Here is a 72,089-nt window from a genome sequence, read left to right on the forward strand (position 1 = left end):
ATAAGGGCACAGTTACCTACAAAGGAGTTCCCATCAGACTGTCAGCAGATTTCTCAAGAGACCTTATATGCAAGAAGGGGCTGGAAAGAAGTATTCCAAGTCATGAAATCCAAAGACCTACAACCAAGATTGCTCTATCCAGCAAAACTTTCATTTAGAATGGAAGGGCAGATAAAGTGCTTCTCAGATAAGATCAAATTCAAGGAGTTCATCATCACCAAGCCCTTATTATATGAAATATTAAAGGTACTTATTTAAGAAAAAGAAGTTAAAAAAACATGAATAGTGAAAGGACAACAATCTCACAGTTATTAACAACCACACCTAAAACAAAAGCAAACTAAAAGGACAGCTAGATCAGGAGTGGAAACATAGAAATGAAGATCTCAAGGAGGGTTAGCAACAGGGGAGTGGGAGGAGGAGAAGGGGGGAGAAGGTACAGAAAATAAGTAGCATAGACAGCAGATAGAAAATAGTGGGGAGGGTAAGAATATATGGGAAATATAGAATCTAAAGAACTTGAGACATATGGTCATAAACTAAAGGGGGGTAATGGTGGGGACGGGGGTAGGGTGGAGGGGAATGAAGGGGGGAATAGAACAATTGTAACAGCATAATCAATAAAAAAATAAATTAAAAAAAGATCATTGTCACTAATTCAATACCAATAGGCATCCCCAATTTTGGACACAGTTGAAGACGTCTGGTAAACAAATGACATTTATATCAGAAAAATAATTCAAGGAGGGTAAGATGAAGAGAATGGAAAATAATAATGAGCAATGGATCTTATAAAACATCTAATAATGATGAGAAATAAGTACTGTTAATCAGAAGTGACATACTCTAAGCAAGAAAATGAAAATTATAAATTATATGGATTTGAAGAGAATGTGATTAGGGAGGAGAAAGCATTTTTAGTTCTTGTTTTGATGGAGGAAGGAAGGAAAGTTGCAAGAAAAAGGGCAGTGACGGGTCTTTGGGGCAGGAGAGGAAAAAGGAAGGTGATACTTGAAAATTGCCAGGAGAAAAAAAAAGAAAATGTCTGAGAGCACACTGTGTATTTGGATGTAGGGCTCTGTGTGGACCCTGACTCGACCACAGACATCTCTTCCCGTTCCTGTTCCACCTTCCAAGAGGAAGCACATGTTCTCTCTCACTTTTTTTCTTCTTTGTCCTTTCTTTTATCAATAAGAGGATGAATGGTGGGGACACTTGGGGCTTAAGGCAAAGTCACGCGCTTCCTTGAAACTGAACATCTCATTTGATTAAGAGCTTGGGAGTGGAACAGCTGAGCTTCAAATCCCAATTCTGCCACTTTCTAGTCATATGACCTAGTCTCTGTGCCCCTGTTCTCCCAGTCAGGTTAAATATAAAAGTAATCAAAATTAAACATCCAAATACTTATAGATTAAAACTTCAGTTGAATTAAATTCACCTGCATTAGGATTTGCTACACTTTAGCAAATTATTAATTGTGCAAAATTCCATGTTAGCAGATTAGGTATTTATAGATTTGCTAAAGTAGAGTAACACCACATAAAAAGTATTTTGATAACCTTTCTATTATAATCTTGCTAATGGTTTAAACAAAGACTGAGGAATCTCATGTAATCAAAATAACCTTCATGGCTCTTGGAATATCAGCGATAAATGGGAAGGAAAAGGAAAGAGAGAAGAGAAGGAGAGGGAGCTACAGGGAGATGCACAGAGAGGGGAAAGGAGAGAGGGGGGAAAAGAGAGGCTGGAAGGAAAGGAAAAAAGGAAAGGAGAAGGGAGAGAAATAGAGGGGAAGAAAAACTATCATCTAGTGATCTTTCATCTTCCAGCTATGGTTTTACTGCACTTTCTTAAGCAGAATATATACACTGTATATGAAACTTCACTTCTGTGATTTCAAGGTACTCCTTGGAAACATTTTTTAATTGTGTTTTCTCTCTAAATTGTTGCTTTTGTTATGAGATGTACTCTGCACAATGGTTTCAGAATTAACTCCTTTCTCTTTTTAAAAAATACAAATTTCATGTGTAAAATTTGGTTTCACTATTGAAGCAGGAATACAGTTTAAAGTAAACAAGCTTATTAAATTACCTTTATAGATTCCACATTAAATATTAACATGTCAGTAGATAAAACATGAAAATCGATATTAGATGAGTTGTCATGTGTAATCAAAGTTATAAATTAATAACCCAGTAAACCAAGTAATGGATATGCATTTAGTAGCATGGTGGAAGGATTTGATGAAAACCAGAGCTATTTTTGTTATCAGAGGAGTGAGCATTCTAAATATTTTTCCAAACAACAAAATGTTCTCCTTGGTAATAGGATAAGAGCCACTCCAAAGCAAGAAGTTGATCTCATTTGGATGCATTTTATTGGAAACCACTCGTCAGAGGTCAATTCCTGCTCCAACTGGGAGAGAACTAAGCAGACTATGCATGTCATCACCAGATTTGTTCAAGGATTAATAGTTCCAAAGAACAAGATGCCTTTAAAAATCTTCCTGTAATATTACACCCAAGAGGGACTTGTCCCACCATTCCAGTCCCCTTTGCACATTGAAGGGAAGATAGTGGCTTTTCACAAGTATCAGACAAATAGGGCACATGTATAATCCAGTGCATGTTCTAAATCATCTCTCTTGTTTCAGGCCAAGTCACAGCATTCATGGGACCTGCCAAAAAAAAAGGTCGCCTATCCTGAGGTGGGTGGCGTAGCAAGAGATGTTTAGAGCATCTCTCACCACGAGGGAAGGCTGCAATGTCCCTGGAAAGATATTGTCTGATTCTGCTCCTAATTTGGTTCAAATGACCTTGAAAGGCCAAGGGATTTCTCTAAGTCCTCCACTCCAAATATAAAGGGCTACAAAAATGAGACTGCAGGACAGTGCCTGTGGCCTTCACAAGTAAGAGCTGAGGAGTCAGGAGTGGGGCTGTGAGACTTGCCCTTCTTTGCACCCCAGCAAGATAATAGTTCACCTGCAAATTCATCTTTAAGGTATAGTCTGCTGAGTTTGTGTTGTCACGAGTGGGAACAGCCCACATCTGGGGCTAGAAACTAAGATAAACTCCTTATTTCTGTGCCTTTGTTGTCCACTTAGACTCATTTCTCCTCATTTTGAACAGCCTACCTTGCATTGGTTTGGGAATAGATTTAGACAGGCCAGGAGTTTTTTTCCTCTCCAATTTCTTTGTCAATAATGCATGAATTTCAAGTTAAAGGTGTGGGGAAAAAAACAGAAATTAGTAAGGGGTAGGGAGAAAAAACAGAAATAAAAATGTTAAAAAAAAGAAAGAAATTAGTGTTGATTTCACTTAATAAGACTCTCTTAAGATTAAATAAAACACAGAATATACCTTATGTTGATTGATGAATAACTTAGTCCCAAGAAAACATTCAGTACAGATGCCAGAATTATGAAGGCTCCTTTGAAAGCTGATGCAAGAAGGTTAAACTTTAATTTGGGTTTTTTACTTGACTGAATAACCTGGAACTTGAGAAATTAAACTTTGGAATTTAATTTTGTTTTAGTTTACAAAAATGACCATTATCTAACCCCATATTAAATGACATAAGTACATGAGCCTTGCACAAAGTTAAGCTTCAATAAATGTTCTTTGATAAAATCAATATTTACTAAAAGGAACTTCTAGTACTCTTTAAATGTAAGTTTAGTAAGGTAGATTTAAGAATTGCCATTGGAATTATGACTTTTCCAACTTAGTGATGTTACTGCAAATAAAACTAATTATCTTAATAGATATAAACTCTATTAAAAATGCCTTTGCTGTGGGGAATGCAGATAAATATAACTGTTTATTTGTCAAAAAACAGCCCCCTTTTGATAAAAGCCTGTCTAATTACTAATATTTGCTCTTCACATATGGGAAAGGCAACCAGATATCCTCATGTGGAGGTGAAAAAACTAAAATACAAAGCCCCTCTGATGTTGAAGGCAGACTCTTTTCTTGAATTTGATGATGTTTTCCCTATTAGAGCAAGGGAGAACTTTGATGAGCCTCTACTAAACCAGACATGTCAACTCATAGATGAGGAAAGTGAAATGAAGAATCTTTGCCAAATTCTAAAAAACAAACTTTCTGAAAAAGTGAATGAAATTCATAAAAGACCTTTAAACACATATTTAAGATTAATGATATTATGGTTGAAATAACTATATGCCAAATATTATTCAAAGAAAGTAGGAGAAACAAATTATAATTGGTCATTTAGAATATCTATTGATTGTTAGAACTTGAGCATTTCTTTTTACCTACCTCAAACTATGTGCTTTTTTCATTAGCACAAGAATGCAATAAAATTGAGGTTAATGTTTATTTGTTTAAATAATGCATTTATGTTTGAAGCATAACTGGATTAAAATATATACTGTCTGCACATTGCCACTGCCATGATTTGTTTATTCACTAATTCGACAAATATTTTTGAGTGCCAACTATTTTCAGGGTCTGTCTTGGGGTAGCATGTTTGGTTGCTTTCTCCTGAGTACAAGACCAGAAGCTGTGCTTGTGCCTTTTCACTAAGAGCCAAATACATTGATAGTCTGGACTTTCTGCCCAATTGAAGACTAGAAATACGATTATAGTAGAGGATGTTCTGAGTCAGTAAACATTCCAACATTGACATAATTGCAAAGGGTGATATGGAATTATACATTCAATATTTAACAGCACATGGCCTTTGACTTGCGATTATGCTTCTAGGGGTTTGTGCTGCACATATACTTGTATATATGAACAAAATGAATGGTTCACTCTGTTTTTTTGGTAATAGACCCAAACAGGAATTAATTTAAATGTCTATCAGTGTAAGAATGGGTAAGTGTATTATGGTATATCCATAAAAAATGGCAGCTAATGAAAAACCATGTGGACTGGTAAGGAGATATTTTCTTAAGTGAAAAAACCAGAATGTAGAACAGTACATATATCATGGTACTACTTGCAAAGAAATGTTACATATACATAGGGTGGGGCAAAAGTAGGTTTACAATTGTGACTATGCAAAACTCTGTTATGCTTGTATTAATTAATTATTGTATCATTTTTGTACAGACAACTATAAACCAGCTTTTCCCCCATCCTGTATATATACACACACACATGCTTTCATTAAAAGGGAAAGATAAATAAAACAGCATTAACAATGGACATTTTTTGGAAGTGTAGCTTGCTGCAACAAGAGAGGAGGAAGAAGACTTTTACTATTTTTTTATATCCTTCAGTACTTTCTGAGATATTTTGCTGTGTACATGTACTACATTTACATTTTTTTCAAACACAGGTTTTAAAAAATATATTTTATTTATTTATTTTTAGAGAGAGGGGAAGGGAAGGAGAAAGAGTGGGAGAGAAATGTCAATGTGCTGTTGCCTCTCATGTGTCCCCTACTGGGGACCTGGCCTGCAACCCAGGCATGTGCCCTGACAGGGAATCAAACCAGCGACCCTTTGCTTCACAGGCCCGTGCTCAATCCACTGAGCTACACCAGCCAGGGTCAAACACAGTTTTAAAGGGGTATCTTTGCTAATAGTGTAAAAGTTTGAAACCCATTGGCCAAATTATTTGGGGAATTTTCTAAAGAGAACAATTGAATAAATTATGGCATGCAATAATTTTCATATATATCTCCAAATATATGAACCATCCCAACCATAAGAAAACAGTACTCAGGGAGGAAAAGAAAAGTGAATGCTCTTCTGTCCCATTACTTTTGCTTGCAAGTGTCTTATTTCCCTCAACACCACTGCCAAGTGTGCCAACTGTGTTTACTCTCTTTGACAGCCATGCTCACTCCTCCCCCATCCCACTACAACAGTCCTCCTGAACTTGTGCTTAGACTCAGCTGCCCTCACACATCTTGAGTCTCTAAGGAATTACTCTTTATTAATTGGAATAATTTGGCTTGTTATTGTAATCAAAATAGCCTTCAAATAAAGAGTGGAGTAGAAATGTGGGACAACCACTACCTGATTTTATTCTTACTCAACAAAGAAATAGAGATGATTAAGGACCCTTCTTTCCAGATATTTAATTAGCTAAAAAGAAAAAAAGGTTTCTGGAAACAATTATTTTGGAACAATCAGACTGTGGCTAGTGCCAATTGTTTTAAAAGGAATATACAACCCGTTTCTGTTTAGAAAAAAATAACATTATGATTAGTGAATGTCAAACAGCCAGTGGGCTAGAAGTTTGGGGTGCCAGGGGTAGGGGCAAAACAATATTTTAGACAAATTTTTTATTTTAACCAGCCAACTTACCTTTCACACATTTTAATTTTTTCCTTTTGATTGAAGTTATTCAGGTGAGACTGGTTAACAAAATTATGCAGGTTTTAGGTGCACAATTCTACAAAAAAAACATCTGTACACTGTATAGTGTGTTCACCAACCCAAGGCAAGTCTCTGTTCATCACCATTTATACACCCTATACACTGCTCCACTTCCTTCTTCCCCACCTCCCCCTAGCATTCACCACATTGTCTTTCATGTCTGTGAGGTTTTTTCTTTTTATTTTTTCAATCCTTTCACCCCTAGCCCCACCATGACAGCTATCAGTCTGCTCTCTGAGTCTATCCCTATTGCTTGTTAGTTCAGTTTGTTCATTAGATTCCATATATGAGTTAAATCATATGGTGTTTGTCTTTCTCTGACTGGCTTACTCCACTTAGCATAATACTCTACAGGTCCATTCATGCTTTTCCAAAGGATAAGATGTTTTTTTATGGCTGAGTAGTATTCCATTTGTGTAAATGTACCACCACTTTTTTATTCACTCATCTACTGATGGACACTTGGGCTGCTTCCAAATCTTGGCTATTATATAAACATTGCAATAAACATAGGTGTGCATATATTCTTTTGAATTAGTGTTTCAGGTTTCTTCAGATAAATTCCCAGAAGTGGAATCACTGGGTCATAAGGCAGTTCCAATTTTAATTTTTTGAGATAACTCCATACTGCTTTCCACAGTTGCTACACCAGCCTGCATTCCCACAAACAGTGCACTAGGATTCCCTTCTCTGCACATCCTTACCAGCACTTGTTATTTGTTGATTTATTAATGGTGGCCATTCTGATGACTGTGAGGTGATATCTTATTGTGGCTTTAATTTGCATCTCTCTGATGGCTAGTACTGTTGAGAATTTTTTTGTATGCTTATGGGCCAACCATATATCTTCTTTGGAGATTTGTCTCTTCAGGTACTTTGCTCATTTTCTAAATGGATTGTTTGTTTTTTTTTGGTGTTGAGTTTTTTAAGTTCTTTATAAATTACTGATATTAATTCCTTATATGTTTTTAATAGAAATAGAATATAAAATTTGCTAGAGAAGTTACCACTTTTAATTCAAAATTTATTGCACCACTTTGACTGACTAGATGAATGGTATCAGCATGAAAGAATCATAGGTGTTTTGTTCACTAGACAGGCAATGTCTTTCCTTGTGTGAAGGACATCAGATGAAGTAAGGTCCTTGCCCCATTGTAGTTTAGACTCTATCTGAAGGAAAAATAGTATGTGGTCAAAATCAAGGAAAATGGAGACCTGGCTCCTGGTTCCAACCTAGCCAGGCATGGAGGCTCTGTGTTTCAATGGATGTGGGAGACACAGACCCAGGTGTTCCTCTGTGTGTGGCAGGATGGTCTCTCAGCCCACTTCCAACTCCAACTAGGTAACTAGACATCAAATGAAACAGCCTGGGCATTAATAATATAAACCTACAGTGCTTAGCAGTGACCTAGGAGAGTGAAGCTAAACTGTGATTGCTTTTGCTTTGCTGTGTTTTATTTAACACTATATGTCCTAGTGTGTTTCTCCTGGAATCTAAGGCAGAGCTACCTGATCCATGGGGAACTCAGGGGTTTTTCCTATTAGTCCATGTAGAAATAAAAAACTGCTGACTAAAAAGGACAAGTCTGGCCAACATGTATGTTTTTATGGTCCATACAGTGCTTTAAAATGTCTTAAATTTATTATCAACAATTGAAAAATAAGATGAACATTTTTAAAAATTAAAAATGTCAGCTTCTCTTGGAAAACTTGAATATCTGCTCCACTGGCAACAATCAGTGAGAGTTGAGTGACAGTGCTTCCTTACAGTGGGACATGTGTTCCAGAACTTGCCACAGAGCTTTCTGAATACATCTGGACCCCCACAGGCTTCTGAGTCTGTGGCCCTCGATTGGTAGGTAATCAATATTTTGGCTGTAAATTAGACAGCCCATAATTTTATTAAACACAGTGTGTCAGGTGATAAACTTTTTCTATAGCAGCTTTTTTAAATGAAAAACTTATTAATTGTGTGGAAGAATATATTGTTTCATTTTACAGATGAGAAAACAGAGACTTAGTTCAAGTACTTGCTCATATGGAAAGTAGAGATTTCCTAACTCCTAGTCCAGGGCTCTTTCCATGACACAGGCTGAGCTCCATAATGCTGCTGGCTTCAGGACAGGATATCTCTGTGTTTACTGAAAATATTCTTCAGTGAAAGACTGAGCCATAATTCATAACTGTCAATAGTGTCAGAAAGATGTATATGTTCTTGTATACAGGCTTGTTTTACTTTTTATTTTGAGATTATTTTAGTTGTAGACAAACTTGTAAATCTGTCACTCAATTTTCTCTAATGTTAGTATCTTACATAACCAAGGACATTGATCAAAAATATGAAATTAACATTGCCACAATAAAATTAATTGCAGAGTTTATTAATATTCTTTCAATTTTTCCACTCATGTCCTTTTCTGTTCTAGGATTTAATCCAGGATACACACACACACACACACACACACACACACACACATATCTGATGTATTTGATCAGTACTAATCAGGTATTTTGTAGTATGTCCTTGAATTTAAATTTTTTGGCAGTTTTCTAGTGAACAGACTGAAGTTTGTGGAGTTAGGGGAAGTACACCACAGAGGCAATGTGCCCATCTGTCACATCATATCAAGGGACATGTGATACCAACATTGCTTATTACCAGTGATGTGAACCTAGAGTACATGGTTGAGGTGGTGTCTGTTTCTCCTCTGTAAAGTTATTATTTTCCCATCAGTAGCCAGGTCATCCCAGATGCAAAGAGAGGGGAATTCAGGCCCACCTGCAAGGGGGGCAGGGAGAGCAATCAAGTATTTTGTGGTCATATTTATAACTACAACAGTAATTAGTAATTTTTAGAGGGATATTTTTGAAGCTGAGCAAATATTCTGTTTCTCCTTAAAATTTCATCCACTAACTTTATTATGGATCAATGGATCTTGCCTACAGCAATTATGACTATGATGTTCTCATGGTGATTTTCTATTCTCTTCATTTCTTTGACATTTCTTCATCAGAATAGCTCTGAAAAGAATAGTTGCTCCTCTCCTTCATGAATTCGTTTAATTAATTTATATTAGTTTGGATTCATTCTTTGGGTTGTAACTAATATAATGTTATTTATTTTGCTGCTCAAATTTTGCCCAGTTTTGGCTATCAAGAATTCTTTCAAGGTTGTTCCTTTGTCTTTTTGCAATGCCCCCCCCCACATCTTAAGTTTTTCTTACTGTCAGCATTACAAAATGCTCACTACAAAGAATTTTAAAACATAAAGAGTATCCAAGGTTTATTTACAGAGGTTTGTAGACTGCATAAGAGGATGGGGGTGTGTGCAATAACTGTAAAAAAAAGGTAAATAGCAATTTTTCTCTTGAAAAGAGAGAAAAGTAATTTTTATTTTTTATGTTAAAAATTTCAAGATTATGAAACATTACAAGAATAAAAATTTCTCATATACTGTTCACCCAAATATACATATCACCTTCATATTCTTTATGAACCATTTGAAAATAAGCTGATTCATCATGAACCTTCACCTTAACATACTTCATTGTGAATGTCTTAATAACACAGTCATTCTCTTCTATTATCACAGCATAGTCATCAACTTCAGGAAGTTTAATGTAGATAAAATCCTGCTATTGTTCATATTCCAGTTTTGTACACTGATTCAATATTGACTTACAAAGCATTTTTAAATTTAATTTTTGAGCCATTCAAGTAACTAGATTGAAATTTATAGTCTTATTGATCCTCATCACAAGCTTGGTGCCCAGAGCTCCTGTCCTCTACAAGGGTGCTGACTGATCTAGTGAGCAAGTCCCCTAGACCAAGCTCATAGGACTGAAAGTGTCAGTTGGATGTGGGTTGGTCCAAGCAATGACCTGGCAGAGCTTTTGGGGTAATTATGTTTTTTGATGACAGATACTAATTAGTTACTTTTTTCTAGGGTAGGTAAACTTTCCCCTGAATGAGTGAGGAAAGTGGTTCAAACTGTAGGAGGTGATGACAGGACCTCTGGAATCAGACACCATAGGTTCAGAGCTCAGCACCAGCGTTTACTGGTTCTGTGATTTTGACAAGAATTTAAATTTTCTAAGCCTGGCTTCTTATCTGGTAACTGAGGAAATAATATGCCTTACTTCCCAGATGTATTGATATCACTAACTGAGGTAATTCTCAAGATCTCATTGACAACTGCAAAAAAAGATTCATTGTTCACTGTTACTTAGGTGTCTTGTCAGTACCAGATGAGTGAACAGACCAGGGCCTGTGAAGTCAGGAGATCTGGACTAGATTACCAGTGTTACCTCGGAAATTGAGGGACACTCACTTAAGTTCACAGATTCACTCCTTCATCCACAAATACAGGAATAATAAAAACTAACACAATATGCTGAGAATTAAATGAGATAACATTTAAGACTATACTCAATGCAGTTTGCTATGAATATAGATGATGATGGTGATGATGATGATGATGATAATGATGATAATAATGAGCCAGAGATTATGTTAAACACTTCATACACTAATCTTATTTAATTCACAGAAAAATCCATTTTTAATATGATAAATGTAAGCTTTAGAAATGATATAGAAGTTTTCCAAGGTCACCTTACTGCCCTGAATGCTGTTTTATTGTCCCTGTGCCTTTTCTTAACACTGAAATATCAAATTGCACCAAAATCTGAGATAGCTTTGAAGCATCTTAGTTGGAAGTAACACTGTGGACAGGGACTCAAGACTTAAATTGAAATAGCCTGACTGAATTTTGGAGGAGAGGTTAAAAAGAAAATGTCTTTTAAAAAAGTGCTGAGAAGCACTTTCACATAATGCTCCTATTTCCATCTGTGAAGGAGATATATGATCTGACCTATAAGTGGAAACTAATCAATAAAACAAACAAGTGAACAAAATAGAACCAGAGACATGGAAATAAAGAGCTAACTGACAGTAACCAGAGATGGGGAGGGGGATAACAGGAGAAAGAAGAGGGAGGGAAGGGTCAAGGAACATGTATAAAGAACCCAGGGACAAACACAACAGTGGAGGGTGGGGAGGACTCTATGTGGGAGGTAGGGGGTGGGTAGGGCAGAAGAGAGTAGTGAGGGGGAAATGGGGACAACTGTAATTGAACAACAATAAATTTTTTTAATGCAAATGCTTAAAGAAACTCCATTTTAATTTCTTTCCAGTGGGGCCCAAAGGTGGGATGAGGGGAGAAATCTATCAAAACCCATCAAAAGTTGTAGTCATATTAGCAACTGGACCTAAAACCATTATTCCTTAAGGTATTTTTATTGCAGGTGACAAAGACCATCTGAGAAAAAAAAATGAAGAGATAGCTATGTCCCCAGGCACATGCAGAGGCAGAATTGCCAGTGATGAAATGGGCATTTGTATAGGATGGTGAAGAGGGTACAATTTACAAAGTGCTGGTGTAGGAGGAGTCAGCGCCTTATGTGCAATATGTTTGTGTGTGTCTTTATCATGACATGCATAAAACTGATCATAGTGTGCACCTCTGACAAAAGGTATTAGAGAGGGGAAAAGGAATTTTGTCTTAATGTAATAAGCACAGAATAATCTTGAAAAAAAAGTTAATTAGTTCAGCCTTAATAAAGAAGTAATGATTTTCACATTGCTCAGAACAAATTTAACCAGGAGATATGCTTCTTGAGTTACCCTTCTCTTTCCATGAGGGACATCTTTTCTGCTGGTTGGCCATTGTGTGACACTAATAAGCACAGGTTTTGCTGTTGGGCAGGGTTTGAATACTTAACTCCATCACTTTCAATGGCTTGCCTTTTGTACTTCCTTTGCCAACTGTGGAGAAGAGTAGGGTTGTGAGAAATGAATGTGAGTTCTGAAGCACTTTGAAGAATGCAGACATTCAGTATGTACTCAATAAAGAGCATAAAAATAAAGCAGATACCACAGACCAGCAGCCCACCAGGTGAAGGCATGCCAGAAGGTTTTATCTGTCTCCTAGTTACAGAAAACAACTCAGCTGCTTTCAGGTGTACGGAGTGGAAGTTTATTTTACGCACAGGAGTCAGTTTCCAAATTCTGGGCCTTGAACTGATATGGGAAGCTTTGAAGAACCTTTGTTTAACCTTTATTTGCCCAGGCCCCAGGCGCCCTGGGGAGAATGATGGGGTTGTCTGGGATAAGTAAACAGCGGTGCATTAGCTAGGACTGAGATTAACACCCCTGCTGTTAAAAACTGACCTTTGAATTTAGCCTTTGTACTTTACTTTGGCCTCGTAGCTAGGACTAACTTCCGCATTCCTGCTTCTGTTTCTTGCCTTACTACTCTGAAGGCTAGCTATATAAACCCCAAGAATCTTTTGTTCGGGGCTCAGAATTTGGAGACTAACTCCTCTGAGCCCATGCACATTAATAAACCTTGTACTCCAGAAACCCTGGGTGTCTGGTTGCTTCACTTTCCTGCAACAGAACAAAGGGAAAGCAGTTATTTTATAGAGCAGGGGCGAGATAGAGCAGGGGGGAGGCCTGTCCTTCAGACCTTTACTTCTGACACAAAAGCAGGAGGCAGCTTACAGAAGCAGAAGGAGCAGAGCATTTCATTATCTCTGGTATGTAGCCGATAAACTAGAAGGAACAAGGCGAATCACTGTGCTGTATTTCTAAAACGGTGAGTCACTCCCTAGGCACAGAGCTATCAATTTCCCCCAACACCCTTAGTGAAATCAGTACTGCTTCATATCTGAACACACTTTTACCCCTTGGTGTCACCCCAGGACAAGGAATCAGTTGCTAATATCAATGCATTTTACCCTATTATCTATCTCAAAGAAGAGAAACATTTCTCTGTACCCATGTTTTTATTAAAATTTGAGAAACAAAAAATAAGTATAGTGAACCTGATAAATATTTTTTTTACATTCAGCTTTTAAATTTTTTTTATTTATTTACTTTTAGAGAGAGACAGGAAGGGAGGGAGAAAGGGAGAGAAACATCAATGTGTGGCTGCCTCTTATGTGGCCCCCACTGGGGGACTTGGCCTGCAACCCAGGCATGTGCCCTGACTGTGAATTGAACTGGTGACCCTTTGGTTAGCAGCCTGTGCTCAATCCACTGAGCTACACCAGCCAGGGCCTGATAAATATTTTAAAGGGTGGGGGGAGCAGATACTATTCCTAAGTGTTATGAAAATATCCAGAAAAACTCACTCGTGAACTTCTACCCACTACAGTTATTTAAACTTGCTGCTTATGAGTTTTGAGCCATTGAGGATGAAGGAAAATGAAACTACCTGAGTATCAATAAAAATGAATTATTCTATATTCTTAGAGAATCTCAGGATTAGAAGAAGATAAAATGGCAACAAAAGCACACAAGATCACCTGAGAAGTCTGTTTCCCTCCAATATGCATACACCATGGGATGAAATTAGCAAATTGAACCATGGCTGGTGTGGCTCAGTGGATTGAGCATGGGCCTGCGAAGCAAAGGGTCACCAGTTAGATTCCCAGTAGGGCACATGCCTGGGTTGCAGACCAGTCCCCAGTAGGGGACACATGAGAGTCAATCAAATATTGATGTTTCTCTTCCATTCTTTCTCCTTTCCTTCCCCCTCTCTAAAAATAAATAAATAAAATATTTTTTAAAAATGGTTCCTTTAGAAATTAGCAAATTGAAATTGAGAAGAAATGAATGTAAAAATCTAAACTTGGGTTTATTTTTAAAAAGTTGCATAAGAATAGAATGAAAAGACCTAATTTTGAAAATTTCCTCAGTAAAAAATAATATTTGATCTCAAAGATCTTTAAGTGATTCTGGAGGTTTCGGGTACCTGATTGGTTCACACATCTGCATATTCTGTAAAAATTCTTATTTCTGTGACTAGAAAAGCACCACCGATCTGTGTCACAGGAGATCACAGTGATTTTCCTTCTTCCTGACCCCACTAAAAGAATGACTGGGGAAAATAATTGAGAACCTTGTTGCTCTTATTCAGGGCAATGTTGGATGCAGCATGCAGATAATTTTCTCTGCGTGAAGCACATGCAGATACAGACATGCTTCTGTACTTCTTAATATCCATAAGGGTATTAATACCCCTTAGGAAAACTAGACACCTTTTATTTTCTGCTCCTTGCTTTATTTTGGTATTTTTCTAAAATTGCTATCAATTATGTTTCTTGAGGATAAAAATTAGATGATCCTAGCTACTACCACGCTGCTGACAATGAGCACAGTAAAAGCAGCCACAAATGAAAAACAAGTAAAAAACAAAAGGGGAAGAGGATGGTATAGCCTGTCTAAATCAGAATGCATGTCCTTTTGTAGAAGTTCTTACAAGTTGTCACAATGGTAGATGCTGAAGTTCATGTTTCTCAGCAGTTTCCAGCAAAACAAGTGGTTAGACTGTGAAATAACATGGAGGGAGGGGTTGGTGGATTGAGTCCAGGCTTTAGCAGAGTGGCAACTGTCAACTTTAGTAAGATAATCACTTCTTAAAGATGTTGGGCATCATTCAGTGAATGTGTTTCTAGGTCTGAACACAATGATCCTCAAATATAAATCCTAAATGATGTAAGGGTGAAACTCATCACCAAGAGCTTTTGCTAAAGGTTTCTCTGTACACAGTCCAACACTGGAACTTGGACAAGAAAGTAAGCATCTTATCCCTGAGACTGAAGGCTTTATAGTCTTGTCAGCCCAACAACAGAGATAAATACACCTTAAATATGGACTGAGTCAATAAGGAACAAAGCATTTAATATCATGTATAAACTAATGACAGTGAGAACTTAAGTGGTAATTCCCTGGTAAGGGAAGGGACAACAGACTATGAGCTCCAGAGAGCAAGCATTTGCTGTTTGTGTATGAACATTTAGGGAATGAATGGAAGTGTGTTGGGCATTTTCCTCTATACTGCCACATTTAATCTTCACTTCACAGATAACTTGGGCTCAGAGCACAGAAGAGTTTATTGACCAAAGTCACAATAGTGGCAACAATCTTGTCATCTTTTTCAGCTCCCTGGCCATCCTGGTTATTAGGGCACAGCTTCCAGGTTGGTGAGTGAGATGGGGACTGCAGTTGTGCTTGGCGGGCAGGACAGCTGTGTTCACATGTCCCCTAGGGGGTGAAGTGAGTCTTGGTGTAGAATTCCAACTCCAGTTGCTGCTGGGATGACAACATGAGTGAGGCCAATGGAGGATGGGGGAAGCGGTTTTCACATGCTTATGTAGAGAGGCAAGAAAGCGGCTGTTCAGAGAGACTAGGCAGCATGGAGGGAGGCAGATAGAAAGTGACATTGTTCAGGGTGCCCTGCAGGGAGAGCACCAGAAGAGGTTTTGAGAAAAGCTAAGGAATAGGACAGAAGGGCAAATCTGTAGATAGAGAATGCATCCTTTAAGAGATGCAACTAAGATGCCCTCAGACTGCAACTAGCTGAAAGCCAACTTTTTTTTCAGCATGCACAATGTCTGATCCTTTCTTGAATGGGATGTCTGGAAAGAGAGTGTGATCTGCAGGTGACTGTGGTTCCCACTGTTCCCTGTTGCTCAGGTCTAGTAGCTTCACTGCTTTGTGACTGATAGCTGGTGGCCCCTGAGGGCATCTGAGTTCTTGATTCTTCCTTAAGTCCTCACAAAGGTCACAGCCACCACATTCAAACTCCTTGTTGGGGGAAAAAAAAAGGCTCTAGAACTGCTTCCTGCCTCAAAGAAAACAGGAAGCAGAGCCATAATGCATCAAATTCTTCAAAACCTGCTGCCTAGTTTCCCTTGGGCTCACCCTGATTTCATTTGAACACCACCCTTTTTTCAGCTATTTCCTTAACCTAATTAGGCAATTACAGAATCTCCTTCCATGTCCAAACCACACCGTTTTATCAAATGGAGTGGATGTGAAATGTGAAATGATGTCATGATATGAACCATCTGTGTTCCTGAATAAGCCTCTTTTAAAAAAAAATAAAAATAAAAAGCTTTTTAGAAGAAAATGTTAAAACTAAATTTCGAAAGAAGATAAAAATCTCAGTGAGTACCTATTTAACCAAACTATTTCTCTGAGTACCAAATACCTAATATGATCTTGAAATTTTTAGGAGCATCTTATAATAAAGGGATGTGTTAATAAATCATGTATTATCTTTTTTCTAGTTACATTGCAAGTTCTGCATTAACACCTTCCTCCTAGATCAAAGCATTTATATAGATAAAGGAAACATCAGGAAAATGAGTGGCCTTAGATAACCCTGCAGCTTGAACTAAATCCATGCAAAACCTAATTGCTATAGAGGGGCACTCATCCTATACTCTAGTTATATAAATAAAATATAAAATCTGATATACAGTTGTTAACCACTCTTTCAATGTTGTGTCTTAGAATTTATTAGAATTCTATGTACTGACTCCATTAGCCTAGGAAAGACAATCAGGGAACCAGGCCTTAGAAGATGTAGAGTATCTTCCTGTCAGGCTGAAGGACGGGTCCCACTCCCTACTCAGAACTCAAACAGAAGTTCAGAGAGTACCTGTGAGGGAGCAGGTGACAAGATTATAGAAGGAATCTGGATTTGACCACTTCCCTCACCCAGAAAGTACAAAATCACTACTACTCCACCTAAAGTCAGACTTTCCCAAGTGTCTGACATACTCCAAAAGGGACATTGTCATTTCCAGGCCAGCTTTTTTATGAGAAAATTAACTGGGAGGAAAATAATTTAATTTAATTTAATGAAGAATAACTAAGCTTAAAGATATTAAAAACCTACAAGTGGAACCTAATCAACAAAACAAACAAGTAAGCAAAATAAAATCAGAAACATTGAAATAAAGAACAAATTGACAGTAACCAGAAAGAAGGGGGAGAAGGTTAATGGGGAAAAATAGAGGAAGGTCCATCAAGGAACATGTATAAAGGACACAAGGACAAAGCCAAAGGGGGCAGGTTCAAGGGTGAGAGGAGGGGATGGGTGGGATGGGCGGGGTGTATAGTGGGGTGAAAATGGAGACAACTGTACTTGAACAACAATAATTTTAAAAAAATTAAAAACATTATTAAAACGAAAATAAGACCTGGTCTCTCTCTTCAAGAGAGAAAGACCTGCATCACAAAATCCTCAGTGTCCATCAGCCAGAGGAAAGAGGACCTCTGGGCACCTCCAAGGAGGAGAGGTCAGCAAAGTTGAACTTCCTCCTTACTAAGGCCATGGCTGTGTGTGTGGTGGAGACAGTACTGGCTCTGGATTCTGACAGCTGTGCTGCTCTCAAGCTGTATGATATCAGTCAATTCACATCTGAAAAATCAATTTTCTTTTCCATTTTTTATTAATAAACACTTAAGTTGTTTACGTATCTTAGCTATTGTAAATAATGCAATTGAAATTGTAACATGGGAGTGCAGATATCGCTTCAATACTGTTTTGTTTTCTTTGGGTATATACCCAGAAGTGGAAATGCTGGATCATATAATAATTCTATTTTTAATTTTTTTATTTTTAATTGTTTGAGGAACCTCCACACTGTTTTCCACAGTGGCTACACCAATTTACATTCCTAACATAGTGCACAAATGTCCCCTTTTCTTCATATTCTCCATTTGTTATTTCTTGTCTTTTGGATAATAGCTATTCTAACCGGTGTGAGGTGATATCTCATTGTGGTTTTGATTTACATTTTCCTGATAATGAGTGATGTGTGGGTAAAGAAGATGATATATATATATATATATCTCCACAGAAGATGTGAGATTGTGTGTGTGTATATAATATTAAGTCATGAGAAGAAAATCCTGCCATTTGCAACAACATGGGTGGAATTTGAGGACTTTACACTGAATGAGATAAGTCAGACAGGGAAAGACAAATACTACATGATGTCACATAGAGGGAAAATTTTAAAAAGGCCAAAATTTCAAAAACATAGGGTAAAATGATGGTTTCCAAGAGCTAGAAAATGGGGAAATAGGAGAAAAATAGTTTCTAGAAACTTAATGCGTAGTACAGTGAATGTGGACAATACTGTATTATAATCATCAAATTTGCTAGGAGACTAGATCTTAATTGTTTCCACAACAAAAATGAAATTATAATTACGTGATGTGATAGAGGTGCTAACTATCACTACACTGGCAATCATATTATAATATATAATTTTGTCAAATCAACATGTTGCACACCTTAAATTTACATGACATATATTTCAAGTATATTTCACTTTAAAAAATCAACTTCTTTATGGGAAAAATGAGAGAACAATGGCTCTCATGCATCTGTGTGTGACAATAAGTAAGAATTGCCCGTGGAATCCCTGGCAGACTGGGACATTCTCTCTCCCTTCTCCACACACACCTATCTGCTGGCATTCTCACCCTTCCCAAACCAACAAATGTCCTTCCCCATGCTCCTGGTTACAGGAATGACCAGATGAATAGAAGATGGGTCTAAGAGGAAAAATAAGAAATAAATTTTTTTAACTTTTAAAATTATTTTATTTTATTTTGCACTGGCTTGTGTGGCTCAGTGGATTGAGTACTGGCCTGTGAACCAAAGGGTTGCCAGTTCAATTCCCGTCAGGGCATATCCCTGGGTTGCAGGCCTGGCCCCAGTAGGGGGTGAGCAAGAGGCAACCACACTGATGTTTCTCTCCATTTCTCCCTCCCTTCCTCTCTCTAAAATAAATAAATAAAATCATTTGAAAATTATTTTATTTTATTAAAAAATTTTTTATTGTACATTTTCTATTGCCATTTAGTCCCCTTTTATCCCCTCCCACCTGCAATCAACATATTGTTGTTTGTGTCCATGAATCTTTTTCCTTTTTGCTCAATCCAAAAGTGTTTTTTAATCTTTATAGAATACTTAAAGCTGCTTTCAGTTCCAGGGAATGAAGTTTCTTCTTACTCAGAGCATTTACATATCTCTCCAAATGGGAAGGTCTTGCCCCCTCTCTAATGCAGGTGTCAGTCTGTTATTATAAATATAATATAAAGAAAATATCCTATGTTATTCTATATTATAAGTAATTCTATATTAAATTATATTTTGTATTATATTATATATTATTATATGTTACAAAACATTGTAACCCTATAAAATAGAATTACTGTTATATGTGATAAATACAAAATAATAAAGAAGTGTTATTTATGTTCTTTTCTCAAATCCTTTCTTACCTGATCCTATGGCTGCCCTTGGAAATCCCAGTTTAAGGGAATCACTGAGACTTTGTGGGGGGGAGCGAACATCCAGGTCCTTTCCAATTTCCAGGCAGGGCCAAAGCTCTTCTCTGAGTAGGCATTCAGCAACAGGCAGAGGGGGATCTGTTTTGCAGCCCTTTGTGTCTACCTGCCTGCCAGAGCAACTAAGATTTGGGAAGTGGTCTGTGTTTGAGTAAACATCTTTGAGTATTAAACATGTGTGCTTTCCTGGGATACACACATGCATGTCAAATAAGCTTGTTTGGGGTGTGAGCATTTTCAAAAGTGATGAGAATTTACAGAGGAAAGAGCCATCTGTTTTGAAGATGGACAGACATCGGTTCAAATTCCCACTCTTTCATATTCAATTATGAGGCAATGGGCAAATTCTTTCAGTTTTCTCATCACAACAGTGTGTGTAAAGTTACCCATCTCTGAGTTGTAGTGAGGATAAAATGCCTATTTCACACTATGTGCTCAATAAACCCTAAAGGTTATTGTCATTCTGTAAGGAAGGGTGGAAAGAGTATAACATTTGTTGAGTGCATAATTGCTATTTGCACACACTATGCATTTTACACACACATGCAACTATGAAGTAACTGTTAAAGAATAATTTTTTCAACAAATTAAAATCATGACTTTCATACAAATGTAAAAAAAATATTTCAAGTAACCCCTGTGCACAGGTGGAAGAGCTAGCCAATATTCTGAAGAACAGAGTGAACAGCCAATGGAATCCTAGCATATACGAAGGTTGGAGGCCAAAATAGTAGAGAATATTGAAAAACAGATGGTAAGGAGATTGCATTGGGACAGTAAGGTCCCTGGGAACAGCTTGGGGACCAGGGCTGCTGCAGTGCCAGGTGCTGTGCATGCTGCAGGATCCTTGGATTAAAGCCAAATCAACAGCTCATTCCCCTGCCAAATAGAGAGGACAGAGTGCCACCAGATGGATCTGCATGCTTCAGGTTACTGGGGGGAATAAAGATGAAGTGGGAGATGCACAAGGGTGGTGTTCACCCTCTGGGACTATGGACACTGGTTGGGTTATTAGCAAAGCAACTGGGGAGCCCAGTGACACCCAGAGAAAAAAGAAGAGTTGGGCCATGATGGACTTGACCTGGATAGTCTCCAGTCTCATTGGAAAGTTGGACTGTGTGAAAGGCTTGGCACTTGTTAAGAAAGGCAAGCTTGAACAGGAGGATTTCATAAAAAAAAGGCTCTCAGTTGCTGTTTAGGCAACTCTACCATAGTGGCTGCCCCTGCTGCTGTCGAAACCATGGCCATGCTCCTGTCCCCATACAGCATGGCTGGATAGCTAAGAAGAAGGAGGAGGTGCCTCCAGCAGAGGAGAGCAGCAGAGCTCAGGGAGTCAGCAATCCCCACAAAGCCTTAACTCAGTAGGGGTGCTAAACTATCCTGAAGAGACTTTGAGAGTGCCTTGCACCTAGGACAGCAAAGAGGGAGAAGGTGGTGTGTAAGTTGCCTTTAATTAGAGCACCTCAAGGAAGGTACAACTGGTGGATTGAAGATGCCAGCCTGGCACAGATGGGCAGTAGGGGCCAGCAGAGCATGGAGGACCTGGGATGGACACTGGGCAACTGTGAAGATGGTGGCCCAGACCTGGCCCCCATTGTCTCACAGCCATAGGAAGGGATAAAAGAGAAGCCCAACCCCTCTTAGCATGCAGCATTCAGGAATACTTGTTGGGTTTAAAGTCAGCAGGAGGCTTTTTTCTTTCTTTTTTTTCTCCTCAAGTAAGACAATAAGACCTAGTGCTGTGAAAGGTCCAGAGACAGACCCAAAGAGGAATCACAAGGCTATCTTCAACAACTGAGAAACTGAGACAAATTTCACTTAGCTATTTCAGAGAACTTGCATGTTATTGTTTATCTGTATTATTTTTTCATTATTTTTACTTCTTTTATTTTATTAGTATTTTTATTTCTCTTTTTTATATTCAGTTTTCTTCATTTTATTTGTGTTTAATTTCATTGTTTGACTGGTTTTCCTTGTTCTCTCTTTCATGATGTATTTTAATGTTCTTCCTTTCACTTCACTTGTGTTCCAATAACACACTACTCTAGGTTGTATACTTCCTGTTCTTCTTATTCAGATCATATAGTTTCTGTCATATGATTGTTGTTCCAGTACTATTGCAAATAATTGTTGTTCCATACAATGGTAAATACTGCACAGCGCCCCTCCTGGATCTTGGCGCATTTCACTGTCTTCTGGAGCTGTATCACTGTTGCGGTTAACTCTAGTCTCTCATGCATTATGCCTACTTTCTATAATTTACTCTCATTATATCTCATAATCTGGCCTCTCATAATCTCTCTCTTTTCTGGATTCAGCTCACAATCCTTCCCCCCTCTAACAAGAGTTTTATGTCTTTTCCACCTTTTATAAAAAGTGGCTAGTTGGGTAAAATATCATGGTTAACACTATACTTATCCAAAGGATAGCCTATCTCTTCTTTCCGTGTTGGGTCTTTAAATTCCATAGAATATACTCCCTCTGTCTTAATCCATTTTGCCTTTTCCCTCCAACTGATCACATTCAAGAGTAGGTGGGAGCTACTTGTGAACACCAATATACCTGCTGAAAGAGAGAACCCACCAAGAAGGCAACAACAGATAATAAAAGAAGATGGCAGAGGAGTGAGTGAAAACCACACTAACCTCCACCCAGGACCAATCTGGAATTACACCTAAATGGTGGAGAAATTACCAGATCAAACAACTGAACAATAGTGAGAGAAAAGCCTCATAACCTCCGACAGACAGAAGAACCACCTTGACAAAACCTGTCCACACCAGCACAACAGCAAAAATATGTGGTTGGTGGAGGGACCTTCAGTCAAGCAGCTGGAGGGAAGGACCCACCAAAGAAAGACCCAACCAAAATTAAAACCCAAAGACATCCAGAGAGCCAACATAAATGACAGCACAAGAGCAGCAAGTTCAGGAGATCAAGGAGACTGCACCACTGAGTTTCACAGCTCTCCTAACATAGAAATTTACACCACAAACCCGGAGAGTCAAAACAGATCAATTTAAGAAGCAGAGGCTAACAAGAAGAATTTCACACAAACAATGGGAAGACAAAGAAATAATCCCCAAATGAAAGGAAGGGAGGAAGCCTCAGAAAAAATGCTAAATGAAAAAAGACAAGTCAACTATCAGATATTGAGTTCAAAGCAATGGTTATAAGGAAGCTCAATGAGATCAATGAGAATTAGCAAAAACTACAGGGAAACTATTGATGAAGACTCTGGCCCACGGGTCTGTGCGTTGTGAAAGTAGTGAACAAATTCACACAGACTGCAGAAGTCCTGTGGAGAAAAAGAAATGGCATGGCCACTCTCTGAGACAGAGAGCGCCTTGGCCACTAGCTCAAGAGGAGAGTGCCTCAACCCTTGCCTGGAAAGGTTTTTATTGCTTTCCAGTCAAATTACATCAAAGAAGGTTTTCATTAATTATCTTTAGGTTTACTTTAAGTGATTACTTCTTACAGATAACCAAAAAGAAAAAATGTTGCAAGTGCAAGGGGACGATAAAAATGATTGATTTGGTTACATTCCATCCTTGAGAGGCTTAGCACAGACTTTAGGGAGTTGCTTCAGAGATATACATTAAACATTTTTCAGCCTTAACTCAGAATGAGAGAATTTTAGCAAAAGCAAGTCTCATAGCAGCCTAGGTACAATGCAGGCCTGATTCCTCAAGGAAAAACCTATCTGTGTATCTGTGGGTGTGGGTACTGTGTGCCAGACCTTGCTCTGCACTGGCTTTTCCAAGTGGGGCTGGGCTACATTCCCCACACCACATGGAATGGTTCCCTATAAACTATATCAACATGGAAAAGAAAATAGATACTATCGACAAGAGCCAAAAGGAAATTAAGATTACAATTTCTGAATTGAAGAACACAGTAGAAGGACTCAAAATCAGCTTAGATGAAGCAGAGGATTGAATCAGTGAACTGGATGACAAGGTAGAAAAAAACAGCCAGAAAGAGCAAGAAAAGAAAAAAAGACTAAAAAAGAGTGAAAAGGTGTTAATAGAACTGCAGGACAACATGAAACAAAATAATATCTGTATAACAGGGGTCCTAGAAGGAGAAGAAGAACAACAACAGATACAAAACCTGTTTGAAAAAGTAATGATGGAAAACTTCCCTAATTTGATGAGAGAAAAAGTCACGCAAACCCAGGAAACACCTCAGCAATCAAGAGGAACCCAAACAGGCCCACTCCAAGACACATCATAATTAAAATACAAAAATTCCAAGACAAAGACAGAACCTTAAAAGCAGCAAGGAAGAAACAGGAAGTAACAAACAAAGGAGTCCCAATAAGACTAGCAGCTGACTTCTCAATGGAAACTCTGCAAGCCAGAAAGGAATGGCAAGAAATATTCCAAGTAATGAAAATCAAAGAGAGAGAGAGCACCTTGGCCACTCGCTCAAGACAACTCTATCCAGTAAGGTTCTCAATTAAAAAGGAAGGCCAAATAACAAGTTTCCCAGACAAAAGAAGGTTGAAAGAATACACCTCCACCAAACCAGCACTCCAAGATATGCCAAAAGGACTGCTTGAAGAAAAGGAAGAAAAAGAGTGAGAGAGAAAGGAACACAGGTAGAAAGTAAAATGGCAATGAATAAGTACCTATCAATAATAACCTTAAATGTAAATGGATTAAATGCTCCAATCAAAAGACATAGAATAGCTGAATGGATAAGAACTCATGACCCATACATAGGCTGGCTACAAGAGACCCACCTCAGAACAAAACACCCACACAGATACTGAAGTGTTGGAAAAAATATTCCAAGCAAACAGACAGGAAAAAAACAACCAGGGTAGCAATACTCATATCAGACAAAATAGACTTCAAAAAAAAAAGGGCCATAAAAAGAGACCCAGAAGGTCACTTCATAATAGTCAGGGGAAGAATCCACCAAGAAGACATAAACATTGTAAATATATATGCACCCAACATAGGACCACCCAAATATATAAGGAAAATCTTGGAGGACTTCAAGAAATATATTGAGCCCTGGCTGGTGTAGCTCAGTGGATTGAGCATGGGCCCATGAACCAAAGTATTACAGTTCAATTCCCAGCCAGGGCACATGCCTGGGTTGCAGGCCAGTTCCCAGCAGGGGTCAGTTCCCAGCAGGGGAAGCACAAGAAGCAACCATACATTGGTATTTCTCTACGTCTTTCCTTCCCTTCTCTTCTAAAGATAAATAAATAAAATCTAAGAAAAAATAAAATTAAATTAAATTAAAAAAAAAGAAAGATATTGACAGCAACACAATTATAGTAGGGGATTTTAAAACCCCAATGTCAAAAATGAACAGATCTTCCAAACAAAATACCAACAAGGATATTGAGGTATTGAACAATGCCCTAGATCAAATGGACTTAACTGATATATATAGAACTATCATCCCAAAGAAGCAAAATACATTTTCTTCTCTAATTCACATGGAACATTTTCAAATATAAATCACATTGATAGGACACAAAAGAAGCTGCAACAAAATTCAAGAAAATTGAAATCATATCAAACATTTTCTCCGACCACAAGAGACTGAAATAGAAACCAATCTCAAGGAGAAAACTCAAAAACACTCAAACTCATGGAGATTGGATAGCATGCAATTAAACAATGAATGGGTTCAAGAATGAATGAGATCAAGAAAGAAATAAAAAAGCCTCTGAAAACACATGAAAATGAACTCACAAGTCAAACCTCATGGGACACAGTGAAGACAGTCCTGAGAGAGAAGTTCATAGGAATACAAATCTATCTAAAAAAGACAGAAAATTTTCAAATAAACAACCTAACCCTACACCTACAAGATCTGGAAGAACAACAAGAAAGACAACTCAGAGCCAGTACAAGGAAGGAAATAACCAAGATCAGAGCAGAAATGAATGATATAGAGACTAAAGGACCAATTCTAAGAATCAATAAATACAAGAACTGGTTCTTTAAAAAGATAAAGAAAATTGACAAGCCTTTAAGCAGACTCATCAAGAAAAAAGAGAGAGGACCCAAATAAACACAATCAGAAATGAAAGGGGAGAAATTATAACTGATACCACAGAAATACAAAGGACTGTAAGATATTACTATGAAGAACTATATGCCGAGAAATTTGAAAACCTAGGTGAAACAGACAAATTTCTAGAAAAAACATAACCTTCCAAAACTGAATGAAGAAGAAACGGATAGTCTGAGGAGACCAGTAAAGGCTGACAAAAATCAAAGCAGTAATCAAGAAACTTCCCGCACACAAAAGCCCTAGACCTGATGGTTTCACTGGAGAATTCTACAAAGCATTAAAGGAAGAGCTAACCCCTATTCTTCACAGACAATTCCAAAAAAATCCAAGAAGATGGAAGACTCCCAAACTCTTTTTATGAAGTCACAATAATCCTAATCCCCAAAACAGAAAAAGACACAAGAATGAATGAAAACTACAGACCAGTATTGCTGCTGAACATAGATGCTGAAATCCTCAGCAAAATATTGGCAAACTGCATCCAGCAATATTGAAAAGATCATACATCATGATCAAATAGTTTTCATCCCAGGGATGCAAGGATGGTACAGTATTCACAAATCAATTAACATAATATATCACACAAACAAAAGGAAAAAATCACATAATCATATCAATAGATGTGGAAAAAGCATTTGATAAGGTACAGCACCCATTTATAATAAAAACACTCAGCAAAGTGGGAATAGAGGGAACATGATAAAGCTTTATTATGTCCTTCAACATAATAAAGGACAAAAACAGGAAACCTAGAGCCAACATCATACTCAATGGGCAAAAACTAAAAGCTTTCCCACTAAGATAAGGAAGAAGATAAGGATATCAGTTTTCAGCACTTCTATTCGACATAGTATTGGTAGTCCTAAGCACAGCAATCAGACAAGAAAAGAAAATAAAAAGCATCCAAATTTGAAAGGAGGGAGGGAAACTGTCATTGTTTGTAGATGACATGATTGTGTACATAGAAAATTCTATAGACTCCACCAAAAGAAGAATCAACCTAATAAGTGAATTTGGCAAAACAGCAGGATACAAAGTTTCAGAAATCAAAGGCAGTTTTGTATACCAACAATGAAATATCAGAAACAGAAATGAGAAAAAATCCCATTTCATATAGCAACAAGAAAAATAAAGAACCTAGGAATAAACCTAATCAAAGAGATAAAAGACCTAGACTACACAATATTGAAGAAAGAAATTAAGGAAAACACAAGTGAAATCATGTACCATTTCATGGATTGAAAGAACTGACATCATCAAAATGTCCATTCTACCCAAAGCAATATACAGATTCAATGCAATCCCTGTTAAAGTACCAATGGCATACTTCACAGACATAGAACAAACACTTCAAAAGTGTATATGGAACCATAAACCACCCCGAATAGCTGTAGCAATCTTGAGAAAGAAGAGAAAAGTAGGAGGGACCACAATACCTGATATCAAACTGTATTACAAGGCCACTGTAATCAAAACAGCCTGGTACTGGCATAAGAACAGACACATAGGCCAATGGAACAGAATAGACAGCCAAGAAATAAACCCAAGTCTCTATGGTCAATTAATATTTGACAAATGGGGCAGCAGCATAAAATACAGTAAAAATAGCCTCTTCAACAAATGGTGTTGGGAGAACCAGAGAGTTACATGCAAAAGGCAACTCGAGCACCAACTTACACTATACACAAAAATAAATTCAATGTGCATAAAAGACTTAAATATAACTCATGATACCATAAAAGTCCTAGAGAAAAACAACTGCAGGAAATTTTCAGACACTTCACGCAGCAACATTTTCACTAATGTATCTCCAAAAACAAGGAACATAAAAGAAAGAATAAACAAATGATACCTCATCAAATTAAAATTCTTTAGCATGGCTAAAGAAAATAGCATTAAAATGAAAAGAGGACCATTTTATGGGAAAATGTATTTGCTAATGATACCTCAGACAAGGGTTTGATCTGCAAAATATATAAAAAACTCACAGGACTCCACTCTAAGAAGACAAGCAACCCAGTTAAAAAGTTGGCAAAAGACCTAAACAGATACTTCTCCAAGGAGGACATACAGAGGGCCCAGAAACATGAAAAGATGCTCAGCATCACTAGTCATTAGAAAGATGCAAATTAAAACTGCAATGAGAAAACACTTCACACTGGTCAGAATGGCCATCATAAACAAATTAACAAACAAATGTTGGAGAGGAGAGAAAAAAAAAGGAACCCTAGTGCACTGTTAGTGGGAATGCAGACTGGTGCAGCCACTGTGAAAAACAGTATGGAATTTCCTCAGAAAACTAGAAATAGAATTGCCTTTTGACCCAGCAATTCCACTGCTGGGATTATATCCTAAGAATCCTGAAACACCAATTCAAGAGAACCTATGCACCCCAATGTTCATAACAGCACAATTTATAATCACCAAGTACTAGAAGCAACCTAAGTGCCCCTTAATAAATGAGTGGATAAAAAAACTGGTACATTTACACAATGGAATTCTATGCAACAAGAAGAAAGATGGAGCACCTACCCTTTGTGACCATATGGATGGAACTGAAGAGGATTATGCTAAGTGAAACAAGCCAGGCAGTGAAAGACAAATGCCATATGATCTCACCTATAAGTGGAAACTAATCAACAAAGCAAACAAGCAAGCAAAATGCAACCAGAGATATTGAAATGAAGAACAAACTGACAGTAACCAGAAGGGTGGTGGGAGGGGATAATGGGGGACAAAGGGGGAAGGGTTTTCAGGAACAACTATAAAGGACACATGGACAAAAAGCCAAGTGGGGCTGGGATCAGGGGAGGGAGGTAGAGATGGCTGGAGTTGGGGGAAGTGGTGGGGGAAAATGCAGACAATTGTAGAGAACAGCAATAAAAATGTCAAATATCTTATTAAACATAATTAATGAGGCAACTAGTAAGATAATTCAACTGATTCAAAGGAGAATTCAAGAAAAAACACACATAATAGGCAATCAAGAATACTGAGATGAATTTACAAGTATTTGAAAAATTGGTTGATATTTATGGGGATATTAACTACATTCCATTGGTCAAGATTTATTTAAATTTCTATGTTCAAGAATGATTTGAGCTACCATATTATTTTCTATATTTTAAGTTGTAAACTAGCTCAAAGATAATAAAACTGGCCAGCTCTTATAATAATCAGACAACATGGAAGTATTACTAGACATTTTTTTTGTTCATTTCAAAATTTTTGCAATATTTTCTGACATAACTATTATTATTCCCATTTACAATTGAGGAAATAGACTCATAGTGAATATGTGAGTTGAGTTGTCTACAGCCACAAAAAATGTAAATGGCAATGTCTTGGTTCGAACTCATCTTTCACCACTCTGAAATTAGAATGGCTTTATTTGAAGGGCTGGGATTTGTTTTTTGCTCTGTTTGTTTGTTTTTTAGGGGATGAATAATCAATACATCCGTCGGGAAGTCTTTTGCTGTGAAACGTGTCATGAGCTCAAAAGCTTCTGGGAAAAAGAAATTAGCAAACAGACTTGTTACCGGGAACTGGAAGAAGATCGTCAGGGAAGGAGCGCCCTGAAAAAGTATGTGGGTTCTTTCTCTGCTACTTTTAAAGAGTAGATTTTCCCAGAAATAGGCCAGATGTGAAGGTGGGAAGACTAAATTGTTTTTATTACCCATTCATCTAAAAATGAGGTCTCAGGGGTTGCAGGGTCACCACATGCCATGCAGAGCCACAGAGGTAGCACCAGGTTTTGAGCAAGTGGCAGAACACAGAACAAAAGGGAAAGTCTAAGCCAGAGCCTTTAATGAGGTTTCCATGGGTAAGGCAAGGAAGAAGTGGTTAAACAGTTTAAGACTGGCTAGTCTGAATAATTCTAGAGGGCATTAGTCTGTAGATGTGGTCCCTAGTTGCCTGGTACCTGGCTCTAGAATGATTTAGAACAGCGGAAATATGATTTTATGTATGACAGATAAGGAAGTGGTTCAGAGAACAGATGCAGGATTAGTTTAGATGATAGCAGTCAAGCATTTTGTTCTCTGTCAGAAAGGGCAACCCTGAGAAAGGCAGTCTTTCTGTGGCCAGCAAGATTTAAGATGCTAGAGCATTCAAGGTTTAAGATGCTAGAGATTCAAGGTTTAAGATGCTAGAACATTATAAAATACAGAAAGTTAAAGACATGACTAATTCATCTATTTATTCAGTCTTACCACAATTTATACCAGGGTTTCTCAACCTCAGCATATTTGACAGTTAGGGCCAGTAACTCTTTGTTGTGGGGGGCAATCCTGTGCTTTTTAAGGTGTTCAGCAGTATCCCTCAAAACATTAGATGCCAGTAGGACTGCCTTGTCCCACTGTGGCAACCAAAGATATCTCCTAACATTAACAAATGCCTCTGGAAGGCAAAGTTCCCTTAACTGAGCACCAATGACTTTTAGATAAAGATGAGCATTTTTATGTAAATAAAAATGAGGTCCTGTCACTTATAATACCTTGATGAACTAAAAAATTCTTCTTCATTCCACCTCTGTTGCAATCCCCAGCAAATGAAGTAATATTAAATTTCAGGATTAGATCAATATATATGTGTAAGTATGAAAGATTATACATCTGGAATGATAATTATGATATTGGGGGAAGGCTAATGTGGTCTTTTCCTCATTGACAAATGAACTTGTTCTAGCCAAAGGATTCTGCTCAGAAGAGAACATTTACTTATATGACAAGACATGTGTCACATGTGTCAACAATGCTCTGACTAAAAGGGCTAGCTCCTGCTCTCACATGTGCAGAGCCTTAGAGCAGACAGATCAACTCACTTTTTCAAGGACTTCCTGGGATTTTCCATCTCTAAAATACAAACAGCCCAGCCAGGCTGTCTGCCAAAATGTCCACTCAAGTGGGAGCTGAATGTTCTGCTAGTCAGCATGGCACTGTGTCTCCATGTTTCTGAGCATGCTGAGCTGAAAATATGTGTAATTCACATGTGTTGAATCAACATTAAACTTCTAAAAACCTTTCTTAAGCCTCTAAGGGGAAATAGCATCTTTTTATACCCAGAGAGGAACTCTGCCATCATTCCAGCAAGCAAAACCAGGCTTTTTCACATGCTGGAAGATCCACATGTTAAAGTATCTACTTTAACATTTTCTGGAGATCGTGTGGTCCCTGCTGTCTTCCTCCCCTCACTCCTTGCCCACAAGCCCACTGGGAACCAGATCCCAGTATGAATGCTGTATAGCATCTTCCCTTCAGAAGCTCGAGGGTGCAATATTAAAAGCAAAACTTGCAATGTAATCTGATTTTTGTCAAAATACTTGTATCTAAATACACACACAAAGTCAATCTGTATGTATAGAAAAAAGATTAGAAAAATACACTCAGATATTAAGAGTGGTGATATTGGACTGGTGGGATGGCAGATATTGTATGTGTATGCTCTGCTTTGTCCAAAGTTTCTATAACAATATGGAACTATTTTGTAATTAGGGAAAAAAACTTATAGAAAAGGTAGCCAATTGCAAATGGTACATAAAACAAATGCATTAATTCTTCAGGCTCCCATGTGCCACAGAAATAACCCTCATCAAAGTTTGGGATAATTTGCCTTCTTTCCATAGACAAAAGAATAAATCTTCAAAATGTGCTCACATTTGTGATGTAGTCCTGAAAGACTTTATCATTATATCCCCCAAATAAAAGTTTAAAGACATGGACAAAGCAGCTGCATAGCTTGGAGCAGAGGAAGATCTAAGGAGCAGGGAAGGAGGGAAAGCTTCCTGTGTCTCCTCTTCTGTTCTGAGCCTCACTATTGCCCTTATAAACCATGAATAAAAAATTCAAAAGCCTTCCTAATTTGGTAAACAATTAATGACAAATTAGTGGTTTTGTCATTTTTTTGCCAAAAACAAAAACAAAACAAAAAATATCCACATATATCTCTAGTAAACCTGGTTGCACAAAAAATATATAAATGTTTTGACCAAAACAAGAACTAAGAACATTTATTTAAATGCTGCTAATGTGATCAGAGAGTTTGAAATGCAGTGTACACTGGCAAACCAATGAATGCCATAAACCTCCTGAACCCTATTCTAGCCTCATGGGCTATGCCTCCCCAAACTGCACATTCCCAACACACACAAGTGCATACTCCCAGCACACACATCCTTTATTAGTCTACCCTCCAACCCTCAATGAATAGGCAAATTCATTCAAGTCACTGTGCAATTAAGAAATATTCTAATTGAACAGTAGAAGACAAAAAACTCAAAATTTTCCATCACCCCTTTTGTTGATATAACAAAGTTAATATTACTTTACATTGCTCTCAGATTGCTCAACCCAGCAAGAACTTGTGCCAAAGCTGTGTGGAAGGAAACATGTGTTTAGTCATGGACATGCTCATTAACATGTGCCTGCAGGTTTACTGACTAAGAAGAATGTGGTAATTGATGTATCTGGAAGAGGCCCTGGAAGTGAGATCTCAGGAAAAGTGTGAAATTCCCTTACTCTCTCTGAATCAAACTAGAAAGAAGCAACACAACATAGGTTGGAGAAGTTGAAAACTGTTTGTGAATAACTGATTGAGGCAATCTGAGAAAAGTCAAGTTCAGCATAGGTATAAGATGGCCAAAACTCCTGGTTTGTTGGGACAGTTTAGGTATACACCTACCATTTTGTTATAATTATATATTGTACTCCCTTTTATTATCAAAAGTATTTCAGTTTAGATGATAAATTATATGAATACCTAAGTCTATATGACTGGACTGTAATAATAACTGAGAAACATACAGTATGGTCTTCAAAATACCTCTTAAGAATTTAGTAGAACTCACAGTGTCAAGTAGACATTAAATATGGTAGACTTGAGTGGAGAGAGAGGTTTATCAAGCTTCAACTCAAGACCACTCACCTTCCTCTGCTCAGATTCCTGCTTATCAACTGTGTTAATCAGAATGCTTTCAGCTGCAGGTAACCAAATATTCCACCCATAACCTCCTAGAGCCAGATGAAATCATTATTTCAAACTTTTTACAAAGAAAGACTTAGTCTTCAAAGAAAACTAGTGAGAAAAAATTTAGTTAGATTTTTTTATTCAAGCTGAGGGGGTAAGGCAAGTGGCTGATAAATCGAGTTGGTACATTGGGTGTGCTGAGGCTGCCAGCCTGAGTTGATTGTTGACGTGATCTACCCTATCACCAGATCCTGCCAGTGAGTTGCAGGTCATAAGAAAACCAAAATCAGATCTATCCTCACTAAGAGAAAACCACTGCAAAGGCATGTTCATTACTGTACTGGAGTAGGAGCAGCAGAATCATCATCTTACCTTTCATATTAAAACAAAAGTTCAGAGATTACAATGGGAGCACTGAGATCTAAAACAGGAGACCAAGAACTCTGTAAACAAAAAAATCCTCATGATGGGGACTATTATTTTACTACTCTTCTTTATATATTGGGGTAGTCACAAAAGTGCTCTACTCAGAGGTCCTTCAAGATAGCTTGCAATGGAGAGCATAGCTGACTGAAAGCTTTAGCTGCCACCTTTTAGGATCTGCCTTTCCATTTGAGCTGATGCCACTAACCTCCAACTGCTCCTAAACAATGACTGGTCAGAGCACTGGTAATTTTTAGTGACAGGGCTCCTCTAGTGAGTGACTTTTGCTCAGGGCCACCCTGTTGGCCCAGGCCAAACTATCTCAGAATTGTACTGTGGCGTGGGGCTTTTCCTACCTGAGCATTGCTTCCTTCTTTTTGTTTTTTCACAGCATTCAAATCTGAAGGCTCTCTCTTACCACTTCAGTTCCCTTTCACTCTCCATTTTTTGTGGGTGATTACTCCACATCTGCTTCTTGGAGTAATCAAACTGATACATATATATAGTGACTAGCACATGAGATAAAAAATCTAATTATGTGCCTAATTGATCTTCACTGGTTCCCAGTGAGAACATTATGTTTCTGGTTCAAGAACCACAGGAATATCATCCTACTTCCTAATCAAACCTCATATTTATTGAGGATAATTTGTGTTCCTAGATATTAACTACAACTCTTCCACAAATCGAGTAAGTCTAAAAGAATAAACAAAAAACATTATTTAATTTCCATTTGAAAAGTGAAATCAATATTTCTAGGCATAAGGAAAAAATGTTTTCTTCAAGCTTTAATGTCAGTTGTATTGCTCCTTAATATTCATGAAATAGTTTGTAAAGGGAAATTGGGTATATAACATTCTGTATCCTTCTTCATTTGTCAGTAAACACTAATTAAATAGCTGCTATAAAAAGTAAATAAATGTGTTATAGACCCAAAATTTCTAAATTTTGTTTCTAGAATAAATTTATCCTTCAAATTGTTTCATTTAAGTCCTTAAGAAGCAGAGGGCAAGGCAAGATTAGATGAGTATGAGATTTATTGGGGTAAGTACCTATGAGAAAATAATGGGCAGAACATGGTGGTGTGTTTATAAATGTTTAACAACTGGGTCTGTGGAAAAAATGTATACATGTATGGCATATACATGTATAAGTTTATTATAAATTTTACTGGTATAAAGGATGTATAACATAATTCACAAATAATAAGAAATTGTTGTGGACCACTCTGCCTGGTCTAAGGAATTGTAACTACCCACTGTGGCTAAGGATGAGTCAGTGATCTCTGGAATGTGAACCACAGGAGACAAAGCTTGTCTCTGGTAGCAAATGCTGCTTCAGTTTCCTCCCTGCCCCCAAAGCATGGTCAGAAGTGCTTGATGGGTAAGACCCCTCACAGTGGGAGGCAACCTAAGCCAGACTCAATCACTTGGGAGGCCTTCATGGAAGGACTGGGGGGGGCTGCAACAAAGAGGGAGTAATGGACTCTCGCCCCCAGGCTTTGACATAGCCTGAGTCCCCATGTTCTCTGGGAGAAGTGCTTCCTGGCTCTAATCCCCTTAAGCCTGAATACCTGATGGGGAGAGGTGCAGCTCCTTGCCTTGCTAGAGCATGTCCTGGGGAAAAATCTGGCATCACAAAGACTTCCTGAAAAACCTGTGAAATCTGCTCCGCTAAGAGTGCTTTAATTCATATGTTAATGGTTCGAGCAGCAAACCCTAAAACTCTCTTCTTGACAGGCTCTGACTCAGACTAAGCCCTCAGATTTCTTTGAAATGTTCTCTATTGTTGATCCTTGCTGCCCTGTATTCCTGTGTATTACAACCCAATAAAAGCCTTTGGAGGAAGGGACTCAACACTTTTTTCCCCTGAGAAACTGGCCACTGCTCAAGGCCTTTTTCCTCTGGGAAACTGGCCACCTCTCCTCCCCAAGAAGATCACATCATGTCTCTGTCATGTTTACTTTCATCCATGGCACATGGGGGAACTTGTGAGGAAAACTGCCCCCACAAGAAATGTTCTTTATTGTAAATTCTGTACAGCCAAGTTATTGTCATAGTTTGCTTCTATTGGTTTTTGACAAACTCTTCTATCTATAGCCAACCTACAGTTATAATTCAACCATGATTTAACAAAATCAGAGAAAATACTTAATTACTATCCAACTTAGCAAAGAGATCACATAAAGATAATAGTTTTCTACTATTTTCACATTCTTTTGTTTTGTTTTTCTTTTTGTTTCTTGTTTGTTTGCTTTTGTTATTTGCAACATGATGACTATACACAATGTCTACTTCTAAATTTAATCTACATTATGAAAATTTTCTCCACGACTGACCTAAATCCAGATGTGGGCTTAGCAAACATTTTCTGTAAAGGACAAGGCAGTAAATATTTTTTACTTTGTTGGTCAGGTGATCTGTTTTGCAACTACTCAACTCTGCCATTGTTATGTGAAAACAAGTACAGAAAATATGTCAACAAATAGGAAGGGCTGTATTTCAATCAACTTTTATTTATAAAAGGAGGCAATTAGCCAGCAGGATCTCCAAGGGCACATTTTCATGCCCACCACACTAAGAAAGAGTTAAAGCCTGTTTAATTAACAAATGATCCCATGTTATATCAAGAAGTCTCTCAAGTCCAGTCCTGGATGGTGTGGCTCAGTAGATTGAGTACTGATGTACAAATCAAAGGGTCACCACTTCAATTCCCAGTCTAAGCACGTGCCTGGGTTTATGGCCAAGAACCCAGTTGGGGCATGCAGGATGCAACCACACATCAATGTTTCTCTCCCTTTCTTTGTCTCTCCCTTCCCTCCTCTCTAAAAATGAATAAATAACTTCCAGCCAAGATGGAAGCATAAGTAGACACACTGTGCCCCCTTGCACAACCAAAGGAAAGACAACAACAAATTTACAAACAAAAAAACAACCAGAACTGACAGAAAATTGAACTGAATGCAAATCCAAAAACCAAGGAGTTAAAGAAGAAACATTCCTACAGACCGATAGGAGGATGAAGAAAGGCATCCAGGCAGCGAGGACTTGGGGCAAGGTGGTGGCTGCAGGACCCAGAGAGGAGGGAGCCAAAGGAATGGGTGGTCCCACATTTGAGTGCAGATAAATCAGGAGAAATAACTGGGAAGTGAGACAGACCATGCAATCCAGGGTTCTAGTGTGGGGAAATAAAGCCTCAAAACCTCTGACTGAAAACATCTGTGGAGTTGAGGCAGCAGTGGGAGAAACTCCCAGCCTCACAGGAGAGTTCACTGGGAAGACCCACAGGGTTCTAGAATGTACACAAGCCCACCCACCCAAGAATCATCACCAGAAGGGCCCAATTTGTGGGTAGCAGGGGAAGTGACTGAAAAATGGCAGAGAGTGGAGCAAGTGGCATCATTCCCTCTCAGACTCCTCCCCAACATATAGCCTCAGGACACAGCCATGTGGGTTGCCTCAACCTGGTGAACACCTTATTACCTAACAGGCATGATAAGAAAAAAAAAGTGGCCCAAATGAAAGAACACATCAAAACTCCAGAAAAAAAAATACAACTAAGCAATAAAGAGATAGATAAGCTATCAGATGCATAGTTCAAAATACTGGTAATCAGGATGCTCACAGAATTGGTTGAATATGGTCACAAATGACAGGAAAAAATGAAGGCTATGCTAAGTGAAATAAAGGAAAATATACAGGGAACCAACAGTGACGGGAAAAAAACCAGGACTCAAGTCAACAGTTTGGACTAGAAGGAAGAAATAAACATTTAACCAGAACAGAATGAAGAAACAAGAATTCAAATAAATGAGGAGAGACTTAGAAAACTCCAGGACATCTTTAAACTTTCCAACATTGGAACCATAGGGGTGCCAGAAATTGAAAACTTATTTGAAGAAATAATGAAGGAGAACTTCCCCAATCTGGCAAAGGGAATAGACTTCCAGGAAGTCCAGGAAGCTCAGAGAGTCCCAACCAAGTTGGACTCAAGGAAGCACATACAAGGCACATCATAATTACATTAACCAAGATTCAAGATAAGGAGAGAATCTTTTTTTAAAGCTTTTTTTAAAAAAAGATTTATTATTATTATTTATTATCTTTAGAGAGGAAAAGAAAGAGAGAGGGAGAGAAACATCAATGTATGGTTGCCTCTCATGTGTCCCCTGCCAAGAATTGGCCTGCAACGCAGGCCTGTGCTCTGACTGGGAATTGAACTATGATCCTTTAGTTTGCAGGCCAGTGCTCAATTCACTGAGCTACACCAGCCAGCACGAGAGAGAATCTTAAAAGCAGCAAGAGAAAAAAGACAGTTACCTACAAAGGAGTGCCCATAAGACTATCAGCTGATTTCTCAAAAGAAACCTTACAGGCAAGAAGGGGCTGGAAAGAAGTATTCCAAGTAATGGAAGACAATGATGTAACCTTGGAATACATCCAAGATTACTCTATCCCACAAAGCTATCATTTAGAATGGAGGGGCAGAAAAAGTGCTTCCCAGATAAGGTCAAATTAAAAGAGTTCACCATCACCAAGCCATTATTATATGAAATGTTAAAGGGGCTTATCTAAGAGAAAGATAAGAAATATGAACAGTGCCCTGGCTGGTGTACCTCAGTAGATTGAGCGAGGGCCTGTGAACCAAACAACCTCAATTTGATTCCCAGTCAGGGCACATGGCTGGGTTGCAGGCCAGTTCCCAGCAAGGGACGCATGAGAGGCAATCATACATTGATATTTCTCTCCCCCTCTCTTTCCCTTCCCCTCTAAAAATAAATAAATAAAATCTTAAAAAAAAGAAATATGAACAGTAAAATTACAACAAACTCACAGCTATTAACAACAGATCCCAAAACAAAAACAAAAACAAACTAAGTAAACAACTAGAACAGGAACAGAATCGCAGAAATGAAAATCACAGGGAGTGTTATCAGTGGGGGAGTGGGAGGAGGAGGAGACGGGGGGAAAAGGTACAGAGAATAAGTAGCATAAATGGTAGGTAGAAAATAGACAGAGGGTAGGTTAAGAATAGTATAGGAGATGTAGAAGCCAAAAAACTTCTATGTATGACCCATGGACATGAACTAAAGGAAGGTAATGCAGATGGGAGGGGGTGTAAATGGGAAAACTGTAATAGCATAATCAATAAAATATATTTAAAAATATACTCTGGCTGGTGTAGCTCAGTCCCTGGCTGGTGTAGCTCAGTGGATTGAGCACGGACCTGTGAACCAGACAATCGCAGTTCGATTCCCAGTCAGGGCACATACCGGGGTTGCAGGCCAGTTCCCTGCAGGCCAGTTCCCAGCAGGGGAGGCACGAAAGGCAACCATACATTGATGTTTCTTTCCCTCTCTCCTTCCCTTCCCCTCTAAAGATAAATAAATTAAAAATCTAAAATAAGTAAATAAATAAATAAATACATACATAAAAGCTTTAAAAAATAAAAACAGTTTTTTAAAAAGTCCCTCAAGTTCAGTGAAACACAAACATCAACCCTTATTAGTGAGATTTAAAAGATCCCAGTGACAAAATTTATGTACTTTTGAGGCAGATTTACTTACAGAACCTTTCAGAGGTACTAAGCAAAAACAATTTGTAGCCTACATAGTCTCTAGGTTGGAGAGGTTGGTTAAAAATTAAAATATAAAATGAATTTTTAATAGCCATAATGAAGAAATATAACTGAAAATTACTCATAGATGAATACCAACAGAAATCTATATAAGAGTAATAAATACTTAAGTGAAATGTGGAAAGATCTGGAAAGATTAGTTGCCCACTAATGGGAGAAAAACAGTTCTGTTTTATCTCCCTTTCAAATAGGCAAACTATGTTTATGTCATTTACTTTTATTTAAAGTTGAAGGTAGAATGAGGATTATAACTGGTGTTTTAACATTCTCCCAGGCCCCTAATTCTCTCAGTTTTTAACTTCCAATCCTCAGTTGCTAATCTGCTTAAGCAACACCACAAACAAACAAGCTGGTTGACACCCCAGATTTCCTCCATTCTTTCTTGGTCCCATAATTGAACAGAGTTTTAAGTAAGAAGTTTCCTGGAGCCAATAGTGTAAAAAGTTCCTAGAGCCTTCAAAGTATTTATGCCCTCTAAGCTATTCACCTCTGGGAATCACTCCGGAGAAAATAGACTGGTACATGGGCAGAGTATTAAGTATTATTATTTATAAGAGTGAAAAATAATGTTGGATCATTTAAAATATTTTATTGTGTATTTATTTTTCTGTATTAGAATGTGTTATTTCACTTAATCAGTTATGAACTGAATCAGACCCCCCAATTCATGTGTTGAAGCCCTAAATCCCACCCTGTACCTCAGAATGTAACAATGTTTGAGGATAGCACTTTTAAAAGAGTTGATTTAGTTAAAATGAGACTTTTAGGGTGAGCCCTAATCCAATCTAACTGATGTCCTTATTAAAAGAGGACATTGAACACATAAAGAGACATCAGGAATGTACACTAAGAGAGAAAAGGCCATGTGAGGATGGAGCAAGAAGGCCACCTACAAGCCAAAGAAATAGACTTCCACCAAGATGGAGGCGTAGGTGAAAACACTGTTCCTCCTCGTACAACCAAGTTTAAAGACAACAATGTTTTAGCAACAAAAATGCAGCCAAAACATAAAAAATTGAACTATACGGAAGTCCAACAACAATGAACTCTTTAGCCAGACCGTTAAGAGGAGTGGAGCCAGCAGCAGAGCGGGATCAGGCAGGAAAGATCCCCCAACCCAGGCATGCAGGTAGCTGTGGGCGGATCCCAGGTGTGGGGTAGCAAAGGGGGGACCCAGTGAGGGCACAAGGTGGCAGGCTGACCACGGTCACACATTCGCACACAGAACCAGGTGAAGGAGCGAGCAGTGAGACAGACCGAGCAGGCCCCAGTGGCGGAAAGCAGCAGAGGGGACTGCTATTGCCCCTCTTTGACCCCACCCCCACATACATAGCATCATAACCCAGTGACTGAGTTGCCCCAACCTGGTGAACACCTAGGGCTCTGCTCCTCATACATAACAGGTGTGAACAGACCAAAACATGGCTCAAGAAGAAGTAAAAGCCCCAGAGCCGATAACTCTAAGCGACCAAGAAATAGCCAACCTATCAGATGTACAGTTCAAAACACTGGTGATCAGGATGCTCACAGAGCTGGTCGATTTTAGTCACAAATTAGAGGAACAAATGAAGGCTAAACTAAGTGAAATGCAGGGAAATGCACAGGAAACCAATAGTGATGGAAAGGAAATGGACTCAAATCAAGGGAGTGGACCAGAAGGAAGAAAGAAACAACCAAACAAAAAAGGATGAAAAAACAAGAATTAAAAAAAATGAAGAATGTTGCATCCGCTGTCACGAGAAACAGAAGTTCGGAGACTTTCAGAATTTTCAAGATGTTACTTAATTGGCCAAGTTTTACCTGCGCAGGGGCGAGCTCTCTGAGTGTCCGAGAACACTATGCTCAGGAGAGCTGCAGATGAGAGCCACGCCCCGGCGCTTACAGCTATGTCCTTATATAGGGGTATGCAAGCAAGCTTTGAACAAAAGCAGATGTGGCTGTTAGCTATTGGCTAGCTCTAAACAGCTGATTGCCATTGGCTTATTAGGGAAATTCAAAAGGCTCTTTGTGTAATTGGCGGTTAGCCCTTTTAGGAAGTAAAAATTTCCCTGTTCCTGGTCAGCCTAACTTTATCCGGGGCTCATTCGGGATTGTCCCTTTTCAACATCTGTTTTGGACCTCAACAAGGAGAGGCTTAGGAACCTCCAGGACATCTTTAAACATTCCAACATCAGAATTATAGGGGTGCCAGAAGGGGAAGAGGAACAGCCACGAGTGGAAAACTTATTTGAACAAATAATAAAGGAGAACTTCCCCAATCTGGCAAAGGAAATAGACTTCCAGGAAATCCAGGAAGCTCAGAGAGTCCCAAAGAAGTTGGACCCAAGAAGGAACACACCAAGGCACATCATAATTACATTAGCCAAGATGAAAATGAAGGAGAGAATCCTAGAAGCAGCAAGAGATAAGGAGACAGTCACTTACAAAGGAGTTCCCATCAGACTGTCAGCTGATTTCTCAAAAGAGACATTACAGGCAAGAAGGGGCTGGAAAGAAATATTCCAAGTTATGAAATCCAAAGACCTACAACCAAGATTACTCTATCCAGCAAAGCTTTCATTTAGAATGGAAGGACAGATAAAGTGCTTCTCAGATACAAGCCAAAGAAATATCTTGGGAGAAACCAAGTCTACCCACATTTTGATCTTGGACTTCCCACTTTTCAGAACTGTGAGAAAATAAATTTCTATTGTTTAAGCCACACAATTTGGTATTTTATTATCACAGCCCCAGAAAATTAATAAAAGTAATTATCTAATTTTTTCATTTTGGTTATCTTTACTCTTAAGAAATTAACACAGGTGTATATATATATTTTTAATTCAAGCATCAAGAAAGGGTATATATTTAGGAGTGAGTTTCCTTCCCACTGAGCCTCCTAGACCAGCTTTCTGTAGAGCACTGCCATCTATGATTCCTTGTATATCTTTCCCCAAAACCCCAGTTTGAATAAGAAAATAAATATGTATCCAGTATTTTTATGTAAAAAGCCCCTAACTTTTTCAACTTCATCTACATTAAGAAGATAGCCCTCTCAGTTCTTTAATGTTTTCCATTGTAATGATATAACAATTTATTTAACCAGTCACATCAAAAGACAGTTCATTTTTCATTTTTAGGCTTCACAAACAATGTTGTAATAAAGATACCTGTGCATACATTCTTGCATATATGGATAAATATTGTGGGATAACTTCATATAAATGAAAATGTTAGGTCAAAAACAAGAGTTTTTAGCCTTGGCTGGTGTAGCTCAGTGGATTGAGCACAGGCCTGTGAACCAGACAATTGCGGTTTGATTCCCAGTTGGGGCACATGCCTGGGTTGCTGGCCAGTTCCCAGTGGGGGACACCCAAGAAGCAACCACACACTGATATTTCTCTCCCTCTCTCCTTCCCTTCCCTTCAAAGATAAATGAATAAAATCTTTTAAAAAAACAAGAGTTTTTAAAAGTTTGATAGCCTTCTATTCTTGCAACTTGCACCCTGAGTATAGGAGTACTAATTTCTACAATAGCTAATATCCTGTATTGTCAAACTTAACTATATTAATCAAACAAATGAACATAGAATTTCACTGACTTTTTCTTCTGTTTTGTTTGTTTTTTCATCACTATTTATTCCCCCATACCCTCTTCCACCTCCACCCATCCCCCACTGCTGCAATCACCACACTGTTGTCCATGTCCATGAGTTCTTTGTTGCTCTCTCTCTTTTCTTTCTTTCTTTCTTTCTTTCTTTCTTTCTTTCTTTCTTTCTTTCTTTCTTTCTTTCTTTCTTTCTTTCTTTCTTTCTTTCTTTCTTTCTTTCTTTCTTTCTTTCTTTCTTTCTTTCTTTCTTTCTTTCTTTCTTTCTCTCTCTCTCTCTCTCTCTCTCTCTCTCTTTCTTTCTTTCTTTCTCTCTCTCTCTTTCTTTCTTTCTTTTTTTCTTTTCTTAATTCCTCCACCCAAACCCAGGCTTCCCCCGATTCCTGCCAAGAACTGTCAGTCTGCTCTCTATTTATGTCTGTCTCTGTTTTGCTTGTTAGTTCAGTTTGTGTTTTAAACTGAATTTAATTGATTACAAGTTTCATTGAAATTTGTCATATGTGTAGGAAACAGCTGAATTTCTTCTTCTGGAGGAGCCAATTTACATCATCTACCCATATGACTACAGAGTTTCTTCTTTATTGATTTATAAGCACCATGCATTTGTTTTCTCTTTGTGTACAGTTCTATGAGTTTTGATAAATGCTCAGAATGATGTAATCACCACAATCAAGATATAGAATAGTTCCATCACTCTAAAAATGTCTTCATTCTGCTCTTTTATGATTAATTTCTCTGCCAATTTCCAATCCCTAGCAACCACTGATCTGTTCTCTATCCCTCCAGTTTTACCTTTTTCAGAATGTCATAAGTTAATTTTACAGTATATGGTCTTTTGAGTCTGCCTCTTTTCACTTAAAAATATATTTGGGATGTAATTCTTGTGTGTATCAATCTCCCATCCCCTCTCATTTTTGAGTACTATTCTGTTACATAGACATGTCATAATTTGGTTATCCATTCCTTAGTTGAAGGATATTTAGATTATTTCCAGTTTTGGGTGACTATAAATAAAACTATCATGAACATTTACATACAGGTGTCTGTGTGGATATAAATTGACATTTCTTTTGAGTAAATACCCAGATTGAGATTACTGGGTCATATGGTAAATTTAAGTTTAATTGTATAAGAAACTGCCAAACTGTTTTCCATACTGACTGTGCCATTTTGCATTTCCACAACGATTGTGAGAGAGTTCAAGCCACTCAATGTCCGTGCCAACATTTGTTTTGGCTTTCATTGTGAGAGTTTATTTTTAATTTTTTTACATGTTTTTCTCTTGTGGGTTTTTGTGGGTTCTTGGTGGGGTTTTTTTTTTGTTTGTTTATTTTGATCATTCTATGATGTGGGTGGTACCACATTGCAGTTTTAATTTGCATTTTTCTAATTATGTTGAGCATCTTTTATGTGCTGATTTGTCATCCATACCACTTCTCAGTAAAATGCCTTCAAAATTTTTTTTGCCTGTGGTATATTTAATTGTATATTCTGGAAACAAGTCCCTAAATATGTGATTTGCGAATATCTTTTCCCTATTTATGGCTTGTCTTTTATTCTCCTTACAGTGTCTTTTACAGAGTAAATTTAAGTCCCAAATATTCTTTTCTTTTTTTATAAACCATTCTTTGTGTTGTATCTAAAAATTATTCCTTTATCCACAGGAAAATAATGAAGGTATTATTTTATGGGTATTTTCTTAGAAGTCTTAGTCTTACGTTTTTCATCAGCTCTATGCTACTAGATGTGGGATATGGACCCAAACCATTTTCTTTTGAATATGGATATATGATGTCCTAGTCCCATTTGTTTAAATTTATACACACACACACACACACACACACACACACACACATACACACATATATATGGCTACCTCCATTGAGTTGTCTTTGCCCCTTGTCCAAATCAATTGCCCATATTATGTGTATATATTTCTGGACTCACTATTTCATTTCATTGATCTATTGTCTGTTTCTTCACCAATGCCACACCATCCCGATGGTGGTAGCCTAACATTTAGCCTCAAAATAATGTAATGGCAGTTCTCCAACTTACTTCTTCAAAATTGGTTTCACTGGTCTGTTTCTTTTGCCTTTTCATATAAAATTTAGAATCAGTTTGTTGTTATCTACAAAAAAGTCCTGCTAAGAGCTTGACTGAGTTTACATTGAGTTACATAACAATTTGAGGAAAAAACTATATTTTCTAGACTTTTCTCATTTGTCTATTCATTTTTTTCTTCACTAATTTGTGAAAGTCATGTGTTTCTCTTAAAGATATTCTTTAGAAGGCCTTTATCTATGTGGCTCAGTTGGTTTGAACATTGTTCCATACACCAAAAGGTCATGGATCCAATCCTTACTCAGGGCACATACTAGGTTGTGGATTTGATCCCCATTTGGGAAACATATGGGAAGCAACCAATTGAAGTTTCTCTCTCACATCAAAGTTTCTCTCTCTCGTTCTAAAATCAATAGACATTTTTAAATTAAAAATATATATTCCTTAGCAGGAAAAGAAAACTTTACTGGACCAGCAGATGTGTAGGCAAATGCACTAAGCCATGTGTATTGTTTCCCCTCCTAAGGCTCAGAGAAGAATGGAAGCAGAGACTGGAGGAAAGACTGCGGATGCTGGACAATACTGGGGAGAAGGGAAAGCAGGGGAACATTGTGGACTGAAATTCATTGTGGACTGCCTCATCCACTTCAAAGATAACAAGCCACCAAATGCACTTTTCTAGGAGATAAAACTAGCACCCCCATTATGTGACTTGCTAAGCAGGACACTTTGTATTTGACCTTCCATTTGTGAATAGATTTATATGTGAAACTTACTGCCCCCTCCCATGCTAATAGAGGTTATGGAAGATATTATCCAACTCACTCTTTCTTGCACAGAGGACAGGATGACTGCCAGTGGGACGTGAAGCTCAGGTTATCTAATACTAATTTTCTTGGAATTTTCTTGAAATTTCTTGGAAATAGCACTCCCCCAGTCTCAAAGATCCATGTAGTACAACTTATTTCTATATTTTCTTCTCATTTTGAAATCTGAATGTTCTACCTAAGCTTAGCAAAGGCAGTTATCGTGATGGGAATCTGGCTTCCCTTCATCTTTTGGGAAAACAGTCATACAGCCTTTTCTTTCTGTTCCCCTTTTGTGCAAAGACAAAAATACAACCACTTATGGAAATAAAGCAATTGTTAAAAAGAAAATACTTTATTAACAATATAGTTTGAAAATAAACAGAACTAAGTTTTCTCTCTTCATATGAATTGTATTTTATTTTTTCATAAGCATGCTTAATTACAAATGTCCAGTGAAAACAAGATAATGTTTAATACACTTGCTTATCATGCCCTAAGTGGTGTGAGCCTTCTGTTAACTCACTGTCTTAGTTCTCTGGTGAAATAGCAAATGTCAGCTCCAGCTGCCTCCAGACACATTCTGGAATTTCAAGTCACCCTCACTGTAACCTCCTCTCAAGCTCAGATCATAATCACAGAGCAGGAGGGGTTCCATCAGTAACTAGGCTCCTCTGCTCAGGGATTCCTCTCTGAGGGACAGCGGCAAAGTAGGGAACCCTGGGCAGCCAGGGAACACAGCTGGCCAGAAGGACCCTGGGGATGAGATGGGAGATAATCTGAGACAGTTCTAAGGATGTCAGTTGGTGGTATAAACTTCTGCACCTAGAAAACTAAAAGGGCTCAGCATGACTAAGAGAGCCATGGGATGGCAAGAAGGTTAGAAGAGGTGATTCTACATCACCACAATATGAGATCCAGGGTGTAATGCTCAGGTTCTGCTATGGGTTCTTATCCAATGTGGACACAACAAATAAACATTAAAAAAAGGAAAAGTATAACTTGGGAAATTTGTGCTAAGTTTGGGGGGAAAAGGCTAATAGTAAAATAGAATTTTATTAAGGACAAGGAATCAATGAGAATATATATCAAGGTACATAACCATATCTGTGGGTCAGGAAAATTCCCTGAGAAAGTGGTGTTTAAGCTGGGATTTACGAAAATGAGTTGGAGTTATCCAGGAAAATAGGAATGGAGAAATGGCTTTGGCAAGAAAGAACAGTAGATGTGAAGAGCTAAAGCAGAGCAGGAGGGCTGCAGGGCAGGGACTTTAGGTCCAAGGCAATATGTGACATTGACACAGAGCGAGGAGGGTAGCTAGCTGTTCTGTAGGAGGGTGGAGAGGAGAGCAGGGGCTTCAGAGTCCAGGCTGGAGATTCTGGATTGATGCACAGGGGAACAGGTAGCTATAAAAAAATTTTGGGAAGAATGAACTGATTAGATTTGCATTTTTAACACTTCAGATTTTGTAATACACATACACACATGTAACTTATAAAAATCATAAGTATTATCATCTCATTCATGCAGATATGATTTTATAACAGTTTACTATTAACCCTTTCTCCTTGTCTTTGTTGTCTTGGTTCACTCCCTCCCTTTATTCCCTACTCTCTATCATCCTCAAGTCCTGCACCCCTCACCCGTGTTAATAACATATTATGGGTCCTCTTACAGTTTCCTTTGTGTTCACATAGCCATGTACAGACACACATTCATACTAGTACTCTCTGTATAAACTTTACACACAAACTCTACATTTAATGGCTTTGTATTCATGTGGTAACATTTTACAAAACAGGATCATATCACAAGTTTCTGCATCTTGTTTTCTTCACTCAGCAGCACCTCATACACATGCTTCCAGGTCAATATATAGCTATACTTCATATTTCTAATGGGATCCTATTTTACTATGATGTGGATGTTTCCTAGTAAAGTCAATGATTCTTTTAGACATAAATAGCTACCCAATTTCCAGATTGTTGCTATTCAAACAATACAGTAGTAAATACTCCTATCCACAGGTCCTTTATATGAGTAGTTTTGTGCTAGAAAATAGATTCACAACAATGGAAAATTATAACAAACATATTGCAGTTTCTACTTTTAAAATGTTACTAGAATGCTTTTCAGAAAGGTTGACGAAACTGCCTTTTGAACCAGCGGTTCAAATGAGAGTTCTTTTCTCCCTGCCAGCAATCAGTGTGATAACTGTTTTCAAGTTTTCCTAGTCTGAGGGATATAAAGTGGCATCACTTTGTTTCTTTGACCATCAGTGATCATGAGATTTTTTTCATTTGTTTATTTATTAGTTCAATTTTCTCATTTGTGAATTGCTTATGAACACCTATTGCCCATTTTTCTAAAGTTGCCTTTCTATGTCCCTGTGTGTAAATATTTTATACATTGTAAAACATAACTCCTGGATTGGCATTTGCTTTAGAAGTCTAAGAGGGCAAGGAAGGGAAGGCCTGCTTTCCTTATAATGTTACCATTATAAGTCTGAAAACCTCAAAGCTGAAAAGGAAAAATAGACATACCTGTCAGTGTAAAGATGAAAAGCTTATTGTGGTAACAGGTACCATAAACAGAATGATTTGAAAAATTTCAAGTCTAAATGATCACTTGGCTGTAGTTGGGAAAATGGATTAGAGGGATATGGCCTAAGATAGCAATAGATGAATGAGGAGGCTGTTTCTGAGAAAGGAGCTGAGAAGAGAGAGTGGATAGGTCTTGAACATTAACTGAATGTGGGGGAGCAAGTCATAGAAATTCTGAAACAAGATGTTAATTTATTTCGACTTCTGGCCAAGATGGAGGCATAGATAGATTCACTTTGTCTCCTCACAACACCAAGAAGAACAACAACAAATTTAAAAGTAAAAAATAACCAGAACTGACAAAAATCAAACTATATGGAAGTCTGACAACCAAGGAATTAAAGAAGAAACATTCATCCAGACAAGTAGAAGGGGAAGAGACAGGCAGCCAGGGTAGAGAGGACTCAGAGCAAGGTGGTGACTGGAGGACTAGGAAGTTTCACATTTGTGTGTGGATGAACTGGGAGGAACAACTGGGGAGTGAGACAGACCACAGAACCTAGGGTTTCAATGTGGGGAACTAAAGGCTCAAAACCTCTGGCTGAAAAAAATCTGTCGGGGTTGCAGAGATGGGAGAAACTTCCAGCCTCACAGGAGAGTTCCTTGGAGAGACCCCAGAGTCCTAAAACTTACACAATACCACCAACCCAGGAATCATCAGCAGAAGGGCTCAATTTGCTTGTGGGTATCAGACTGAAAGCTGGCTGAGAGTCAAAAAAGCGGCATTGCTCCCTCTTAGATCCCTCCCCAACATACAGCACCACAATGCAGTGAAGAGGGTTGCCTCTCCCTGGAGAATACCTAAGGCTCCACCCATTGCTAAATAACAGGCATTAAGAAACAAAAAAATTTGGCCCACATGAAAGAACAGATCAAAGATCCAGAAATAATACAAGTAAGTGATGAAGAAACAGGCAACCTATAAGATGCACAGTTCAAAACACTGGTTATCAGGATGCTCACAGAAATAGTTGAGTATGATCATAAAATGAAGACAGAAGTGAAGGCTATGCAAAGCGAAATAAAGGAAAGTGTATAGGGAACTGAGAGTGATGGGAAGGAAACCAGGACTCACATCAAAGGTTTGGACCTGAAGGAAGAAATAACATTCAACCAGAACAGAATAAAGAAACGAGAATTCAAAAAAATGAGGAGAGACTTAGCAACCTATGAGATAACTTTAAACGTTTCAACACACGAATTGTAGGAGTGCTGGAAGGAAAAGAGGAAGAGCAAGAAGTTGAAAACTTATTTGAAGAAATAATGAAGGAAACCTTCTCCAATCTGGCAAAGGGAATACTTCCAGGAAGCTCAGAGAGTCCCAAACAAGTTGGACTCAAGGAAGCACACACCAAGGCACATCATAATTACATTACCCAAGATTCAAGATAAGGAGAAAACCTTAAAAGCAGCAAGAGAAAAGGTATGGGTACTACCTACAAAGAAGTACCCATAAGACTATCAGCTGATTTCTCAAAAGAAACCTTACTGGCAAGAAGGGGCTGGAAAGAAGCATTCCAAGTCATGAAAGGCAAGGACCTACATCCAAGATTACCCTATCTAGCAAAGCTATCATTTAGAATGGAAGGACAGATAAAGTGCTTCCCAGATATGGTAAATTTAAAGGAGTTCATTACCACTGAGCTCTTATTATATGAAATGTTAAAGGGACTTATCTAAGAAGTAGAAGAATATCAAAAGCTATGAAAAGTAAAATGACAACAAACTATCAACAACTCAACCTAAAACAAAACAAAACAAAAAACTAAGCAAAAAACTAGAACAGGAAGAAATTCATAGAAACTGAGATCTCATGGAGGGTTAGCAGTGGGGAGGAGGAGGGAGAGAATGGTGAGGGAAGGTACAGGGAATAAGAAATATAATTGGTAGGCATAAAATAGAGAAAAGGAGATTAAAAGTAGTGTAGGAAATAGAGAAGCCAAAGACTTTATATGCACAGACCATGGACATGAACTAAGGTGCAGGAGTGCTGGAGGTTCAGTGTGCAGGATCGAGGAGGGATAAAGGGAAGAAAAAAAAACCTGGGAAAACTGTAATAAGATATATATATATATATATATTTAAATATATTAATTTATTTTAATTAATATGGATTAAGTAAAAAGAATATAAGTCTAAAGAGACAGCAGAACTGGTTTTGTTGCCCGTGGGGACCTACGACAAGGGACCTAAGCTCCCGAGCTGTGATTTCCTCATCTGTAGTAATGTACACAGCATCATCTGTTTCTCCAGGTGGCTGAGATAAGATAAGTAGGTGTAAAAGCTCCTACAGCAGGACCTGCCACAAAGTGAGGCTTTGGTGTAGCTCAGCTCTCTGCCTTGTTCTATCCCTACTGTCACTAAAGATAATGGCCAGTCCTGGGGCAGGGGGTTACCAAGCCTGCCTGCTGATCATGATCACCTGGAAAATGTTTTTAAATTGATGAATTCCTGGGCTCCACTCCCAGGAATTCTCACTCTGTTGGCCTGGTATGAGGATAAAAAATTTTTGTATTGTTATCAAGCTGCCATGAGAGCTCGATGCTTAGCCAGACTTGGGAATGTCTTCTCCAAAAGAGTGCAGGGATCCAGTGGAGAAGACAAACCATTAAAATTGAGTTGGTCATCAGGCTGTACATTAGATCTCTAGAATTTAGTCACCTGAAGAAATAAAACTTTGTACGTCTCCCTACTTCTCCTACCCGTCGGACTCTAGCAACCACTATAATTAATAATGCTTCACTGCATACTTGAACTTTTAAAATACAGTAGATCTTAAGCATTCTTACCACACACAAAAAATAACTATATGAGGTGATGGAAATATTAATTAGTTTGATTTTGTTAACCATTTTAAAATATGTATGTGTATCAAGATATCACATTATATAGCTCAAATATACACAATTTTTATTTGTCAATTATAATTCAATAAAGGGAAGTGAGTGAGTCAGGCAAGAAGAGCACATGTGCTGATATGGGGAGGCCTGAAGATCTCACAGAGAGGGTGAGGTCTGTGAAAGAAAGGCAACAGCATCCCTGAGATATTAGCTGTGCTGTCAGCAAGGGCAGAGAAGAGAGGAAGGGAAGGTAGGTTGGGGTTAAATGGGGAAGCCCTTGAAATGCTGGCTAAGGAATTTGGACATTATCACAAAAGCAATGGAGACTCATCAAAGGTTTTAAGCAGGGCAGTAACTTGCTAAGATCTGTCTTAGTAACAGAGTAAAACCATCCTGGCAGCAGTGTGGAGAATGCACTCACTCTACAGATGTTGGGAGATTGTCTTTGCCAAAATTATGATTACCCAAACAGCCTAATTAGAAAAAATACCCCTTATGATCTTCTGCTCTTTTCAAGGTGAACTAAGGTACAAATAAGAGGGTGGTCTAAATGATGGAACATAGGAAAAAACATGACAAATTTGCCTTATGTTGTGACTCAAGGTAAACATCTTTATACTTTTGGCTTTTATTTCAAAATTAATTATCCCTTTTCCTTTAATACACTTGTGTGAAATGTAGGCTGGAAAATGGCTAAATCTTGGAATGTACCAACTGAGAAGAGAGATCAGCTGCTCAAAGAGGCTTTACTGAATGTAAGCCACAGCTTACTTATGTTTGATACGTAGCAACAAAGGTCCATTTGACTTTCGGACAAATGATTCATTAATAGTGACAAAAGAAATGAAAGTAGAAAGTGTCTTTTTTCACAAAGCAATTGGATGGTAAAACTGAGAAGAGCTCTTGAGTTCCAGACCAATGCCCAAGCTCTCAGGCTAATTTTGGTACAGTATGTACCCAGCCAGGAGAGCCAGGAGAGAGAGGCTTTGCTACAGGAGACCTAGAGAAGTGGGGAGAAAGAGGAAGAGAGACACTGGTTAAAAAAGTTACTGTGTTAGGCACTGAGATGAGATGGGCAACGCCCAAAGGCTCTAGAGAAAATTAGAGGATGACTGGCAACACTGGGCCACCTCATCCAAACACCATGAGCAATGAACCACTGGTAAAGTGCAAGGAAGGCACAAAGCCAGGCCTCCCCAGGTCATTGTCTTGACCACTACAAGGACAAGAGACAATGTATTAGGAACAAGGAGTTTCAGGCCCTCCCCTCAGCCTGCTCTGGCCAAGATGTTTCTAGAAGACATACAGATTCTAAAGAGGGAAGTACAATTCCTCCATGCTGAGAATCTCACATTAGATTAAAGTACTCTTTGAAAGGAATAAAGAACTGTACTTTTCCAAGTATTTTTTATAAAAAATATACTTGTTTGTGGTAAAAATTCAGGAAAATAAAAAAACTTGTAAAAATTACACAAAGTCTACCATGTAGCAGTAAATACTACTGATATAGTATTTAGAAAACCAGTGAGCATCTCTCTATTTACATAGAATCAAGAAGATAAATAATTTTTCAAAATTGTAATTTTACTACAAATGATTTTTGTAATCTGTCTTTTCACTCAATAATATGACTCACATCATTTTTTGTTGGCTGTATACTAATTTATTTAAATAATTACCTGCTTAGGATAAATTGTAAGAAACAGAACTGCTCTTAGAAGGTGAGTAGACAACTCCTGACTCAGAGTGTCCCCTGACTGTTCATACTGGAGCTATTAATTTTGCCTGACTGGTGTCACTCTCCCACTTCCCTTATAACAGACTGAAATAACTTTGGGGAAATGCCCACCTTTAATTCACCTTCCTGTGGTAAAGGGAGGGCTAACCTCACCCCTAGGCCTGTGACACAACTTGACCAATCAAAGAAGTGCCAGAGATTGGCTCAGGGATGACCATGAGCTAAGTGGATCCAGGGAAAGCCAGGGCCTGAGCCTGGACTGGAACTGTAGAGAAGGGGAACACATGATTTTCTGGGTCTACCAGCAATAATGATGGAGTCTGGGACTATTGGAGGGAGACAGTCACCCTAGATAGAGTGTTGTCCAGGGATGAAGTCAATACACAGGAAGACGAAGCTGAGAGGAAGAGGATAGGGGAGGGGAGAGTTCAGGACTCAGATTTGGAACCAGCTTTATCCTCTGGGTCCTTTGACTTCTTGAGCAGACATATACATAATCTCGTTTCCTTTTTTTATGCCTTAAATCACTAGTTGTCTTTGTCTTTTAATTTAAAAATGTCCTGAATAAGAAAAAAAAAGGTACTTCTCTGAGCCTCATCTCTAGTACATAGGCACTGACCCCAGGGCCCTGACCTGGTGGCATCTAGTGATCCCTCATGGCTGTCTGGCCACAGTGACTGATCCCAGGCTGGACACTTGCCCAGAAAGAGCATGGCTGGAGACAAGACTGGAGGGAGATAGGCACATCAGCATCTGAGCTGGAAAGAGTTCTTCCCACATCTGCAAAGAGGGGCCCTCAGAGGTGTGGCTCACTTCTTCCTGTTTTGGGGGAATAATAATTCCATTCAAAAAGGCAGGGGGGCAGAGGAGCTCATTATTAACTAAATGGGAGAAACTCTGGACTGAAAAAACAAAAACAACTTTATTTTAAGTGTTTTTTTCTTAGAATTATTAGCATGCTAATATGCATCAGGACTCTCAAAGGCCCCATGGGTCTGGGCCTGTAGGAGGTGCTCTGGACAAGCCAGCCCCTGGGCTGCCAGGTGAGAGTCCTGGGCCTGCACATCTCTGAGCCTCAGGGCAACCTTGAAGATTACATAAGCAAAATGCCTGAACTGCAACTTAAATACCAAAGTCTGCAATAAATGTTAGCCTCAAATAAGGACTCTTGTCTTCTTGACCAGAAAGCAAGCTCTATGCATTCTATTTGTACAATATTTGTGTTTTTTTCCCCCCAGGTACAACTACCAGAAGGAAATGAGCAGATCATGTTCTACTGCTAGCTGACCTGGCAGGAGGCTGGTTGAGAGATGATAGTGGAAGGTTGTTGTTTAAGCTATCAGATCAAAATACTGTTGATGGGAATTAGGTTCTTTCATGGGATCACAAGAAAAGCATTTCGAGGAACCAATGTATGGAAGATTGTGGTGTGGTGTGGTGTGGTTCTATATGGAGATAGAAGCTGTCCCCTGGGTTTCCAAGGTCCCCTCTCCATCTGCCCGCCATGGAAAAAGTCCAATCACATTCTCAGCAAGGCCAAGACAAAAGCTGGTGTCCAGAGTTTCTGTTCCATATAAAAGTACAGTTCAGTTCAACATCCTGATACTAAAATAGCCTGGCAGCAGATCCCCCACGCATGAGCAACATTGCAACAGGAGGAAGCATTACACTGAGCACACTCAAGGCTAGCAAGATAGTTGGAAGGGAAGGAAGCCTTCTGCTTCCTTCCCTTACCTGATTGGGGTGGGACCAGGGGAAGCAGGTACGTGCACCACAGAGGTCAGAATGGTGACAGGAGGAGGTGCTGTATCGAAGAAATCTGTCAGTCTAGCCTGGGGAAAAGAATGGGTTGGTTGGGGGATGGACCCCCTGGAGCGTACAGAAGTTTGGGCTGAGGAAGGACCTGGTCTGGTTCACAGGGAAAAATAATATAAACCCAGGGGAAGGAAGAGATGGTCTCTTACCCACCTAGCGAACATACTGGGTGATGCATTTTTGCAGGACCTTCTGGCCCTGAAAGTCATGTGACTCATAGCAGTGCTGGCCCCACATGTGTGTTCCAAGGAGGAATCCTGAGGCCTCACAGTGGCTGGGAGAAAAGCTGAGCTGCCTGGGTGAGCACTTAGCAGCTGCCTGAGGTTCCCACAGGATGGTACTTTAAATGAGAGAAAAAACTCTGGATGCTGCCTTTGGTTTGGTCTGGACAAGGGGACCTAGGGTTTCATCTGGGTTTCTCTGAGGGGATGGACTTCGAGAAAAGAGTCTGCCCTTTTCCCAGATTGTGCAGCATTTAAATAAAGACCTCTTTCTTTTCCAGCAACCTCTGCCTCTGGAATTTTCCTGTTGGTGATGGAAAGCAGCTGAACCTCCACTGTAGTTTGTTAACAATCCCACTAGCTTAACATGTGTTTCCAGCTGCAGTCCTTTGTACCCTTTGGAGCCCACATGGTCTGCCACAGGCCCTGGAAACTGCTAGGCCCATATGGTCACATGCTCCTGGGGGACAGCACATGAACAAATGGGGCTATTGCAGGTCACCTGGGCAAGAAAGAGTGTCACTCTCTTCCCCTGGGATTGTATCATCTTGGATTTGGGATGGGCCAGGTGCTCTTTCAAAATGACAAATAAACTGTCCAAGTTTTTGTAGGCTTTGGATGGGCCCACCTCAAAACCAATCCCTTTTTCCCCAGGTTAGACAGACAGGCCTATTTGGTTAAGTGTCTCCCTGCCCCTGTGCCATTTTGACTTCTATTGCACATGTGCCTTCCTTCTTCTGCTGCCTACCGGCAATCTGGTACCAGAGGTGGGAGGCAGGGTGGGAAGGGGGAGAAGGATTAATCCTCTAGGCAGAGAAATGCTGTAATCCCCTGGAATGTGAAGCTGTAGCTTTTTGGCTGAACAAGCAAGCTTATGATTCCCAGTTTATTAAGCTCAATATCTAAGTCCATTTTGCTCTCCTTTCTCAATATCTAGCTAAACACTGATAGTAACAAAAGAAATAAGTTGGGAGCCAAGGTCACCTTGACATTTTTAAAAACTATATGTTATTGATTATGCTAATACAGTTGTCCCAATTTTTCCCCTTTATCACCCTCTGCCCTGTACTCCACATCCCCTTGCATCACGCCCTCCTTAGTTCATGTCCATGGGTTGTACATATAAGGTCTTTGGCTTCTTCATTTCCTATACTATTCTTAACCTTCTCCTGACTATTTTGTGCCAGAAATTGTACTTCTTATTCCCTGTACCTTTTTCCCTAATTCTTCCCTCTCCTTCCCCACTGATGACCTTCAATGTGATCTCCATTCACATGATTCTGTTCCTGTTCTAGTTGTTTGCTTAGTTTTTGTTTTTTTTAGATTGAATTGTTGATAGCTGTGAGTTTGTTGTCATTTTCCTGTTCATAGTTTTTGATATTCTTCTATTTCTTAGATAAGTCCCTTTAACATTTCATATAATAAGAGCTCAGTGGTAATGAACTCCTTTAAATTTACCATATCTGGGAAGCACTTTATCTGTCCTTCCATTCTAAATGATAGCTTTGCTAGATAGGGTAATCTTGGATGTAGGTCCTTGCCTTTCATGACTTGGAAGACTTCTTTCCAGCCCCTTCTTGCCAGTAAGGTTTCTTTTGAGAAATCAGCTGATAGTCTTATGGGTACTTCTTTGTAGGTAGTACCCATACCTTTTCTCTTGCTGCTTTTAAGGTTTTCTCCTTATCTTGAATCTTGGGTAATGTAATTATGATGTGCCTTGGTGTGTGCTTCCTTGAGTCCAACTTGTTTGGGACTCTCTGAGCTTCCTGGACTTCCTGGAAGTCTATTCCCTTTGCCAGATTGGAAAAGGTCTTCTTCATTATTTCTTCAAATAAGTTTTCTTTTTTTTTAAATTAATTTTATTTAGTTATTTTTCAAGTACAGTTTTTTGTCTATTTTTCCCATCCCAGCCTCCCCCGCCCCTTGCTCCCCACCTCCCTCCCATTTCCACCCCCCTTAGTTCTCGTCCCTGTGTCCTTCCTATTTGTTCCTCCAAATCCCTCCCCCCTTTTTCCCCTTAACTTCCCTTCCTTCTCCCCTCTGGTCACTATCCCCTTGTTCTCTATTTCAGTGTCTTTGTTTTTTTTTTCTGCTTGCTTGTTTGTTTTGTTGTTTAGCTTCCTGTTAAAAGTTTTCAATTTCTTGTTCTTCCTCTTTTCCTTCTGGCACTCCTACAATTCGGGTGTTGGAACATTTAAAGTTATCTCATAGGTTGCTAAGTCTCTCCTCATTTTTTTGAATTCTCATTTCTTTATTCTGTTCTGGTTGAATATTATTTCTTCCTTCAGGTCCAAACCTTTTGATGTGAGTCCTGGTTTCCTTCTCATCACTCTCAGTTCCCTGTACACTTTCCTTTATTTCGCTTTGCATAGCCTTCACTTCTTCCTTCATTTTATGATCATACTCAACAATTTCTGTGAGCATCCTGATAACCAGTGTTTTGAACTGTGCATCTTATAGGTTGCCTGTTTCTTCATCACTTACTTGTATTATTTCTGGATCTTTGATCTGTTCTTTCATGTGGGCCATATTTCTTTGTCTCGGTGCACTTGTTACATTGTAAGAGGAGGAGCCTTAGATAGTCTCCAGGGAGAGGAAACCCTTTTCACTGCATTGTGGCGCTATATGTGGGGGACAGGTCAGAGAAGGGACAATGCTGCTTTCCCAGCTCTTGGCCAGCTTTCAGTCACTTCCTTCAGTTCCCTCAAGTAGATTGTGTCCTTTCAAGTGCTGATTCCCAGATGGGTGGGTTTGCATACCTTCTAGGACCCCATGGGCCTCTCCAATGGACTGTCCTGTGAGACAGAAGTTTCTCCTGCTGCTGCAATCCCCACAGTTTTTAATGTTGAGGTTTTGAGCCTTTAGTTTTCTGCCCTGAGACCTCAGGTGTCATGGTGTGTCTTGCTCCCTGGTTGTTTGTCCTGGTTTATGAGCATGGGAATGTGGAGCCGTTGCATCAGCCAGCCCCTGCCTCACCCGTGCAGTCCAATACCTTGCTGAGCATAGTCTCTGTCCTGGCTGCCCATCTCTGCCCCTCCTATCAAGCTGCATAAATGTTTCTTTTACTCCTTGGCTGTTGGACTTCCATGCAATTTGATTTTTTCTGGCAGTTCTGGTTGTTTTTTGCTTTTTGTTTTTTAATTGGTTGTTATTCTCCTTTTGGTTGTATGAGGAAGTAAAGCATTTCTACCTATGCCTCCAGCTTGGCTGGAACCTACTTCAGGTCCATCACCTTGACTTTTGGCTGCTCCACTGGCTTTAATGCCCACTGAGCCTCTTCATGTGTACACCGTAGTTTCAGTGCATCTGCATGGGTGAAGCATAGGTGTGGGGGGATAGGTGTGTGCAGTGGTCTTCCTCCTGCCGAGGCTGCTCTTCTCAGTTGTTTCTTCAGGGCTGTGGTTCAGGAATTTTTTCCTTTTTCTATTGTGCCTTTGGAGTTCATGGTGGCATTCAAAATAAAGTTTTTTTACTATAATGATGCAAACTGGAATAACAAGTAAATTTAAATGTGAAGCATTCTGGATCCCACATATTCTGCTTTCTGGGGTTGACAGAGGAAGAATAAAGTGGGAAAGAGGGTGGGCTGTTTATAATTGTATTTCATCTCTGGACACTTCCCACAGCAATGCTCTTAACCACAAGTCCTTATCAGATACCCTGCCTGTGAACTTCTGTCAAGTGATCAATATTTTAAATATTGTTTGTTTTTGGCTAATACCAAAATAGGTTACATTTTCTTCTAGGGAGAAAATTCTCAACTCTTCAGATACCTTTTTTATTTCCAGCAAGTCATCCCAGTGCAATAAATACAGGTTGGCTCCTTAAAAGACCCATCCATCCCCAGGGAGGTGGTACAGATTCTCAAAAGTCTCAGGCTGGGGGACCCCTCCTTTTCTTAATTTTTTTCAGTCTTTTCTAACCAGAAGTTCCTTCTACTATGTGGCCAACAGATCAATTATGGTAAAAGTTGTAGGTGGAAATTAGACTCTTCCATATGATTATAAGGACAGCGTTTCAAGGGCCCATACAGAAGATTGTGGAGTGGCATGATGGTTTATTCATGTGGAAATAGATGCTGCCCCCTGGGTTTCCAGTGTCCCATCCCCTTTTATCCCACAATGGAAAATAAGGGCTAGAAGTAGAGTCAATGTCTAGATATTCTGTGCCTTATAAAAATACAGTCCAGTCAAGCATCTAGCTAGCTTAGCATGTGTTTTCCAGCCGTAGTCCATTGCTTTGCTGTGGTATTCAGCCTCACTTGTTGAGCCTATGTGTGGAGTCCCTATGGCCATGGTCCATGTGGCTTCTAGGGCCACATGGCTATGGAGAGAGGACTTATGAATGCATGGGGCAAGTGCAGGTCACCTGGGCAAGAAAGACAGCTTCTTTGTTCTCCTGGGGTTATTTCCAGGAACTTGGGTTTGAGAACTTGGGTTTGAGATGGTCCAGACTTTTTCTTAGAGTGGCCAATGAACTTCCCAAGTTTCCATGGCCTTTGGGTAGGTTTATAGTCCCTAGTTAGACAGACAGGCCACTATGGTCTAACACCTTCCCCTCTATCCCCCAACAATCCAGGATGGAAGGGAGGGAGGAGTGTTAATTCCCTTGACAGAGCACAGTGATGTAGTCCCCTGGAGTGTGAAAAGCTGTAACTTCCTGATGAAGCAAACAAGTCCCTGCTTCCCAGTTCATTAAGGTCAGTATCTAGTCTCTTTTGCTCCCCTTCTCAATATCTACCTAAACACCAACATAACAAAACATTTAAAAAAATACTTAATAGATATGAATACAAAGATATTTGACAAAACCTGATTAAGAAATGTAAAGGTTTAAAAAAATGCATTTACTTAAGTAAAACAAAGTGAGCATATTTTTTAATATTAAGCAAATAACAAGACAGATGATGCACAGATAACTCAAAAATTGTGCCAATGGTATTACAGTGGGGGTTTGGGAGCCCAGCCCCACAACAAAACAGGAGAGAGTTTCTCCTTTCTCTGGGCTGACAGGTGTATGCGAAAGTGTCCTATTCTCTCCAGAGCACTAAATAAGTGTTGGGCAGTTGCACATTTATTTCAGTATATCAAAGATTCTAATATTGGGTTGGCCAAAAAGTTTGTTTAGTTTTTTTTGTATATAATAGCTTTAGTAGTGTTTAGTTTTCTTTAACTGCATTTGAAACAATTCTGATAAATTGTATTATGATAGCTTTCATATCAGCATGCATTTAAAAAACTTATCAAAATTGGTGATTTTTTCTGTAGCCATTTTAATATTGAAGATGGAAGAAAATAAGCAACATTTTTGGCATATTATGCTTTAGTGTTTCAAGGAAGGTAAAAATGCAACAGCAAGGCAAAAGGAGATTTGTGCAGTGTATGAAGAAGGCTCTGTGATTGATCAAACATGTCAAAAGTGGTACATGAAGTTTCTCGGTAGTATTGGAATTGTGGCCAAATAACCCTTTGTTATGGGGTTGGTTGTTTTATTCATTGGAAGATGTTTAACAGCACCCCTGGCCTCTACCCACTAGAAGACAATAGCAAAAGATAGCTACTCAAAATATCTAAATCAATAAAGGTATTGTTGAAAATGAAAAATGTGACTTTTGTTTTATGAAAAAAAAACTAAACAGAATTTTTGGCCAACCTAAAAGTGTATACCCATGGTAAAAGTCCAAAGTGTACCAAAATGCTATACAAAGGAAGGACTCCCTTACAGAGCCCCTCCCCTGAGGCCCCCACAGTGCAGGAAATTAAAGGAGCTGGTAGGGAGGCTAAGTTCTGCAGTCTGATCAAATCTCTTCCAAACATCAACATTTTTCTTTTTTTAATTAATTAATTAATTAATACTTTTATTTTTTTACTTTTTAATTTAATTGTTGTTCAAGTACAGTTTTCTGTCTTTTACTCCCATCCCAGCCCATCCCCCCAGTGTTCCCCACCTCCCTCCCATTTCCAGCCCCCCTTAGTTTTTGTCCATGTGTTCTTTATACTTGTTCCCATAAATCCTTCCCCTTTTTCCCCTAAAATTTCTGCCTCTCTCCCCTCTGGTCACTGACCCCCTGTTCTCTATTTCAGTGTCTTTGTTTTTATTTTGCTTGCTTGTTTGTTTTGTTATTTAGCTTCCTGTTAAAGGTGAGATCATGGTATTTGTCTTTCAACACCTGGCCTATTTCACTCAGCATAATGCTTTCCAGTTCCATCCAAGCTGTTGCAAAGGGTAGGAGCTCCTTCTTTCTTTCTGCTGCATAGAATTCCATTGTGTATATGCACCATAGTTTTTGGATCCTTTCATTTACTGATGGGCACCTAGGTTGCTTCCAACACTTGGATATTGTAAATTGTGCTGCTATGAACATTGTGGCGCATAGGTTCTTTTGGATTGGTGTTATTAGGGCTCTTAGGATATAATCCTAGCAGGGGAATTTCTGGGTCAAAAGGCAGGTCCATTTTTAGTTTTCTGAGAAAAATTCCATACTGTTTTCCATAGTGGTTGTACCAGTTTTCAACCCCACCAACAATGGATTAGAGTTCCCTTTTCTCCACAACCTCTCCAAAACTTGTTGATTGTTGCTTTGTTTATGATGGCCATTCTGACTGGTGTAAAGTGGTATCTCATTGTGGTTTTAATTTGCATCTCTCTGATAGCTAGCAATATTGAGCATCTTTTCATGCTCTGGATCCTCTGAATGTCCTCCTTGGAGAAATGTCTGTTCAAGTCTGTTGCCCACTTTTTAATTGGGTTGCTTGTCTTCTTAGAGTGGAGTCATGTAAGTTCTTTGTATATTTTGGAGATTTAACCCTAGTCTAAGGTAACATTGACAAATATGTTTTCCCATATAGTTGGTTCTCTTTTTAATACTGTTATTATTTTAATAATGTTTTCTTTAGCCATGCAAAAGGTTTTAAGTTTCATGAGATCCCATTTGTTTATTTTTTTCTTTATGTCCCTTGCTCTAGGAGACATATCAGTAAAAATGTTGCTGCATGAAATATCTGAGATTTTCCTGCCAATGTTCTCCTCTAGGACTTTAATGGTGTCAGGACTTACATTTAAGTCTTTTATCCATCTTGAACTTATTTTGGTGTATGGTGTAAGTTGGTGCTTGAGTTTCATTTTTTTGCACATAGCTGTCCAGTTCTCCCAACACCATTTGTTGAAGAGGCTATTTTTAGTCCATTTTATGTTACTGCCCCCTTTGTAGAATATTAATTGCCCATAGAGACTTGGGTTTACTTCTGGGCTCTCTGTTCGGTTCCATTGGTCTATGTGCCTGTTTTTATGCCAGTACCAGGCTGTTTTGATTACAGTGACCTTGTAATACAGTTTGATATCAGGTATTGTGATCCCTCCTATTTTGTTCTTCTTTCTCAAAATTGCAGCTGCTATTCAGGGTGGTTTATGGTTGCACATATATTTTTGAAGTGTTTGTTCTATTTCTATGAAGTATGCCATTGGTACTTTAATAGGTATTGCATTGAATGTGTAAATTGCTTTGGGTAGTATGCACATTTTGATGATGTTAATTTTTCCAATCCATGAACACGTTTCCATTTGTTCGTGTCTTCCTTATTTTCTTTCATCAGTGTTGTGTAGTTTTCTGCATACAGGTCTTTTACTTCCTTGGTTAGGTTTATTCCTAGGTATTTTATTTTTCTTTTTGCTATATTGAATGGAATTTTTTCCTTTTTTTCTGCTTCTGCTGATTTATTGTTGGTATACAAAAATGCCTTTGACTTTTGGATATTAACTTTGTATCCTGCTGTTTTGCCAAATTCATTAATTAGTTCGAGCAGTTTTTGGGTAGAGTCTATAGGATTTTCCATGTACACTATCATGTCATCTGCAAACAGTGACAGCTTTGTTTCCTCCTTTCCTATTTGGATGCCTTTTATTTCCTTTTCTTGTCTGATCTCTGTGGCTAAAACTTCCAATAGTATATCGAATAGAAGTGAAAGTAGACAACCTTGTCTTGTTTTTGATCTTAGTGGAAAAGCTTTTAGTTTTTTCCCATTGAGTATGATATTGGCTGTAGGTCTCTCATATATGGCCTTTATTATGTTGAGGAATGCTCCCTCTATTCCCACTTTGCTGAGTGTTTTGATCATAAATTGGTGTTGTACCTTATCAAAAGCTTTTTTCGCATCTATTGATATGATCATGTGATTTTTGTTTTTGCTTTTGTTTATATGATGTATTACATTTATTGATTTGCAAATATTGAACCATTCTTACATCCCTGGAATGAATCCCACTTGGTCATGGTGTATAATTTTTTTAATGTATTGTTGGATGCGGTTTGCCAATATTTTGTTGAGGATTTTAGCATCTATGTTCATCAATGATAATGGCCTTTAGTTTTCTTTCTTTCTTGTGTCTTTATCTGGTTTTGGGATTAGGTTGATGCTGGCTTCATAAACAGAGTTTAGGAGACTTCTATCATTTTGGATTTTTTGGAATAGTCTGTGGAGAATAGGGGTTAGCTCTTCCTTAAATGCTTTGTGGAATTCTGTGAAACCATCTGGTCCAGGGCTTTTATGCGTCAGAAGATTTTTGATTACTGCTTCAATTTCATTTGCTGTTATTGGTCTATTCAGGTTTTCTGCTTCTTCTTTATTCAGTTTTGGAATACTATATTTTTTCTAGAAATTTGTCCATTTTACCTAAGTTTTCACATTTCTTGCCATATGGTTCTTCATTGTAATTTCTTAAAATCCTTTGTATTCCAGTGGTATCAGTCTTAATCTTTCCTTTTTTATTTCTTTTTTGTTTGTTTGGGTCCTCTTTCTTCTCTTTCTTAATGAGTATGCTTAAAGCCTTGTGAAATTTGTTTATCTTTTCAAAAAAACAGCTCCTGTATTCATTGATCCTTAGAATTGTGCTTTTAGTCTCTATGTCATTTAATTCTGCTCTGATCTTGGTTATTTCCTTTCTTCTACTTTCTCTGGGCTGTCTTTGTTGTTCCTTGAGTTCTTGTAGGTGTAGGGTTAGTTTGTTTGTTTGAAATGTTTCTATCTTTTTTGGGTAGGCCCGTATTGCTATGAACTTCCCTCTCAGGAATGCCTTCGCTGTGTTCCATAAGTTTTGGGTTGTTATGAGGTCATTTTCATTTGTTTCCCGAAACTTTTTGATTTCTTCCTTAATTTCATTCTTGACCCATTCATTCTTTAATAGCATGCTATTGAATCTTCATGATTTTAATTGTTTTGGGTCTTTTCCCTTGGGGTTGGTTTCCAGTTTCAGTAGCTTGTGGTCGAAGAAAATGCTTGGTATGATTTCAATTTTCTCAAATTTGTTGAGGCTTGTTTTGTGTCCTATCATGTGGTCTATCTTTGAAAATTTTCCATGTGCATTTGAAAAGAATGTGTATTTAGCTTCTTTGGGATGAAGGGCTCTATATATATCAGTTAAGTCCATTTCATCTGGGGTGTTGTTCAATGCCACAATATCTTTGTTGATATTTTGTTTGGAAGATCTGTCCATTTTTGACAGTGGGGTGTTAAAACCTCCTAGTATAATTGTGTTGCTGTCAATATGTTTCTTGAAGTCCTCTAAGATTTTCTTTATATATTTGGGTACTCTTATATTGGGTGCATATATATTTACAACGTTTATGTCTTCTTGGTGGATTCTTCCCTTGAGTATTATGAAGTGACCTTCAGGGTCTCTGTTTATGGCCCTTTTTTTGAAGGGCCCATTTTAATTTGTTGTGCTGGTGAGGGCAGGTTGTGTTGAAGCTAGTTCTTTTGTGTGTACAGGGTTTTGAGGATTCTCTTTTGCTCTTGTTCATTTGTTTGCCCTGAGTAGTTTCTTCAGTGTTTAGTTGTATTTTTAGGTAGGTCTTGGATTGAGGTTTGTGTGGTTTCCACTCTCTTCTTCACCTTCTTCTGTTGTTATCTGTTGGTAGTTCTTTTGTTGTTGGGTTTCCTCTTCCCTTGGGTATCCTGGTGTTCACCACTTCCACCTACTTTTTTTTCGTGATCAGTTGGAGGGGAAAGCCAAATTGTCTACAACAGCAGGAGAGTATTCTATATTTACATTAGCAATGAGTAGAGAAGAGATAGGAGATCCTTTGGGTATGTATAGTGATAACCATAATCTTCAACCCAACTAGCCACTTTTTAGAAAGTATGGAAAGATGATAAGGTTCTGGTTGGGGAGAGAAGGTTTGTGAGTTGGATCTAGAAAGCAGTGAGGTTGTAGTAGGTCAGATTTGGAGGTAAGGTGAGAATAAAGGATGGTAAATAGGTGTAGTGTGAGAGAGAATAGAGTTAAGCACTACAGTATTATTTGTTCAAGAATCAATGAAGTGGGCTAAGATGTAGGCAGAGTATTGTGTAGTATTTACAATAGTATGGAACAGCTATTGTTTACAATAATATTAGGGCAAAAATCGTATGACAGAATCTATGAGATAGCAAGATTAGGTTGTATTGGACCTCAATAGTGTGTTAATGGAGCAAGTGGAAGTAAAGGAGAGTAAATTAGCAATACACTATGAATGAGGGGACAGGGGAAACCTGTCAAAGGATACAATATATCTAGCCAAGGCAAAGAGGACTATACAGAAAGAGGAGGAATACAAAGATACTATTCAGATAAAAGGTGCAAGAATAATGAAGAAATAATGAAAAATAATAATAATACAAATATACAGTAACTTGTAGTTTCTCTGCTATAGCAAAGTGAAATTTGTCTCTCTGTCTCTACTGTTGGGATGCTCCCTCTTTGGGTCCAACTCTGGTCTTTTTGCAGTTCCAAGTTTTTGTCTCATTTGTGGGGGGGAGGAGGCAGTGGAAGGGAGGAAAAAGTGATAAGTTTTGAAAGAAAGGAAGAAGGAATAAAACAAGAAAGAAGGAAGAAGAGGGGAAAAGTATTGAAAGATAAAACAATAATAAAGTTAAAAGAATTAAAGATTACATGAAAACAAACAAACAAACAAAAACACCTCTTGTTTGTTTCCAGCTGGCCAAACAGGTTTTTCTGGTCTCACTGGCTGCAGAAAGCTGAGGGGCGATTGATGTGGCTATTCTCCCTTCTCGGTATACTCAACTACTCTCAGAGCACTCTCCCAGATCCAGACCAGTGCCTTTCCCCAGGGCCCCACTGAGGGGATCTAGGTCCTCTTCAGAGCATTCTTTCCCCAGGAGTCACTACCATGGGCTGATGTGCAAGTGTGCATGCCCGGCCAGGCTTCCCTTGTCCCAGCAGGCTTGAGCATGAAACTTTCCCAGTGCTACAGGGAATGCAAGGGTGACTCTCAATTCTCCCAAGCCAGGGACCACAGACTCCAGGGGTGATCAAGGCCCCTGCATTTGCCTCCTCGTGCCCATTCCTCTCTCTGACACTTTAAGCAAACAGGTCTCTCCCATAGTTTTTCAAACTGCCCAGCCCAGTAGGGAGGGAGCTTATGTGTCGGCTCTCTCCCAAGGACCTTGCTGCCAGCCCTCGGCTCCCAAAGAGCCTGCAGCAGACCCATCCTAGGCCCCTAGTGCCTGGCCCAGCAGAAGCGGTAGCCTCAGCCTGTGGCCTCTGCGCTGGCCCCTTGGACCTTATTGACCTGCAGCCATCTCCTCACCGTCTGGTCTTTCAGTGTCTGCTACAATTTCTGGACTCTTATTTTCCTATATGCTGGGGCACCATTGGCTATTTGCTGTATTCCTCAGCAGATCAGCCAGGTTGTTCTCCCATGTGTGTGTGGGGGGAGCAGAATCCTCTTTGTCCTACTCCACCACCATCTTCTCCTCCCAAACATCAACATTTTAAACATTGATTCATTCCCTCCCTCTCCCTTGACTCTGTTTTCTCATACTTACTGTTTTTCACTTCTTTCTGTAGCTTAAATAAAAGGAAGAGGAGAAGCAGGCTGAACTTTTTTAAGGCCAAGCAATTATGGTAATTTTTTTCTGTAAAGTTTACTTCTTTTTTTAATATATTTTATTGATTATGCTATTATAGTTGTCCCATTTCCCCCCTTCATTCCCCTCCATCCTGCACACCCTCTCCCACCCACATTTCCCCCATTTAGTTCATGTCCATATGTCACAAGTTCTTTAGCTTCTACATTTCCCATACTATTCTTGCCCTCCCCCTGTCTATTTTCTGCCTACCATCTATGCTACTTATTCTCTGTACCTTTCCCCTTCTCTCCTCCTCCTATTCCCCTGTTGCTAACCCTCCATGTGATTTCCATTTCTGTGGTTCTGTTCCTGTTCTAGTTATTTGCTTAGTTTGTTTTTGGTTTAGTTTTAGCTGTGGTTGTTAATAATTGTGAGTTTGCTGTCATTTTACTATACATATTTTTTATCTTCTTTTTCTTAGCATTTCATAAAATAAGAGCTTGGTGATGATGAACTCCTTCAACTTGACCTTATCTAGGAAGCACTTTATCTGTCCTTCCATTCTAAATGAAAGCTTTGCTGGATAGAGCAATCTTGGATGTAGGTGCTTGCCTTTCACGACTTGGAATACTTCTTTCCAGCCCCTTCTTGCCTGTAAGGTCCCTTTTGAGAAACTTCTTAGCTGGCACTGTGTCACTTAGAGATTCCACCTAGGAGAGGCACTCCAGTGATACCTCCTGGATGATTTCTCTTCCTCCATGGTGGAGACCAAGCTGATTTTTATCTTTCCAGGTCAATCAACATGTGCCCCTCTTTCTTCCCATAGTTATTTCAATACACAAGACCTGACAGATAAAAACAGAGCCAGAGCTCAAGAGAAACTAGACTTGGTGCAAAACCTCAGAATCAATGGCAATACCTCAAGGTCAGGTCAAAGTGGAATCTTCTCTGGTGGTACTCACACTAGAAGAGTGTTCAGGTCAAGGCTGAGTACTGCCTTCCTTCATCTAGAAGTAGAAGAGAAGAACCCAAAGCTTTCTAATAAGACCATTTCAAAAATAAACAAAATATGAATGAAACCAAACTAGGTAGGTTTGGCTGCCTCTGGCAGCAGAAACCAAACTGGAGAGACAGGCACTGGTACAAAATGAAAGGGTTTATTCAAGTGCCGACCTGGGTGAATGGTGGACTGCCATCCCAAAGACCATCCTCCCTTCCTGCTCAAGCTCCAAGTTCTTGTAGGAAGAGAAAGGGGAGGGCTTTCTTTCTTTATCCAATCATCCTGCTAGCCCTTGGCATGCTGGGGTCCCCTTCCTTTTATCCATTCAGCCTCTGTCCCTTCAGTGCAAGAATCTATCCCTGTGCCATCTTGGTCAAAGGGTGAGACTCTCCAGTGTCCCACCAGGGTCCACGGTATCAGGATCAGAGGAGAGTAAAAGGCTGCAGGACCCCCAGACAGGAAAACTGGAGGTGCAGTAGTGCTCAGCCAGTCTCCTAATGCTGGACATGGCACCTGCATGTCCAGGGGAGCCAGTTGGTGTCCACAGAGCAACCCCAGATCCCTGAGTGCCTAGGTCCTCTGTGCTGCCCCCACACGGCCAGTCCCTCCAACTATCTACGGTAACACGAGGACTGCCCATCTGGATGAGTGCCAAAGATTGAACAATTTAGCTGGCAGGTGGGGTGGAAATATTTGTTGTATGTAACAAAAAAAATCACAGAGATCTGTAGGAGACCATTCTGTGTGGCATGGGCCCAGCCTCCAGTGGCAAACACTTACTGCAAAGTAACTTCCTAAAAACCATGCAAACCTTCCAAGGACCAGTGTAAAGGTTCAACCACTCTTACCTTTTCATTTGCAAATATCCCTCTTCTGTGATGTGATTACCAGCATCCCATCCTTTGTTTTTTGTAAAAGGTAATCACCTAAAGCAAACCTGTGCATAGTGAATGAAGACCTTCATGTAATGTGCCCAGTAAGACAATAAAAGCTCATTGGAGCAAGGGTTGAGGCTTTTGCTCCCCTTGAAAGAGAAGTCGCTCACCTTTCTTTCCCACAGAATTCTGCAGTCTGTGTGAATTTGTTTTGTTTCAGCTACAACTCCGTGGACCCCACAAGAGGGGGTCAATGACATAGATCAATATAATATTAATATTTTTACCTCAGCTTGCTTTGGTTGGGATTTGTCAGGTAGGCCTTTTCTCTCCTTCTATGTTTCATTTCCTATGTCTGACACACATCAAATGTAGGATGAAACATTGTGAGTCTGAAATTATTCTTGTCCTTTTTTCCCCACCAACTCAGCCATGTGTAGTCAGCTATGTGCTCTGAAATGCAGCTCAGGGCAGGAAACCTATAATGCAATGGACATGTTGCTTGAATTCTTATGTTTGACCATTCCCCTGTCTTATTTTATGATTGGGAGGACCATGGCAAGTGATTGAGTTTGAGTGTTAAAACTTGGTGAAAAAATAAAAGAGACTAACTGCAGCTACCTTTTTATTAAATGTGGCCTGGTCATATTTCTCTTCCAAAACTTTTCCCAGATTTAAAGACACAATATTTTAAGTAAATATTTAATAATTATCCAGAACCAGTTAATCAGTATCTATCCTGTGAGGAACAGTGGCTGGGAGAGTGATTAACAAAGGAACAGAAATCTCTACAACTTTGTTGTTTACTGGGACTATGACCAAGACTCAAATACAAAGTTGTTATTAACAGAGCCTAGGGATAGAGTGCATGGGTTTTGGCATCAGGCAGATCTGAGAGCTAATCTCAGGTCTGCAATTTACTAGACTCCTTAGCTAAACTCCATCAGCATCAGTTTCCTCACTCAGATGGAGGCAATAATTCTACTCCACAGGAATTTTGGAAGGACAACATGAGAAAAAGTACATGTTCTACTTTAAAACTAGACTCTTGGTTCATTTGGATACTATACAATGTAGCAATACATAATACAGAATATTTTGATTAAGTCACTGAGAATCATTGTACACCAGCAGCAAAGCCAAACAAAATTCTTGTGCTTTGTGACTAGGGAGTCAGAGCACTGACAAAAATCCCATACACCCTCACTTTTTTACCATTTTTCCTACAGATGTACTATCACCCTCCTATCTTGGGGACATAATGTTTTCCTTAATACATTAATAACATTTATTTATTTATATGTAGCCTTACATCATATTGCATTTTCTTGAGATCACATCAAGGTTATCTTGTTGAGCTTTTTAGATTAACAAATTTCCCTCAGTACATATTTACCATCAAATCTGAGGGTTTATCTCATACTCATACACTTTTAAATTCATGATGACCAGCCACTTCCAGATCATTAAATTTCTTTTTTTTTAAATATTAAATTTTATTTAGCTACTTTTCAAGTACATTTTTTTTTATCTATTTCTCCCATCCCACCCCACCCCCCCGGCCCGGTCTCCCCCCTCCCTCCCATTCCCCCCCCCCCCCAGTCCTCATCTCTGTGTCTTTCATACTTGTTCCTCAAAATCCCTCCCCCCTTTTTCCCCTTAAGTTCCCTTCCCTCTCCCCTCTGGTCGCTGCCCACTTGTTCTCTATTTCAGTGTCTTTGTTTTTATTCTGTTTGCTTGTTTGTTTTATTCTTTAGCTTCCTGTCAAAGGTGAGATCATATGGTATTTGTCCTTCAATGCCTGGCCTATTTCACTCAGCATAATGCTTTCCAGTTCCATCCATGTTGTTGCAAAAGGTAGTAGCTCCTTCTTTCTCTCTGCTGCATAGAATTCCATGGTGTATATGTACCACAATTTTTTGATCCATTCGTTTACTGATGGGCACCTAGGTTGCTTTACCCAAGAATTTGGCCTGCGTAACTTTGTATATTGTGAGAGAACTCAGTCAGTGAGCATGATTAAAAATAGCCATTCAGTCCAGGCAGTGTTTGCTTCTTGAGGCATGTGTGACGAATCAAAGGCATTTATTGCATGCTTAGTTGCTTAGATGGTATGCCCTAAAGCCTTTTAAAATATTGTTTTATTGCTATTTCATTGTTCAGTTGAAACCTTTATATATATTTCATCAGTGACACAAAAAGAATAAGGTAACTTTAGAATGGGTCTTGTATGGGCCTAAAGATTATAGAGAACCTAGAGGGAGGGAGAAGTTTAAAAATACAATGCTACTTCTGCCTCAGGTGGTTCCCAGATATGCATGGTTTTGACATTCCAAAATCATCAAATGAGAGAACAGCCATTCCAGAGACTTGAGCCCTGTAACTTGACATAATCTTTAGCTTTAGCCATTCAGCACCCAGGATCTGCCTCTTATGCTGACACTACACCCTAGTTAAATGAATGAGTGAATAAAAGAATAAAGAAATGCAATTCTACATGTAGTAAAGATTACCTCTGATATTATTGCAGAAAATTAAGTAGTTCTAAATTGTGTTAAATTTTGTTCCACAGTGGAATCTAAGCTTTATCTTTGGGAAATGCAAACTTTATGATATATTTTTTATTTTTCCAAAAAAAGAATTATGAATTTACACTTTACCTCTCATAAAAGAGGAAAAATACCTGATAGTCTTTAAAGAGTATGTTTTCTTTTGATTTGATTCATCAAAGTTTGAACACTATTGACTGTGTACTCAGACATCTGCTACAGTTTGTAATTTTCAAAAACTAATGTAAAGTAGAGCTCATTTTAGATAAACTTGCAAGACATTCAGCTTGATCCTGCCCACTGTGTCTGTAGATAAACCTCCACCACCTATTGGGGCTGACAATGGTGTCTAGAGATGGCTTTCTCTGGAATATGAGTTGTACATGGAGAACATCTTACTCTCAACTCCAGGAATCTGTGCTGTTGTCCAGACAGGGTGTATCTGGGCTTTCATGGGACCAAAGACTCCACCCCTGAGTTACAGCAGGAACAGCTGACACACATGACCCCTTATACTTGATGTGTTTTTTTATAATGCTAGCAGCTAAAGATCAATATCATCATCAACAACAACATCTTAATTTTGCAGAGGAAGGGATGACATGGAGAGGTCAAGCAGCTGGCCTAAGATTCCTCAGCCAGGTGACTGCCTTTTATGTCAAAATACTGCTCTTTTCACTCCACTTTTCTCCATGTCATTAACCACTGTGTTTTTAGAGGCAACTTCTATTATAATGGCACCCTTGAAGTGGTATAAATAAAGATGTTCTGGCCACTTTTTCCCATGTGCACAGCCATGGAAAGTAGAAATTAATGTGGCTGGTGATTATATGTTCTTTAATGTGGCTGTACACTTAGCACTTGATTGCATACTCTGTGGTTAATCAGTGAGTGTGTTGACTCCCTGGCTGGTCAAAAATCTGAGAGGAGGTATTATGTGATGATTCAGACTGTCCAGTAAAACACAAAAATCTAAAAGCCCTGGGGACCATGAGCTGTCACCAGGCTCTGTCTCCACTGAAGATAGTATCCTCATACACACACAGTCTCGGAGCTGGTTCTTGCCCTGGTTTTCTGAAAAGTTTCACTTAATCTTGGGGGAGAAGTTAGGATGCCCTCTGCTTCTAAGCATAAGCTCTGGTAGGCTAAGTCCCTCAGGTTTTCTCTAAATCCTGGCTGGCCCTACCCTCTTCATGGGGAAAATGGTGAAGAACACACTGATCTCTTGGATCAAAATGAGAACACACTAATCTCTTGGATCATAATGCTGCAGTATCAGAGCATGCTTACTTAACGCTGTGGGCCCTTGGCTGAGGAGGCAATGAAAGGGAGTGAGGCGCCTGCATGAGATCATGGACAAAACCTTCTGACACCTGTCCCCATTGCCCCTAACTCTTGTGTCCAACCTTGGACCCACTGAGCCAAAGGTTCCAGTGACGAAAAATGTCCCTCAGGCTGGCATTTCCCATCTTTCTATTAGGTTTTTCATTTTTTGTACCTACTAA

General features: G+C 38.9%; 1 protein-coding gene across 1 annotated transcript; it reads left to right on the top strand.

The window, feature by feature from the left end:
* The first annotated feature begins 2,904 nt into the window (after window positions 1-2,904).
* On the top strand, window positions 2,905-45,410 carry FAM240B (family with sequence similarity 240 member B). Its single transcript, XM_037128700.2, has 3 exons — window positions 2,905-3,000; window positions 29,056-29,201; window positions 44,818-45,410. The coding sequence occupies exons 2-3, from the start codon at window positions 29,059-29,061 to the stop codon at window positions 44,909-44,911; spliced, it is 237 nt and encodes a 78-aa protein (XP_036984595.1). The 5' UTR covers window positions 2,905-3,000; window positions 29,056-29,058; the 3' UTR covers window positions 44,912-45,410.
* Window positions 45,411-72,089: the final 26,679 nt, after the last annotated feature.

The sequence above is a fragment of the Artibeus jamaicensis genome, unplaced genomic scaffold (assembly GCF_021234435.1).
Source record: "Artibeus jamaicensis isolate MK-2021 breed Jamaican fruit bat unplaced genomic scaffold, CSHL_Jam_final scaffold_1964, whole genome shotgun sequence".
In the NCBI taxonomy this organism is placed as follows: Eukaryota; Metazoa; Chordata; class Mammalia; order Chiroptera; family Phyllostomidae; genus Artibeus; species Artibeus jamaicensis.

Bases quoted from the DNA above. Each gene is read 5' to 3' on its own strand.
- FAM240B (XM_037128700.2), top strand. From the start codon at position 29,059: ATGAATAATCAATACATCCGTCGGGAAGTCTTTTGCTGTGAAACGTGT. The intron at 29,202-44,817 runs GTATGTGGGTTC...TCCCCTCCTAAG, and splicing joins GGAAGGAGCGCCCTGAAAAA to GCTCAGAGAAGAATGGAAGC.